Here is a 72,089-nt window from a genome sequence, read left to right as displayed (position 1 = left end):
TACAAAGAAAATACTTAAAAAACATTAATAAAAAAGTGAAAATCATTAAAAAGAGAATGAAAGCTTGAATCCCCCTTGCTTTAGGGAATCATTCGAGTGCTTGGATCTCCCTTGCTTTAGGGAACCATTCGGGCGTAAGTTCCCAAATTCTAAAAGACACAAACCAAAGAGTAACTCGAGTTTCCCTTGCCTTAGGGATTTCCTCGAAACACTCAAACTCTCTCTCTCTCTCTCTTCTCTCCTTTCTTAAGGGCATTGTTATCTCCACTCTATTGCATCCTAGGCTGTCCCCTTATGCAAGAGCGCGAGCGTTAACTCCGCCCAACTAAAAAACACAAAAACAAACAGAAAATCTTGAGCCGAGCTACGGTAACTCTGATTCCTGAAAAGGATACGTAGACAACGGGGTAGGGCCCGTGCGAGTACAATTCTTTCTTTTCCCTACATTTTGCATTCATTCGCATATAGACATAGACATAGTACACACCCTTTAGAAATAAACATAGGTGGATACCATCGAGTACGATGGGCGCGAGGGGTGCTAGTACCTTCCCCTTGCGTAACCGACTCCCGTACCCAGATTCTCTGGTCGCAAGACCCTGTTCCTTCCTTTGTTAGGTTTTCTGATATTCCTTTCTCTTATGGGATAAATATATTGGGGGCGACTCTGTTCATTTTTTGCGAGCGTGCGACAGATCCCATACACCATCTCTTTTAAATTGATTATACTCCCCTTTCATTCCATATATTTAAATGTATTCACTTGGAGCCCTCATCTTTAGATAGAGGTCCATAGAGATAACGATATGATAAGAGGGGAATCATTTCTAAGAGATGGTCTGACTTTTATTTACTCTTCCTTGTTGACCAAGATAAGTTCTTCTGGATGTAAAGAAGTATATTTCCATTAATGACTAAGGTTAAAGCCACTAGAATTATTTGTTCCTCCAAAGTCTTTTGGTTCAAACACTTTTGTGTCGCTAGAGCTTTGTGTGCTAGATGAATTATTAGTTGGTGCCCTTTCTCCATAGAATATCGATATTTTCTTTTCTACTATACAAGTATCTACAAAATTTTCAACTACCTTTGATGTATCATAGTTAAGATGCATGTCATTAAAATTTATATGGGAAATGTCATTTTCTTCATACAAAATTCAAAAGATTTATTTTTAAATTCCTCGTCATCTTCCTTCTTATCATTGAAATTTTCAATTATTTTTCAACGTACACTTGTTTGCAAAACACTAAATGAGATTTTTGATTTTTTTTTCTTATGAATTTTATCCATTGTTCACATGGTTTAAATATCTTGGGTCCATAATGATGGAGAAATATAAGGGGATGTAAACCATTAAATTCAAGATATATGGTTGAAAAGGAGAAAAGAATCAGGTGTTTTATGTGATGCAAATGTACCGCTCAAACTGAAGGGAAAGTTCTATCAGACTGCGGCAAGACCTGCGATTTTGTACGAGATAAAATATTAGGCAGTTAAGAATCAACATGAGGATAAAGTAAGTGTAACAGAGATGAGGATGTTGCGATGGATGTGTGGCAATACTCAATAAAATAAAATTAGAAATTAAATTATTAAAGAGAGTGCCGGGTAGCGCCTATAATAGAGAAGATGGTAGAAAATAGACGTAGGTGGTTTGGACATGTAGAGAGAAAACCTGTAGATTCTATAGTAAGGAGAGTGGACCAGATCGAGAGAAGGTAAACAATTCGAGGAAAATGAAGACCCATAAAAACTATAAGAGAAGTTATCAAAAAAGATCTAAAGATTAATGATATAGATAGAAGCATGGTCCTTGATAGAATATTATGGAGAAAGTTGATCTATGTAGCCGACTCCACATAGTAGGATAAGGCTTAGTTGTTGCTATTGTTGTTGTAATCGTTCTTGTTGTTCAACTATTATAATCAACAATTGTGATTAATCCATACTTTTGCTACTAACTAATATAGTTTTTATTGGACTAAACATATTAATGTCTAAGATATCTAATGGTATGGAAAAAGAAACAATGTTTTTCGGATGAAAAGAATTTTTTGCTAATTTTCTTTTTTGACATGCCTCACAAGTTCGTTTGATTTATACTTTATATTAGGCAATTATTTTACGAGATCAATCTTGTTAATCTTATATACTAATCTCAAACTAGCATGCCCTAATTGTGTGTACCACAACCATATCTATGTCTTCACTAACTTGAGGCATTTCACCTCTTAGTATTCAAAGGTTAGATAACTTGATTTTATAAACGTTGTTTCTCCTATTCCACTAAAGAGGACTCAACCATCTTTTTTTTACTAATAATCTTTAAAAACTTTTGATTGGAGACTCCTTCATAACTACTACCACTTGATTGACTTATGCTCAGTAGACTATACATTATTCCTTCAACTAAAATCACATTATTAATAAATATAAGAGATCCATCACCTAGTGCAATGGATCATATGATTAGGCCCTTCTAATTTCTTATAAATCCCACTATACCTCATTTTCTCATCTTGAGGCTTGGGAACATACACATTTCTCATGTCATGTGTCGCGAGCATCCATTGTTTATGTACTGTGATAGGTGTTTTAACTTGGTTTCTAAAGAGATCTACAATATCAACGATTTTCTTCTTAGGTACCCATTAATCCGTATACTTGTTCCTTCAACCAACCAATCCCAACCTGCACAGTCTCATGAGCCCTCTCATTCCGATGTGAGATCGATTATGTTGCCTAGAAGTTTCCAGGAGTGTCCCATTGTCATGCCTCGTGCACCGACAATCACTCCCTGCTCCCGTCGGCCAAACTACACCATACTAGGAGAGGTCTATCTAGTTCGTTAAATGCCCACCAACATCCGCTTGGTTTAGACCTGAACCACATCGTATTGGGAGAGGTCTAGCTCTGATACCATTTATAATGCCCAAGCTGCTTTAAAGATTACCGACCGACCCCACAAACCAACACGAGTCTTTTTAGCATATTTTGTCCTCACTCATACGTTTTTCAGGAAGCTTTCCTAGAAGGTCACTCATTCAAATACTAATCCAAGTCAAGCATGCTTAACTATGGAGTTCTTATCTGTTAGGTTACCAAAAAGAAGATGCATCTTGTTGGTATAGGTAGTACCAATTAATCCTTATAAATATTCATTCAACCATGTAATCATATACCTACACAACCTCAAAATAATTTTCGTTCATTCTGATGTTAGATTGTTTTTTTCTAGAAGCTTCTAAGAGTGTCTCATTGTCACGCCTCGTGCACCGAAAACCACTCCACGCCCTTGTCGGGATCGAGTGTTACAACATGAAAAAGAAGTTTGAAATTAGGTAAAACCAAAGTAAGAAATTTAATCATAGTATCCTTTAGTGCTTAGAATGCCCTTGCAGTCTACTAATTCTAAGTGAAACCCTTCGACTTTAAAAAGTCTATCAAGGGACTAGTAAGAGTTGTATAACCTTAAAAAAAAGCGACAATAATAACCCGTCAAGCTAAGAAAACCTCAAAGATTTGTAATTGAAGTAGGCACGGGCCATGTTGTTAGAGCCTGTAGTTTTTTTAGGTCAACTGCCACCCCTTCTACCAAAATAATATGCCTAATATTACCAATATGGTTAACTCCGAACTCGCGTTTGGAGGATTTAGCAAACAATTTGTGTTCAACCAAAATTTCTAACACTTGTTGGAGATGTTGCAATTGGGACTTCCAATCCTTGCTAAAAACCGTAATTTCATAAAACAACAAATACATTCTTGCATATAAGTGGTCGAAACACCTTGTTCATGGTGGCCTCAAAAGTTGACGGAGAATTGGTGTGTCCAAACATAATCCCTAAAAATTTAAGCCCAACCACGATCCGAAAAGCTATTTTAAAGTATCTTCTAGTGTAAGTAGTATTTGGTGATACCCGGAACGCAAGTCCAACTTAAAAAAAAACAAAGAGCCATGGAGTTCATCGAGAAGTTCATCAAAGATGGTGGCATATTGGTGAAGTAAATGGGTACTTTGGCTAGGAACTCTATTTTGGTTTTGGTGTTCGGGCCAGGTTTGTCCAAGGAAGCAAGGTGGAATGAATGGAGAAAGTTTATGGCTTGGGAGAACATAAACCTATAAAACTGAGCAAAATATGCCATGGTAGGGGTCATAGAAGTAGATTTTTTGAGTGTGATCAATTTATTGTTATAGGTAAATTGGATGGAAGAAATGAATAGTCAGACAGAAAAGAACCCAAAGTTTGTACTCATTAAACATCTAAGATTAGGCCTGTTCCATGAATAGGTAAGATAAAATGAGATGTGAAAAATTTTATTCAACAATTATCACTTGCACGTCGTGACAAAACCCACTATATTAAATGGAATCTCCATTGCCCATAATCACCGAGAAGAGAGAGTGAGCCATAACTTGAATTCCAAGAAGAGAGAGTGTGTCATAACTAGTAATTCAAGGTTGCATAATGTTGTATATCTACCTGAATGATTGAGAATAATAACCCTGACTCCTTAATGTTAGCATTTACACGTAGAGTTTTTAGAGATGATGGACTTAATAGCGTTGAATGGGAAAGCTGAAAGTGTTCAACACTCCGAGTCATTTCCTTTACCACGAGTGTAACAACATATTCAACCTACGAATTGGGAAAAGCAGAGGCCAACTTCAGCAGATTCGATGGTTCCAGGGATAACTCCTCCTCCTCCAATAGTAGGAGAAATTTCTTCTTCAGACAATGATGACCAGAGTTGAACTTATCATCACAATTAAAACAAAGCCCTTCGGTATGCTGCTCATGCAACTTTGTATGAGATAACCGGAGAATACAAATATGAGACAATAAAGGGTTTCCTGTTGGACCGAGCAATTAAAAAGCGTTTGATTTCGTGGAGGTCATGAATAAGAAGGTTTGGAATCCAAAATTTTGGCCTCAACAAACTTCTCCAATCCAATTGCTTGAGTAATGGAGAGAGGCTGCAGAATTGCAAGCTCACGTTGGATGAACCACACAACCTTGAAATGAAACAATTAAGCAACGATTTTGTTGAAAGACCCAAAATCCTATTGAGGATCATCTCAAATTTTTGTTGGTACATTATCACGGTTCTGGATTGATGAATCTTAAGCAATGATACTTGATGATTAACATAAGGTGAATGATCAAGATGTAAGTCCAACGCACGAGTGAACTTCGGCCACATCGATATTAATTGAGTGGAATGGAGCCATTTCAACCATCCAAGAGTTGGGCCTTGCATGAAGAATGGAACCAAGGTGAGTCTTTGATCATTCGGCATGTTTGTGAGTTCAAAATACTATTTCTCTTGAAATATCCAATCAAGAGGATTAGAACCATCAAAAGGGAATAATCATACCTTGGCAACTTTGGGAACATGAGTGAAAGAGACACAACCATTACAAGAAGGTTTGTGGTTAACATATTGCTCCAGAAGTTTTGCAATTTTTGTCGCCATTATTGTGCATTAACGTTTAAAATATAGTTGCATTTCTTTCAAGTTAGCTAAAATGTTATTAAGATTCATTTTAATTTGATTGAAGCGAGGAGGCATGGTTTTAGTATTGAAAGCACCAAAAATGAGTTAGAGAACTCCATAAAATAAGGAAAATTTTAAAATCCAATGTAAAATTGGGAGAAAATTTTCTGCCTTTCATTCATGTAAAAGATGGTTATAAGAAATATGGAAATTGTTCTAACGAATTTCCTTGATTAGCTGATCAAGTGTCAAGTGTTAACGTGATTCATTCTTGTGGAAGCTTCCATTACATAATTAAAAATGTAAAGAAAAAATTAAAATAGCAAGTGGTGGCAACCCTGTAGTGATTTCAATAGTCAAAGTCTTGCATCCAAATAAGGGGTTTTCTAGCTCTTTGACTCTTTCTCAATACTAAGCCTCCATCCTCGTTAGGCGCAATAACATAAATTTGGTTCGAATGAGGCTCACTTCGTATCGATAATTTGATAAAATAACTATTCTCTTTATTCTACATATCAAATTTCTTAATATGTTTAAAATTTTACACGATATTCATTTTAAAATATAGATAATATCAACTTTACATATCAACTACAAATTAACTGGGTTGTGCGAATGCACATATTATTTGATTTTCTTTTGAGATTACTTGTCCGATTTACGAAAAAATAATTTTTATTTATCTATTGTTTTTAAAGAAAAATACAATATTAATTATAAATATACTACAATACTTCTCTTCACGAGGGTGGCACCAATTGGATCAATAGGCAGTGCTCTCTACTCGATGTATGTTGCATTGGGCATTATTCAGGATAGTTGTACATTGCCTATTATTACCATGAATCTAACTTATGAGTTTGCTACGCATAGGCTTCTCAGATTTTTCTTTTATGAAGGAATGATTCACCCTAGACGATTTGATGCATATCAGCTTAGACAGGACGCATGCTCAAGGGTTTTTCTCTCTTGGGACGTGTAATATCTCTGATGTTTTAAATTTTTCTAATTTTTCTCCGTCCAAGATGACATACCATTATAAAAACGACTCTTTGTTCTTGGATTCTCCCTGATTTGTGAGATCAAAAGTTCGAAATCTATCCTCACATATGGACGGTCAATGTGAGGTCGATGATAAATACTTCAAACTTGGCCTGGTCATTGGTGGTAGAAAACTCAAAACGCAGAGATACTTTAATTATAAGGCCGAATTTATTTTCTAGAATGAGTTCAGCTTCACTTCCATATTTTTTGGATAACAAATTTGTATGTACCACCTAGGTATAAATAATTGCTTAAGTGTCACTACGCTATGAATTCTATGAACATTTGTGCCTTTAAGGCTTTTCTCGACTAGTAAGAAACATAAAATCCTGACATTTTGATGAATTTATTCAAATTTGTTAGTATTCTATTCAACTTCATGACTTCTTTCTTCATTTTTGGTACTTCCATCTGGATGACTGGCCCGTACTTGTCTGTATTCAGTCATGAAAGGGCATCACACTAAACTTATAGTTGGATTGCTCGATCATGAAAGCAATTTTCTCCTTGTCCGACTTGAACATTGGTGTTTCATTGTATCCAAAATATGTATCCATAAAATGTTAGAAGCTTGTATCTGACCGAATTGTCGACCAACTTACCTATGCTTGCGAACAACTATGAGTGTTTGGGACACATTTTATTAAGATCAATATAATAGAAGCACATTCTCCATTTTTCTTTAGGCTTTCTTGACTAGCACCATATTGGATAACCACTCGGTGTATTTTAATTCATAAATGAAATTAGTGTTCAATAAAATTTGTACCGTTTTTACTATCGCCCCGACCTTCTTGAGAGACCATTGTTTTCTCCTCTAGGACACATACGGGCGTTGGGATAAATTTTTCAGTTGGTGACTTATTTGTCACACAAGGAAATATGCATGGTATCTCGTGGAGAAAGTTGGTGACTTAACTGCATCTAACACTTCATTATCTTCCTTGCCTTTTCCTTTGGGAGTGACAACTTTTAATAAAGGGTTCTTCAATATTGCTTCCTGTATTCAGTGTGCTCTACAAAGGTTAGCTTTGACTACAATAAATTTTCCAGAATCATTATGTTATTTTATCTTCAGTCGGATAGGGGAAGCCACAACGTCTAGGGCCTCCAAGAATGGTCAAACAAGAATTCAGTTTTAGATACTTTCACATGGAATAAAAAAGAAACAAGCATTCAATGTCCTTTTATTATTTAACTCTAGCAAGGAGATTGGTAAGTAAACATGTCTGCACGAATGAGTGGAAGAATCATTGAACACCAAGAGACTATGGTCTCCGCTCCACCTCCAATCTTGTTTTCTTAAGCCAAGCTTCACAAAAAATTTGAAGCACATCAAATTATAGGAACTTCAATCATCTACAAGGATACTTGAGACAAAATTATTAGAGATGGTAGTGTTAATAATCAACGAATGTGTTGCATTCAGAGTCCCTTCCATCTTCTCGTGATCCCAAAATCCTATCATTGATCATTCCTCTTTCTAGCTCTTGTTTAGGGAGGTTGGTTTAACAGATCCTTGTCGTGGAGGTTCAACTTGTCTAAACAGATCTCCACTAATCGTGACTATGACGTATTGTTGAAGAAAAACTTAATCTAGAAAATTTTGAAGGTTTTGGAAGGAGATTCAATGTTATTTCCATCTTAGTGTATTGATCAAAACATTTGATATTTGAATTGGAGGAAACCTGATTGACTCAAGAAGGATCTTATTCAATCAAATATCTGATTGTGTAAATTCGTAGAAATTAAAAGTCGTTTCTCACAGACGGCGCCACTGTTCGGTTCGATAACCAGATTGTTGATGTAAATCCTTAATGCGGTGGTGCGAGCTGCTAAGATGTAATTGCACAACAATGGCGGAGCCAGAAATTTCAGGGGGTCTGGACAAAAAATTTACACCCTGTTTTTATTTATTATACACCTTGTTTCTATTAATTTTGCCTCTAATTTTGTCAAAAAAATTGCCCTTGATTTTGTCCAAAAATTTTATACCCTATTTTTATTAATTTTGCCCTTAATATTGTCTAAAAAAATACTAATCTTACCCCAGATGTTGTCTAAAAATCGACTATTAGTGTGGGTAGTATACAACGAAAGGAGGAGTTGAGCCCAGACGCGTGCCCAGGCTCGCTGGGCTATAGCTCCGCCCATGTTGCACGGGTTGAACCTTCAAGATTAGCACTCCAACGCCGAAGTCAGTTTGTAATAGATATATTGAATTATGGATCAAACCGAACTTTTTTGTTGTTCATACATGAAGTAATATTTTTTAAAATAATTTTTTAATTTTCAATATAATATTAATTAACTTTTTAAAATCATATCCTACAAACACTATTTTTAAAATATTATATTTAATTTATGGCCTGTTTGGATACACGATGGAAAAATGTCAGACCCATATTTAGTCCAGAAGTTACTCTTTGTAGCTTTTCATTTTTACGGTGAAAGTGCATGTAGACGTACGGTGGAGTAAAAAAAAAACTAATCGAAACATACACTTATGATAGCTAATAGTTAAATATTTGATAAAATAATTATTTTCTTTATTTTATTTATCACATTGCTTAATAAATTTAAAATTCTTAATTAAATTAATTTAAAAACAGAAATAATATTAATTTTATGTATCAAGTATAGCAGTGTTTTAAAACCGGGCCAGTCATTAAATCGGCGAGGGTACTGCGTCACTGGTTCATTGGTTGAACCACTTGATCACTGGTCGAACCGCATGACTAAATCGAATTAAACCGGAGAACTCAGTTGAATAAACTGGTCTCTATTGCAATACTATATAGTTATTAAATCGGTCGAACCAGATGACTTAATCTCTAAAAAAATATCACAACACCTACAAAATTTTATAATTTTAAAATATCATAATTTTACGTGTTTATTTTTTACATTCAAATTCTAAATATAATCATCACTCACAACAAAATAATACAAAATATAAATTTAAATAAATTTTAAACCAAATTTAATTGCAAATAGGGAAAAAGTCATTCCAAATAAGGTTTGAATAAAGTCTAATTATATTTTAATTATATTTTTTATAAAAAAAATCACGAAAACAACGTCGTTTTGTACGGAAAAAAAGAGTATGCATTTGAACCACCGATTTTCTAAAACCGCCGGTTCACCATTTTTTGCTATTTTGATCGATTTTGGCTGGTTCTCACCGGTTCAATAACATATCTGGTCCAACAATCAGACCAGACCGGTGACCCCTCCGATTCCACCGGCCGATTTGATCGGATTTTTAAAACATTGAAGTATAGGAACGATAATATACACATATAATTTGATTTTGTTATACTTTTCCTTTTGATATTTATTTAGAAAAATAAGTTTATATTTATTTTATTTTTAAAGATTAATACAATATTAATTACTCCCTCCGTCTCACAATAAGTGTCATCTTTTCTTATTTTATTTCTCTCAAATTATTTGTGCATTTAAAATATCAATGTGATATTATTTCTTTCCACTAACTTATCCTTATTTATTGTATTTTAATTCATTTAAGTACTATTATTAATAAGGTTATTTTAGGAAATGAGACTCATTTTATCATTAAAATCAACGTAATTAATCATTTTTTTAAAAAGTGTGAAAATCTCAAACAGAAGCTTTTGTGAGAGGGAGGGAGTATAAATTTATTTTAATACTTTACCTTATAGAAAAATTATCAAGAATAATAAAATTTTACTAATTAATTTATTGTCTAAAAAAATCAAAACAAATATGTAAAATAAACATATATGTAGTTTATTAAATCGGAGGAATTACTTTATTATCTGAATTGACCAACATTTATTATTTTTTTAATTAATTGAGTTTGACTAACAGAGTAGTAACACTTGTACGCTGTAACTCTTTTCTTTATAACCATAGTAACACTTGTAACTTCAACACAATGCATGAGTTTGTTTTGCGTAAATAAAACATTTCTTGTCGCATCACTGTGAAACCGCTACTTCAGCTACTTCTTTTATTTAACTCATCTCTCTCTCTCTCTCTCTCTCTCTCTCTCTCTCAATCCACAGAATCAAAAACCCTAGTTCCAATGGGGAGGAGCAAGATCTCCGAAAAGATATCCGAAATGAATCTACGGCCAGCAGCCGCTGATGAAACCGGCGAAGGTTTACCATACGCGCCGGAAAATTTTCCGGAGCCAGGTGATACCTGGGGATGGAAATCAGGGAAGAGACTTCAAACCAACGGATTATGCTTTCAGGATCGGTACCTTTATTTACCACTCCGATTGAGTCAGACGGAGGAGAATGGAGGATCTAAACGCAAACAACGCCACATCTTTGCCAGCAAGCTCTCCGTTGAACGTTACATTAAGACCACTTTTCCGGACGCTGATGTGAATAAGTTTTTCGCTTCTTTCACTTGGAGGATTCCGGCAGCTCAGCCTTCTACCAACGGTACGAACACCAGATCGTTTGTTAAATTCGATTCTTTTCATGTTCTTCATTTATTGCGAGAATTTAGCTTTGTATCTACCGATCTATTCATTTTGATTTCAATTTCATTAATTTTATGGATCTATAATGGTTTCAATGCGTGATTTTCGTTTTCAATTTTCGGATGTAGTAAAATTGGGGGATTTCATTGCATTTAGAAATTAGATTCTCGCTAAGTTCAATTACACCTCCGATTTTCTGAATTGATGGTATATTTAATACTAAGCTCAGTTCAATTACCCTAATGCGTAATTAATTTGTATTAATGTGTTGGAAATGTAGTTTTTTTTTTTTTTTTTTCCGTCTTGAGTTGATCAATTTGCTTAATTACTATTGTTGTTTAAATTGTATGGTAGGAGGCAATGTGGTTCCGATAGCTGCTGTGCCTCTTCAACAGATACCACAGTCAGGAGGAGATTATGACTCCGAAGACTGCAGGGCTAATACTCTGCGGTGTAAAGCGGGGAATCAAATGTGCGACAGCCTGAACTTTGGAATGACGATAAAATATTCTCCAGTCATGTCTTGTGATATATGTTGTTCTGAGTCTGGGTTTTGCCGTGATTGTTCCTGCATTCTTTGTTGCAAAACTGTTAGCACTGCTCATGGCGGATATAGTTATATTAAGTGCCCAATGAATACTGGTGCGGGAGTATGTGGCCATGTTGCTCATCTGGAATGTGCTCTGAGGTCTTCTTTGGCTGGTACGGTTGGGAAAAGTATTGGTTTAGATGCTGAGTACCATTGCCGAAGATGTGATGGGAGAACTGATCTTGTCTCTCATGTTGAAAGATTTGTTCAAATATGTAAAAGTATCACTGTTGATTTGGATGATGAGATTAAGAAGAAGGTTTTAGACCTTGGTGCTTGTCTCTTGCGCGGTTCAACTAAGCCTGCCGCAAAGAAGCTTCTGAATAGTGTTGAATTGGCCATCTCAAAGGTAACTTTCAAATGAGTTTAGATGATAGAAATAAAATTAAAAAACATCTTTTTTGTAATCTGTTGCATATTGTAAGACTTATTGTGACCATGTTGATAATTTTGTATCAGCTCAAATGTGTAACCAATGGTGAAAATATGAAGAAGAGGAAGAGAGATGACAGTCCTATGGCTCATTCTGAAGGTAAATGTCCTTTCCTAATCCCTAGCTGATTAGTTTTTACTTGCCACTCACATCAATGGTTGCATGCTTATAGAAATGTACAGCTGCATATATGATATATAAGTAAGTTTTTTTTGCTCTTGTAAGACTTTACACACAGACAGTGAATGTTTATGATCTTTGACTTTTGTGACTGTCAAACCTACTGATCTTGTAAATTCATAGTATTTCTTTGTACCCTTGTATTAGAATTGAATATTTTGTGCTTACGGTCAGGCTTACCACATCGCAGCATTGATCCAATGGAAGTAACAATGAATGAAATCCGTTCAGATGCTAGTTTAAGGGAGGAATTTAATGACTATCATACCCGCTCTTTGAAACTTCAAGCTGAGATTGATGAAGTTCTGGTGGGTCTTAGAAACTCGCAAGAGCTTGAATATATGGTGGCAAAAGAAAAACTCAAGGCACAAAAGTTGAATTTGCAGAACTTGTATGAGCAGCTAGACAAAGTAGTGTCTGAACTGGAATGCCCTAACTTAGCTCAGTCAGAGCCCTTGTACCGTGCTATCAGGGAAAAGAAGGAACAGATCAGACGAGAAATGGTGAAATTTGAAGATATGAAAAAGGTGGCAAGTGGTTTTGGTATGACTTCAAAAGTTATTTTAAAGGAACACTTTGGTTTACAAATGGCAGATTAATTAGGATTCACTTTGGAATAGCTTCTGCTTCATAGAAACTTTTCATAAGTTTAGTGAAGTTTAAAAAGAAAACTAGTAGATGATGTTCAGATAGAAACTTCTCATAAATTATTTCTGCAATAAGCAGGTGTCTAAAATGCTTACTCTCAAAGTTGTGTTTGACTCTTAAGTTAACTCTTACGAGTTTAAAATAACTGCATGTAAATTCTCATTTGGCACACTCTCGAGAGTTTAAGTAAATTCCGGTAAAATCCGGAAACTTTTGATTTTACTGGCTCAGTTTATGATTAAGTTTTATTTGTCTAGTGGCAACCACATAAGCTTGGTATTTTTCTGCAATTTTATTTATTTAATCTTTTTTATCAAAGACAATTATTCTATCAAAACCCTTAAAAAAACCTATCTATTCTCAATCAATGTTTGCACTCTAAAATATCATTTTTAAATTTTATTACATATAAAAGAATAAAAGAAGTTGCAATTTCATGTAAAACATTACTTTCAGGTAAAAAAGTTGCTTGTAACGTAGTTGAGGCACATTTTCTTCCCCTTCAACATAGTCTTGTACAATTTGAAATTATGTAATGTTGTCCTCTTTTTACTTTTTGAAAATGCAAAACTCACTGAAAATATCATATTCGTCGAAGAAACACTAACAATTTTTAAAAATGGAAGTTTATACTTGTTTGTTTTGTATGTTGAATCAATTATAAGCATAATCGAAATGAAAAAATGAAGTCTATACTTGTTTGTGTTGTATGTTGAATCAATTATAAGCATAATCGAAATGAGTTGAACAACTTGATGGAATCAGGATGAGTCCAATATATATCTCGAACTCTGACTCCATCCACACATACTCTGTACCTAGAAACATAATGATCATCATCCAGAAACTTCAACAGATATTGCATTTCAGTTTTTGGTCTTCTTATCGCCTTGTTTACGACATGAACATTGTATATTTGCTTGATATTTGAGACATTTTGAGATATTTTCCGTTTCAATTTTTCTTGTGGCACAAGTAATGATTATGTATATCAACAACCACATTAAGCTTCCACGTACTATTCATTTTACGGTATCCACAATCCTTGTAAGAATCATATTTTCTCAATCCAGTGTCATCCTGTTTTAACTTTCGAATATGTTATTGGTACATGCCACTTCTTTTGCATCGCATTATTATAAATGTTCTATCAGAACCATTATTAGACCTCCTAATTACAACACGAAACCAAAGTTTGGTGGTCCGCATGCGGATCAATTGGAGCATATGTTCACGCTCAACAAACACATGTTTAGTTGTAAATTGTTCATGAACATCTATCCGCGCAACAACTGGTTTATCATCCATCCGACATCAACCAATTTAACTTCATCTTCGAAACCACCTAGTTTAACATCATTCTCCAGTTCTTCCGATTTAACATTCACATACACAATAGTTTTAGGAAAAATATTAGGGTGCACCATATCTACTGCCAAACATAACACAGAAACATATTTAATATGCAAACTCAACTTTGACAATATCCAGATATGTATTTTTGAACATTTGCAACCTATTCCAGAGATACATCTCCAAACTTAACTTTCATTTCTACAACAAAAAACCATATTAATAAAAATAATGTTAGAAGGAAAAACACATTCTTTTCCTGAAATTACAGTTTCTTTTATTTTTTTTATGTAATAAAACACTAAATGGATATTTTGGAGTGTAAAAATTGATTGAGAATGGAGAGTTTTTTTTAAGGGTTTTGATAGAATAATTGTCTTTGATCAAAAGGAAGAAAAATATAAAAGGGAGTTGTTTTATTTATTTTTCCATTTGACATATTCGGAGACATCTTCAGAATTATCACTATATATATATATATATATATATATATATATATATATATATATATATATATATATATATATATATATATATATATATATATATATATATATATATATATCATTAGTCTTCAAATTTGTACCAATAAAATATGAAAATTTCTTTACCCACCTCCCTATGGGGGTCACCCCCAGCGAAAACCCCACTTTACCTCTGCTTCGGAAATGCATTTCCGAAGTATTTTTTTTAAATTTTTTTTTTCAGACTTTGGAAGTGCATCTCCAAAAACACCAAATGGGGGGTGTTTTCGGAGATGCACTTCCGAAAACACCTTTTTTCAGATTTTGGGGGATTTCGGAAATGAACTTCCGAATTATGCAGAAGCTGTTTTTTTTTTATGTTTTTGGAAACAGTCTCGTATTTTTAATTAAAGGAAGACGGAAAATAAAATAAGCGACATATAAACAGAAAATATTAATATGATAAAAATAGTAATATATACAAGCCGATCCAAATCCAAATAATAATAGTGTGCGAAAGATACAATCCGAAAACAAAAAAAAATAAACCCGACCACTATTGGGTATGCCTAACCTTCTCTCCCTGGGACCTCCTCTGCCGCCTGTATGCCGCCGCACGGCCCGCATTAGTGACGATCATCTCCATCACGGCGACTGCCTCTGGACCGCCCTGATGAACGATACCTCGATCCAACGTGTCCCGCCCAAGCATCTCTATCCGCTGGCAGATCGGCACGAGATCAATGGCGTGGTCATCCTCGGCCTGCTGGTTCTCCAGGATCTCCTCGTGTGCTGGCCTAGGAGCGCCGGGAGCGTCGGGTGTCAGCAGAGGATGTGACACCCGATAGAACCATGTGACGTATCCCTCCACACTGTGCCAGTCCTGGGTGACCCGAATGCGACGATACTCCTCCGGTACCACATGATGCTCCCAATCCTCAAATATGGCAGTGAGCTGCACTCGGGTCACTGTGTCGGGAGCAGCCTCAAAAGGTGACATGGGTATCATCTGCACAAATCCGAACTGCCGCATGCACCGCTCAGGGAGATACCGAACCATGGTGCTGGTCCCGCATGCCAACCAGCCAGAATATAAAGATATGCCGTCAAAGGGGATAATATGAGTGTAGTCGCTGAATGGACTCCAAGTGACGTCATCATGCATCGTGCGGTCCAGGTACCCACGGTATGGTCCCACTGCATTGTTCCCCCTCTGGAGAACGTATCTGGCGGTCCTGGGCATTGCATCATCGTACTTAGGATCAATGTGGAAGCCGTGGATGCGGGAGAAGTAAGAGATGATCCAGCTCTGAAACACAAACACGATAATGTATTCAAAATAAATCTGAAACATAAATAAATACGAAACAATTAAAATGAAACGTACCGTAAGTAGTGTGCAGGATCCGGTCAACTGCCTCGTCCTCCAATTGGAGGCCTCATTCAGCTTCTGGTATAGGTATGCCAGAGTAGCTGCCCCCCAGTTCCACTGGTGAACGGAAGTCCATGAAGTAGCGGAGGTAGGTCACGTCGACGTACCTCGCACTCTTGTCCACAAAGATCGCAGCGCCCACCACATGCATGTACCAGCACCGGAGAGCGCAGCCACGGTGATAATGTGTAAATAGGTCGTCACCCGCATCCTCGGCTTCGGCCGCCGCATCCAGGTGGTGCTCGAAATAAGTGCTCAGTGTGGTGAACCGGATATGAGGCCCACAGGTCATGATGCACTCAAAGTCAGCAACTTCGGGCTCCATACCCAAATAGAGCGCCATCCACTCACTGGCTTCGATCCTCTGGATCCGGGAGTGGTGCAACAGCGCCCCCTGATCGGCAGGTGGAGAAGACACTGCACATCATGCAAGGTGATCGTCATCTCCCCAACCGATAAGTGGAAAGAAGACGTCTCCTTGTGCCACCGCTCCACAAAGGCCCCCTGCATGTCGTGGCTGATGGTGGAATACCCCGTCATGCAGAGCCCACTAAGCCCTGAAGCTCTCACTGCGTCGTTAAACCACTCGACAGTCGGTTTAAACAAACTAAAAACCTTCCGGGCGTGGTTCACCATTTTCAACGGCTCTCTCTCCTGTTACAAAAAAAACAAATAAAAAAGTATGTTAAATAGACCGTTAAGAAAATATTGAATAAACGTCTAAATTATAAACGGTTAAATAATGTAGTCAGGTAAATTATAAAAAATACCTCTCCCTCCCAGATACGCCGAGCGACGTGCTCGCGGTAGGTAAGCAGCACGAAAGTGTCAATGGACCCTCCCGAGTAGCCCTCCTCCTGCTCATCCTCCTCCCCGAGTGGAGGGTCAACATCCGGTACCTCCTCCGCCTCGTGGTATGGCACTGCCACCTCCTCCTCCTCCTCTCGCTGGCGGGAAGAAGATAACCGAGCCAGACGACTCCTCGATCCAGATGTAGAGGTACCCTCGTCCATCTCCACGGGAACACACACACGTCGTCCCCGGCCCTGCCTCCGTCCCTGTGTCGACGCCAACTGCGCCGCCGCCTGCTCGCGTCTAGCCGACGCAGTCTGAGTCTCTCTACCCTGTCTGATGCGTGCTTGGTTGCCTGATATGTTCCTGAAAACAATTGAAATCGATTAATATGCGAGACAACATAAAGAACTAAAAAAATTGCACTTCTGATACAATTCGGAAGTTCATTTCCGAAACTGGGAATGGAGGTGTTTTCGGAAATGAACTTCCGAAACACCCCTGCGAGGAAGTTTTCTGCAACTTCCATGGCAGACCCTAAAAACAAACTTCAAAACTATGTTTAATCATTCTAAACAACCTAAATATCAGTACCAACCTAACCTAATACATTTTTTGCTATTTGTAAACACCCTAATATGAATTTTAATCATAGATCTAAAACTCGAAATGCTTACCGATTGAAGAGATTGAAGGGCTTTTGAATGTAGTATAGCAAGGTTATTGGAGCCTTTGATGTAGCCTTGGAAGTGTTTGCACAAAATTTCTCTAGGGTTGTGTTTGATGTTGAATTAGGGTAAATGAATGGGGGAGGGGGTTGTTTTGCTTAATCTGCAAAACGCGCAATATTTCGGAAATGAACTTCCGAAATGGTGTTTTCGGAAATGCATTTCCGAAATATGTCAAATTTTGAAAAAAAAGGCGCTTTCGGAGATGTATCTCCGAAAACACCTTTTTCTTGCATTTCGGAAATGCATTTCCGAAGTCAGGGGTATATGTGGTTTTTCACCAAAGGTGACCTAGAAGGTTGGGAGGTGGGCAAAGAATTTTCCTAAAATATACGTTTTGTATGTTAATAATTGATTATTAATCTAAATAAATGATAAGAAGTTTTAACTTATGTTCAAACTTCCAATGGTTTTTTCTCTCTAGAAAATTTGTGATCGTACCTGATCAGAAGGATCGTCACGACCTGCTCGGAACTGAGTCTTTGAGAAGTGAAAAGGGGGGTTGTACCTGCAAGGTACTCTGATGTCAAAGTAAGAAAACGAGCAAAGGAGTGCAAGTACGAGCTAAAGGTTAGAAGAGATTGAATACCTGACCCTCTAGTGAAAGAGGGTATTTATAGCCTCCAGCGCTGGGCCATGATCTCGCTACTGGGCTGGATTTCCAGGCCCAACTAGGAGACTGCCAGGTTTCCTAGGCGGAAATACCGGAGATGCGTGAGTGCTCACCGTCCTGGTCAACCACTCCGAAGTTTAAGGGAGACGCGGTCTTTTAGGGGCCACGTGGACTCCACATTATTCGGGGGTTGGATATGAAGGAGCCCTACGAAGAGTAGGGTCCTCGGCGGAGAGGGTGCTCGCGGGGACACCTATGCCGGGCACCAGATAGCTCGTGGGGAGCATTATGCCGAGCAAAGAGTAGACGAGCAGTCTTTGCTCTTTACGGGCCATGAGATGGTTTGGACTCCCAAGGTTAAGTGGGCCGAAAGTAGATTGTGCCGAATGTTAGCATAGTCCAGAACAGTTTGTATTATAGCTTTGTAATTTTAAGTATTGGATTATTCAATAGAGGAGAATTCTAATATTTTTAAAATAATATCAAATTTATTAAATAAAATTATAGAAAAATAATTATATTCAACTATAGACTTTTGTTTATTAAAAATCATTAGGACAAATCAAGGGTTTATAGTGTGTGAATCAGTCAAAGATATTTTTTTAAATACTCATATTTTCTTATCGAAAACCTATTATAGTCATGTGTAGGGGGTTGTCAATGGATTTTAGTTAAATAAATATATAATGATAACTTTTTATTCAATTTTTTTTAGAGTTTTAAAAAATTACTTATAAACATTTTAAAAAGAATTTATAATATTCATTGTAAAAGCAAGAATATACAATTAAACGAATACATAATAATCATATTTGTATCTTTAATTCTTTTTATAATAAAACTCCTTTTATATCTTCTACTGTATTAGTTTTTGAAGTGTCTATAGAGAAAAAGACATATTTTGTAAAATTGAGGGATTAACATCAAAACCCGTGTTGAAAATTTGTAGGATAATTAATAATATTTGAATTTTAATAATAATTTTTCATTTTCAGAGTTTTTTTAAAAGTGATTTTTTTATTTTATTTGGTTTTTAAATATGTGAATAATTTTTTATTGAAATTCCTTGAACATAAATCATTTGTACATAAAAAATTTATATGAAAATTTCATATCAATTAATATCAACCCAAACTCCCCATAGGCATATAACTCTTATTATATTATCCATTAGTCATATTTTTGTTTTTAAACATAATTGAGTTATATTAATCAACTATTTATTTATTTTTACTATAAAAACATTATAAATAAGTATATTGGATTTTGTAAAGTTTAGGGTATAAAAAACAAATATTATTAATAACTCTCGCCAAATAATTTTCTTCTCTTCTCAAGATTAACTGCGCTTAAGATAACATGAGTATTAATCTTTTTTGTCCTTCCTTCGAGAAGGGGCAACTCACCATGGTCGAACCCTTCTTCATAGCCTAATACTTGGAACCAGGATCGAATCTCCTCCCTCATTGTCACCTCTTCTTGAGATAGAAAGCCTGATTGGGTACAATATGAGCCAATATCTCGGTCAAACTAGATCTTAGACTTGTACTTAGGATACGAGATCCAAGAATATCGAGGGGAGTCAGCAGAGATGTGACAGAAAATGGAGTGAGTCGTAGGGGTAAAAGGTTTCACCAATACGAAACGTTTCAAAAAATTACCCTCATCTATATTAAACAGGTCAAACTAAGAGACGACGAAACGAAGCTGAAGAATCCTCTTGTTACCAAAAAATTATTATGGGAGGTGTGCCTCTGATGAAAAAGGTCAAAGAACAAGCTGATAATAGGTTGTCAAGATTTGTATTCAACACACAATTTGAATATCCTTATGTACGTCCATATGAAGGAGGGAATTGACAATCTTCAAATGTTTCCGGACGACTACCTCAAATTTAGAAAAGCCAGTCGAAGTCATTCTTTTGTAATTAAACAATTATAGAACAGGACCATACAATAATAATAAAAAATTGCATATCCTTTCCTCTTCCTACAACGGATGAACTAACCATTCTGAACGATCATCGACCTCATTGTTAGTATCTCTCAAGGCAGCCTCAGTAATAAGGACCGAAGAAGTCCCATTAGTTTTACGTCTACCCAATCATATGTTGGCACAACCAACCGACGTCGAAGGGTTAAATGCTCCAAAACCTCAGCATTTCTAGGCTCCCGACCTTCGATCCTCAAACGAACCTTAATAAAATCTTTGGAAAATTTCCTCATGTTCAAGTTAGCCTTTGCCTCATCCTCTGAAAAGACGTGAGCGGCGGTGGGACCTGAGCGTGATTTATTCTACCACCAACATTTGATATAACGACATCTAGTAACCCTGAAGAAGAAGTTTGTCCCTCCAAAGAAGGCTCAAATGTCCCTACTGACACAGAGTCGTTGGATGCAGTTATAAATTTTAGTTCTACATAACCGCTTCCAATGGAGGAGTGAAGGGAATTAGAGGATGGCCTAGATGAAGTTTTCACTTTAGAACCTCTCACTGAATTGACATTATTATTGCTTATTTTGGAAAGATAAAACAAAGGATGCTAAAAAGCTTGAGGGAAAAGGATACCTTGTTAAACAAGGTTGATGAAGCAGGAAAAAAATGGAAAAGGGCGAAAATACCATAAAGCAATACTTTGAATCACTTTTAGTAGTGTTCTCGTGATAAAGGAACAAAAACGCCTCTCTGGAAATGTAACTGGAAACTCGAAAATTGAAAAGTTGTAAAAACTTCAAAATGTTCGATCACCCTATTTATGAGCAATGATAGTTGAAGTATCAAGACCAATTATAGACATAGATAAAAAAAATTAACAGCTAGAATTCCACCCACAGAAACACGTCAAACTCAAGTGCACTCAAGCATTCTATGAAGTGTGTCATTCTCTAGTTGGTCACATCATTGCACGTGTCAATAATGGGTGATAAACTGTCTAAATGATGGAACCACATGAAGTACGCTTGTTCCCCATCACTTTTCAGACCACATGAGGCCGGTCAATGATATAAAATAGTTCACATGCTATGAGAAGGTACACAATCTTTGATCTCCTATTTCACTTTACTCATTTTAAACATTAAACTGACTTGGACTTGGAGTGTTAACCATGCAAGTCCACATTGCGTCGTTGTAAAGAAGATCTGAACCACCGTTTAAGAATGTTGGCCAAATTTGATACCCATTTGTTCACCATATTGGATATAGGAGTAAAAGATGTCGATCGCAATCAGGCAGTTTGATGCAATGTGGCCAATATCATTTTTAGCGGGGCCCACTATGGGGTCATTTGTACTTTTTAAAAGTACAATGAGTGACAATTCCTAGTGGTGTAGTGTTGTCTGAGGGTTTTTGACTTGTTGTTGGTGTATAGAAAATTCTTGCATGGATGATGAGAAGCTTTGTATTTATGTGGTTTTTGAGTAAACTGGATATCCCTTCTCAACCTCATGGTTAAGGTATTTATAAAGATCTATTGGACATAAATCCTTGGACCCACAGGCTGGTTGTCCTGACCCTCTTAGGAGAGTGGAAAAATTATGTTCCCATTTTCTTTAAGAGTACGTGGCTTTCCCTCTTTTATACATATAACAATATGAAAACTTAAATAATGTGAGACTTCACACTACAATAATTTTAATACTCACCCTCATGTCTAGCGTTAGCCTGAGTCCATATCTCACATGATTTTTTAACTCAACCTCAATATCATGTCTAATTCATTTGAAAAACTAACTTGTGTAAGATTACCCATCACACATTTATACATAAGTATAGGCACTGTAATATGGGAATTGGATTCAAGCACGCGTTAGGCGTGACCGTGTGTGATGAAATTGTATTTGTGTTAGTTTTTAAAATGTAGTTGAACAACTTTAATGTAGCATTAGATTCGAGTTAAATAATGGAATGTGAGAATTGAATTTAGAATCACAAGAGTGAGAGTAAGTACTAAAGTTCTATTTATATTATTAAAGTTTTGTTTGAATTTCAAATTACTTAAATTTTAAGCTCTCTTGAATGTATAAATGTGTTTAGGAAAATGAAAATACTTACACCCTTCTATCATTGTTATAAATAAATTTAACTTTCATTCAAGAATTAACAATTGATATATCTAATTCATATAATATTCATCAATTATTAAATCAATCAAAACGATAAAATTTAATTATAAATCAAAGATGTACTAGTACATATTAAAATCCAATAAAACAATATAAAAATATAAAGACAAAGACATAATGATAATGCTGTATAATTGATTGCGCGGCTAAAACTTGTACAAAACTATTTATTGGACAAAATGTATAATTTGCCTCGTTTTACACATGTATTAACTTCACAAATTGATCTTCTTATGAAAACATGCGTCACACATACATTGGATTAGTACCTTCTCCTTTCATTCTTAAATAGTAAGGGAATGCTAACGAGTGCCCCAGGGGCACTCTTTAAGGCCTTAAAATAGTAAGTTTTTCTTGATAATATGTGTATTAATTGCCTCGGAAATTGAAATTGTTAACTTTTCTATAGAATATATTCTTTAATTAGAATGCTTAAAGAGTGCCCCTGGGGCACTCGTTAGCATAACCCAAATAGTAATTACTTCTATTTTAAATTATGAGATATTTTAGACATTATACACGAATTAAAAAACAACTATTATTTTATAAAAATAAAATGAAATATAACTTGACGAAAATGTCCTTCAATAATTACATTAGAAAATAAAATTAAAAAGTATGAAAAAGAAATAAGATGTTATATTGAAAAAAATTCTATTAATATTACATTAGAATTGTAAAATGACTTATAATTAAGAATATTTTTTCAACGCGTCTTATAATTTGGGACGGATGGAGTAAAATTTAACCAATAAAAATGTTTTCCTGCACTTTTTTGCGAGGCGGAGCAAGATTTTAGATCTGCTATCTTTAATGTGCCTGTCTCGTCCCGTTTTTTTCCGGGTTTTTGCGGGCATAAGCTTGTTTTAATACAATTTTACTATTTTTAGCCTAGAAAGTTCAATGACCCGTGGGCCTTCCCGCCCCGCGCTCACTTTTTTTTAAAGTGAGACAAAGTTTTAGATCCGCACTTTTAAATATGTTTGTCCAGTTTTATTTTTTCGCGGACTTTTGTGGAACGAACCTAAACGGAACCAATATAGCCGTTTGCCACCCCTAATTACAATTATACTCCATCTATTCTATATTATTAAAAAATTATTTTTTTAAATTTATTAAATAATTAATGATTCAGTTAATCTAATTAATCTAAAAGGTTTTTAGGTGAATTTCTCTTTACGGTTAAAACATTTTTTTACCTTAAGTATTTATGAACTTACTTAAACACGTCCTAACCAATTTCATTTAATCATCTCCATGAATAGATTATCAAGATAGCATCACAATTTATTATGGACCCCATAACATGTATTGGACCCAGGACTCGCATTACAATACCAACATTCTGTCCAAAAAATACACGAACCACATACTTATTGTAGAAATCATTACGGAATCTGAAATTTCACGGTCCCTATTAGCTCAAGGTCACAAACACAAGCTAACTCATGTGTCCCTTGTAAACTCTAATCACCTTTGTTTCCGAAAGCAACTCATTACAATAAGCTCAAAATAATAAGCCAGTTAAATTAAATCGCTTTAAAAACACAAACATAATATTCCTTTCTCAGATTTTATTGAATAAACAGATGAAACTAAGCAACAACACAAACTTCGATTTATTATCAATCTCAACCCTAATTACTGAACAAACACAACCCTAGCACCACCACCACCACCAATAACTGCACTATCATTCTCATCATCACGTTCAGCCTTGGGAACAGTAACAACAAGCACATCGTCGACCACCACGGCGGTGGTGAGCTCCGGAACAACAGACTCAGGTAAACGAAACCTCCAGATATCAGGATGAAGATCATCCAACGAGAACTGAAGTGACTGACTCGCCCTTACAACAATTCTGGTAACACCTGGATGGATATGAAGCGCGTGCGTCTCCACGTGTCCGAGTGACGACTCCGTTTCCGCCATGAACCGGAAACAGTTGGGTGACTCTTCGACCGCCACGTCAGCGTCAGAGCGTAACGGAAGTTGAAGGATCCTGCTGAAGACGTGAGGGAGACGCCGTAGTTTGTGGTTGCTGTTGGAGAAAGCAGAGAGAAGCGTCTCTGCTTGAGAGAGAGGATTCATCATCATGTCGTATTGGATGCTTATGTTCCATTTTCTACTGCAATTCATTCTTCTTCAAACACAATTTTGTTCTCTATTTTATATTCTCTTATTCTCTGTGTGTTATGTTATGTAACTTGATTGAAAGAAAATGGATATTTGTATGGTCTAAAAACAAAGTAAAATGAGCAATAATTTTTTTAAATTTTTTATTTGGTAATATTATTATAGAAAGAAAAAAAATAACTTTTTTGGGTCAAAAAGTATACTTTTTTTTTAATATATTAAAGGTTTACATTTATGAACACATGCTACATATGTTTCTGTGTATGCACGGATTAGAGATAGAATTTTAATGAAAATAATTATATCCCGTTATATTATTGACCAAGGTTTAGATTTTTTTTTTTTTTTACGTATAATTATATAAAAGATAAAAATCAGGAAAGGACTTGTATGAGTTCCATTAAAATATCATTTTTCTTTCTCTTTTCATCTTTTCCTTTACTTAATTTATATAGGTGTAGGGAGTGTTCGCGGTACGGTTTGAGTTGTTTTGAGATAAAAAATCATCCGAATCGCAAGAGAAAAAAGTGTGCGGTTCGATTTGGTTTTTAGAAATCAAACCGAATCAAACCAAATCAAACCAAACCAATGCGGTTTGAATTGGTTCAGTTTTTTCTACAAAAATTTATTGAGCCATATACATATATTGATGACAACATAACTTTGTATTTAGTCATTTATGCGTTATTAAATAACAACAAAATTCATCATATTTGGATAACAACTTTTCATTTAATATACAAAAATAATATTAAATAAAAATGGTATAAAAAATATAAAATAGTAGCATAAAATAATATCAAAAACATTATAATGAAATAGAAAAAAAGAGGAGATGAAATATTAGAGGAGATGAAATATTAGAGAAGATGAAAAAGAAAAAGCAAAAGAGATGCGATTAGATAAGAAGAGGAATATCAAAAACGAAATTGGAAGAGAGAACAGTAGAAAAAAATAATAAGATAAAAAAAAGAACTTAAGAGATGAAAGATTAGAAAAGAATATGTGATCTGTATTTCGAAAAGAAAATGAGAAGAATGTGCAATACTGCTATGAGAGATTTGAGAAGACTTAAACTGAAATCTTAAATGTAAGGAAGAAAAAATCATCCGTAATCGTAAAGCTAAAGCATAATAGATTTGAGTTTGGGTAGGATATAAGTTAATTGAAGTTTGTGGGGTTGTAACATAATGCGGTTTGGTTCGGTTTGTAAAATACAAACTACAAACCGAATCGAACCGCACGGTTTGTTAAAAAATAATCCAAAGACATCCGAACCAAATACGATTTTTGACAGTTTCGGTTTGATTTAGTTTGGTTTTGCGATTTTTTATTGGCCCGGTTTAGTTTTGAACAGTTGTATATCATCACTTTTAGACCAAATCAAAGTGATAATGTAAATGGTTTCATTTGAAAGTTGTTTATTTGAATATTAAAATACTTATTTTCTCTTTTCTTACCATAAATAAATATTAATTTTAAAATTTATGAAATAATTGATGTATTTAAATTGTATATAAACTAAATACATGAATTATTAATTAAATTTAAAAAATAAAGTTTGTTTATAAAAAAAAATAGAGAGAAAGAATATTTTTTATGATATTGTGGGCTCTTTTGTTTGTTCAAGTTTTTCTTTTAATAATATTAAAGTATTATATAAATTTTTTAACAATTTTTAATAAATATTTTTTAAGAAAATAAATAAATATCATTTTTAATATTATAATTTTGCTATGACTTTTTTAAATATAAATAAATCACTTAAATTTATTAAATAATAGATGTACTTAGACTATATATATACACTAATACGTGAATTATTCGATAACTTAAAATATGATTTTGTTCTATTTGAATATTAAAATAGTCATTTTTCCTCTATTTTTCTTTATAATGGTTTTTTAAAATTTATTAAATGATAGATGTACTTAGACTGTATATTTACTAGATACAATATGATTTTGCTTATAAATGAATAGAGATGGGAAATATATTCTTTATATAAAATTTTGGGTTCGTTTTTTAAATTTTTTAGATATTTTATTTATTTACTATGACTTTTTTAAATATAAAAATCACTTAAATTTAAATTTATTTTGAATAATTTTATAAAAATTAATTTTGAGAATTTATATTTTTTGAAGAATAATGTGATTTTTTTTGCAAAAAGGTGGTCAAATATATTAAGCAGAAACATTTACAAGTGTCTAAGAGGTGTTTTTGAAGAATAATGTTTGTATGGTTGTCCTCCGGTTCTTCAAATATGGTTGGATTCTTCCTAATTTTAATGCCAACACCATCATCCTTTTGCCTAATTAAGTCTAAGAAAGTAGACCCAATGGATAAATTCATACCTATAGCCTTCACTAACTTCAAATTCAAAATCATTTCTAAGATTTTAGCATATATATTAGCTCAAATCATGTCAAACTTGGTCTTAAGGAGCAAAGAGGTTTCATTTGTGGTAGTGAAATAAGAGATTGCATCCTTTTAGACTATAAAATGTTTGGTAGTTATCTTGTCCTCAAGGTTGACATAACCAAAGCTTTTGACCTTTTAAATTGGAACTTCTTTCTCCTTGTTCTCAAGAACTTTGGTTTTTGTACAAATTTGTGTCTTTGCATTAGATTTATTCTTTCCTCAACTTCTCTCTCAATTGCCATTAATGGAGTTCACCATAGTTACTTTAACTGCTCTAAGGGAGTTATACTAGGTGATCTCTTGTCACCTCTTCTCTAATGCTTGATTGAAGAGATGTTCTTAGTAGGAGCATTACCAGACTTGCCAATGATGAACACTTTTCTTTCTTCTCATGTGCTCTTATAAATAACTTCCTCGTCTTTTGCACTCGTAAGTTATTAAATATTCATTCCCTAACCAATCTTTTCCCCATTTACTTTTAAGTCTCTGGTCAGGTTTTCAATTCAACCTAATTCTTTATTTTTTTCAGGCTTAATATCTAATAGGAGGGTTGAGCACATAATTGACCTGATAGATTTCACCAGGGGTTTGGGAATTACCATCTTCCAGGGCATGGTAAAAGCCTCTTATTTGCAGCTTTTAGCTCACATAATTACATCCAAGTTGTCTTCTTGGAAATGCTCACTCATTTTAATGGCAAACAGATAAACATTAATCAAATCCATCATTCAAAGTATGTTGATTCATACAATAACTATATATTCTTGGCATGTGGCTCTGTTGAGAAACACGGAGAAAGTAGCTAGGAATTTTATTGGTTTTTTCTTTACCCACCTCCCTATGGGGGTCACCCCCAGCGAAAACCCCAGTTTACCCCTGCTTCGGAAATGAACTTCCGAAGTTTTTTTTTTTTTAAATTTTCTCAGACTTCGGAAGTTCATCTCCGAAAACACCAAATGGGGGGTGTTTTCGGAGATGCACTTCCGAAAACACCTTTTTTCAGTTTTAGGGGGGTTTCGGAAATGAACTTCCGAATTATGCAGAAACTGTGTTTTTTTTTTTATGTTTTTGGAAACAGCCTCGTATTTTTAATTAAAGGAAGACGGCAAATAAAATAAGCGATATATAAACAGAAAATACTAATATACTAATATGATAAGAATAGTAATATATACAAACCGATCCGATCCAAATCCAAATAATAATAGTGTACGAAAGATACAATCCGAAAACAAAAAAAATAAACCCGACCACTACTGGGTATGCCTAACCCTCTCTCCTTGGGACCTCCTCTGCCGCCTGTATGCCGCCGCACGGCCCGCATCAGTGACAATCATCTCCATCACGGCGACTGCCTCTGGACCGCCCTGATGAACGACACCTCGATCCAACGCGTCCCACCCAAGCATCTCTATCCGCTGGCAGATCGGCAGGAGATCAATGGCGTGGTCATCCTCGGCCTGCTGGTTCTCCAGGATCTCCTCGTGTGCTGGCGTAGAAGCGCCGGGAGTGTCGGGTGTCAGCAGAGGATGTGACACCCGGTAGAACCATGTGACGTACCCCTCCACATTATGCCAGTCCTGGGTGACCCGAATGCGACGATACTCCTTCGGTACCACATGATGCTCCCAATCCTCAAATATGGCAGTGAGCTGCACTCTGGTCACTGTGTCGGGAGCAGCCTCAAAAGGTGACTTGGGTATCATCTGCACAAATCCAAACTGCCGCATGCACCGCTCAGGGAGATACCGGACCATGATGCTGGTCCCGCATGCCAACCAGCCAGAATATAAAGATATGTCGTCAAAGGGGACAACCTGAGTGTAGTCGCTGAATGGCCTCCAGGTGATGTCATCGTGCATCGTGCGGTCCAGGTACCCACGGTATGGTCCCACCGCATTGTTCCCCCTTTGGAGAACGTATCTGGCGGCCCTGGGCATGGCGTCAACGTACTGAGGATCAATGTGAAAGCCGTGGATCCGGGAGAAGTAGGAGATGATCCAGCTCTGAAACACAAAAACGATAATGTAACGTACCGTAAGTAAATACGAAACATAAATAAATACGAAACATAAGTAAATATGAAACACAAATACAAAACATAAATAAATACAAAACAATTAAAATGAAACGTACCGTGAGTAGTGTGTAGGATCCGGTCAACTGCCTCGTCCTCCAGTTGGAGGCCTCATTCAGCTTCTGGTATAGGTATGCCAAAGTAGCTGCCCCCCAGTTCCACTGGTGAACGGTGGTCAAGTCCATGAAGTAGCGGAGGTAGATCACGTCGACGTACCTCGCACTCTTGTCCACAAAGATCGCAGCGCCTACCACATGCATGTACCAACACCGGAGAACGCAGCCACGGTGATAATGTGTAAATAGCTTGTCACCCGCATCCTCGGCCTCGGCCGCCGCCACCAGGTGGTGCTCGAAATAGCGGCTCAGTATGGTGAACCGGATATGAGACCTAGATGTCGTGATGCACTCATAGTCAGCAACTTCGGGCTCCATACCCAAATATAGCGCCATCCACTCTGTGGCTTCGATCCTCTGGATTCGGGAGTGGGCCAACAGCGCCCCCCTGATCGGCAGGTGGAGAAGACAATACACATCATGCAAGGTGATCGTCATCTCCCCAACCGGTAAGTGGAAAGAAGACGTCTCCTTGTGCCACCGCTCCACAAAGGCCCCCTGCATGCCGTGGCTGATGGTGGAATACCCCGTCATGTAGAGCCCACTAAGCCCTGAAGCTCTCACCGCGTCGTTAAACCACTCGGCAGTTGGTTTAAACAGACTGAAAATCTTCCGGGCATGGTTCACCATTTTCAACGGCTCTCTCTCCTATTACAAAAAAAACAAATAAAAAAGTATGTTAAATAGACCGATTAAATAGACCAGTTAATAAAATATTGAATAAACGTCTAAATTATAAACGGTTAAATAATGTAGTCAGGCAAATTATAAAAAATACCTCTCCCTCCCAGATACGCCGAGCGACGTGATCGCGGTAGGTAAGCAGCACTGAAGTGTCACTGGGCCCTCCCGGGAATCCCTCCTCCTTCTCATCCTCCTCCCCGAGTGGAGGGTCAACATCCGGTACCTCCTCCGCCTCGTGGTATGGCACTGCCACCTCCTCCTCCTCCTCCTCTTGCTGGCGGGAAGAAGATACCCGAGCCAGACGACTCCTCGATCCAGATGTAGAGGTACCCTCGTCCATCTCCACGGGAACTCGCACACGTCGTCCCCGGCCATGCCCCCGTCCCTGTGTCGACGCCAGCTGCGCCGCCGCCCGCTCGCGTCTAGCCGACGCAGTCTGGGTCTCTCTACCCTGTCTGATGCGTGCTAGGTTGTCTGACATGTTCCTGAAAACAATTGAAATCGATTAATATGCGAGACAACATAAAGAACTAAAAAAAATTGCACTTCTGATACAATTCGGAAGTTCATTTCCGAAACTGGGAATGGAGGTGTTTTTGGAAATGAACTTCCGAAACACCCCTACGCAGAAGTTTTCTGCAACTTCCATGGCAGACCCAAAATCAAACTTCAAACCTATGTTTACACATTCTAAACATCCTAAATATCAGTACAAACCTAACCTAATACATTTTTTGCTATTTGTAAACACCCTAATATAAATTTTAATCATAGATCTTAGAATCAAAATGCTTACCGATTGAATAGATTGGAGGGCTTTTGAATGTAGTAGAGCAACTAGATGTGGAATATAATGTAGCCTTGGAAGTGGTTTGCAGAAAAATCTCTTTGGGGTTGAGTTTGAAGTTGATTTAGGGTAAATGAATTGGGGGAGGGGGCTGTTTTGCTTAATCTGCAAAACGCGCAGTATTTCGGAAATGAACTTCCGAAATGCTGTTTTCGGAAATGAACTTCCGAAATAAGACAATTTTTTCAAAAAAAAAAAGCGCTTTCGGAGATGCATCTCTGAAAACACCTTTTTCTTGCATTTCAGAAATGCATTTCCGAAGTCAGGGGTAGTTTGGGTTTTTCACCAGAGGTGACCTAGAAGGTTGGGAGGTCTATAAAGAAATTTTCATTTTATTTGGTGTGGAGAAGCTTGTCATGATGACTTGGAAGAAAAACTATAGGCCTCAATCTCATGGAGGCCTTGGTCTTGTTGGGCTTTCCCTCCTATTTGGAGAGGCCCAATTAGATGTGGGTTAGTGACCATGTGTGTAAGCCTTTGTTATCATCGTAAAACACAACTCTAATTTATATTGTTGAAAAACAATTCTCCCCCTCTATTAGAAAAATAAACTTTCACAAGAAAACCATCTTGAACCCTGACTTGAACTATCCAAGTTCTCCTTGTTAGAAGAACATGCAGCAGAAGCAACAGTCATAACTCAGAGCATAGCAGCCAAGGCTCTTCATAGACCTCAACATTCAGGATGTTAAAACATTTGGTAGAACATCATGTACTCAACAGCATAAGCAAAACAACAACACCATCACTAGTGCCAGCACCATCACTAGTTCCATCAATAGTAGCCGCAACACCATCAGTAGTGCTATAAGTAGCAGCAGCACCATCACTAGTGCTCCCCCTAAATGGTTGCACTTAGCAAGCAACCAAAACTAGACTTTTTTACTACCACTACTCCTATTACATAAAAAAACTACTACTACTACTATTATATAAAAAAAACTACTACTCCTATCATAAAACAAAGAAAACAAAACAAAAACAACCCAATTCTTCCACATGAGTCCTTGTAGTTGACCCAATCTTCATTAGCTTTTGAGTCAGAGTCTTGAATATGATCTTTCTTAAATGACTTCATCTTTGACACGGATTTCTTTCCTATTACTGATGCTCTAGTAGCAGTTCCAAAATTAAACACAATCTTATTTCGATCAGCAATCTCATCCTTCTTGGCTTTTAGCAGGATATCCTTTTTATTCTTAGCATTTTTGTTTGATGTGCTCATGTTTGAACGTAGCCTGAGAGAAGGAACAATCAGTAAGAATTTAAACGCAAGAAGAGTTACCTTGGTTGTAATGATTCCTTAAAATTTGTGACATCATCTTTGAAATGGTGCACCACTTATCATGGGAGTTGGATATTCTTTTGTTCTCATTTTTCCTTTCCTAAGCGTTGACTGCTGAAAACAAATGTTCCAACATTTGAGTTGACATTCTGTATGTCAATGGAAGATATTTCTCCGAATTTGTACGCTTAACTAGATGAGGAAGAAAGGAATGTTGTTGACAAGTCTTCCAAACAAGTATATCTCTATTTCTTTAGCAGTACGAAATTCTCGGATTACCTTTATAGTTGCAGTAAGGCCCTAGAGTAGGAGATGATCAGTAAAATGCTCTCAGCTAAGAATACTGACATTCTTGAATGTTTGGATTTAAAACATTTTACCACAGTACAATTTCAGAACAATTTGATGGACATTGTATTTCTTTAGAATCCAAAATAATTGAGAGTCAGACTTGAAACAAAAGGACACAATTGCTGATCAAAAGGACACATATAGTTTCTTAAAAAGAAACAAATTATCAGACTTGACCTATAATTCAACTCCTAAATTCACCATAAAATATTTCATCTTATAAACAGAGGTGATACAAATTCCAAATAATGAATTCTCTTAACTGAATTAGCTGAGGTATGGAGAAAACATTGATGACTTGGAAGCTACTTGATTCAGTGCCTGCAAGTTCTTTCAGAATCTCTTTTGGAGTGCCGATATGCTTAGATGATGTTCCAACATCTGTTTGGACATCATGCTTTTTCTCCTTCATTGAACCATTGACTTGGATTTTGGAGAAATCATAACTCCTGTTATCAGCAGATTACATCCTTCTGGTATCTTGAAGGAGATGATGAAGATCTTTGATTTTTCTTTGATATGAATTAATCAGGAGATTCTTTATAAAAAAATCATCAACAAATTTAAGGACAAACCTTCCACCTTGTATTAATCTTCATTAGATTCCTGGTAGGAAGTTCTAGAACTTTGTCAACATTCTGATGTTGCCACTTCAGTATGACAACTAGGCTTCATCTTGCTTTTGATCAGTAAGCATGTAGGCGAGCTACTGGATTCTAGTGAAACCACACAAGGACTAATTGTTCTTAGGCTCAGTTCCCCTATCAGTCTTCATTCATCTTATTAGTGACCAAACAATATACCTTGTCTTCATAACTTTGTCATACAACTGGCTTATGATTACCATACTAGTCATTAGTTCTTTCAGCAAGAGAACCTCAACAAGACTAGCTAATCTTATAAAGATCATCATGACTCTTTCACTTAGTCATGTGTTTGGAACAGTCAGTGTCAAAGAAGATATACTAGTCTTCTTTAAAAGAAAACAAAGGAAAACACCTTTAATGTCTTTTGTCCCTTGTTTGGTCAACCTTTGGAATAGACAAATATCTTGAGAATAAGGAGGCCTGATATGCTTATCCTTTCCCATATAAGTGGCATTTTTCAGTTCAAGCCCCTGTCAATAGCTCGAGAATACTTATGCCATAAATGATGTTGAGACATGTTATAAGACATCATTGACTCAGTTCTGCCTTGAAAAAAAACAAATTTATGGCACTTAAATATTTTCTCTACTTACCAAAGCCTTGAAAATAAAACCATATCCCTTTTAGGTTTCCAGTCATCTTTTAAGCTTCCAGTATTTCTCCATATATTGGAACCAATTGTTCACTATTCTCACAAACTTGATCATGATTTCAAGTTTGAAGTTCAAAGAGGTTACCCCATCCTGCAGGATAAAGATAGTATACAAATAATCTTTCTTCACTGTCTGTAGTTGAGAAATAGTTACCTTTTGTTTTTCTCATTGCATATATCTTAACTGGATGCAGCTAAATCATCATGGGTTAAATCTTCATTACAGGAATTTACAAAAGAACCTCACTTTCTTGTTTACACAGGTACAAAATCAAGATCATAGTCCTGAATAGATTTGGAGATAGAAATCCCATTTAGTTGATTCTTAAGGAAGGAAAAGCGTTCTGCCAAAGAAGTCCAAAGCCTTCACATATTTGTTGATCCAACTTTACTTGAACATCAATGATCTAACTGATGTTAAAGCAGATGTTCTTGACATCTGGCCTTCATTTTTATTTACCCAGAACCTAATAACAATGCAAAATAAAATTTGAAATAACCCTTGATAGAGATTTAGAAACAACCTCATATAGAGTTTGAGATAAAAGACATGTTATTTTCTCCCAAAAACTAGGACATGCCTTTATGAGTGGACTTGAGAATATCCCAGGTATTGTTGGTCACATCACTTGCGATGATCATTATGAACAGTGCACATCAGATCCATTGATCACGCCTTCAAAGATATAATCTTGACAAATTTCAAGATTCTACTGTCAATAAATTCCAGAATACTATCATTCTAGCTTTTCAAGAGACATACAGTACCAGAAAATCATCTCAATGGAGCTCACCCAATAAACAGATAGGGTGCCTGCTCTGATACCAATTGAAATTTCTCTGGTACAGTGGCAGATATAACATGTTAATACTGATGTTTCAACATCAGAACATGACATCAAGACAGATGATATGACATCTGATCCTGATACATGATAATAGCATTCATCTGAAACTTTTGCACGCAGATTAATTACAGAGTGACAACCAGCATAACTTACAAGTTGAGATTGATGTCTCAACACAAACAACAATGTCAGGACAGGTGTTTTAACATCATCTACTGACATATCACATATTTACCAACCAAAAACATATGCAGAAAACAAATGCAGAATGGTAAATAACATAGACGAATTGTTAACCCAGATCAGTGCAAAAAACACCTAATCTGGGGGCTACTTAGCCAGGAAGGAAGTCCACTATCAGCAGTATTAGATCAAAGTTAAACTACCTCAATTACAACTTCTTGCCTAATCACTACACAGCGCTACTTCTGCTTAGAAGTTGATGTCTAGACATGAGAAATCGTCATCCCACTTCCAATCACCGCAATGATAAAACAGTCACACACCTTGTGACTAAGAGAACTAAATTAGAAAGATCATATTTTCCAATAAACAAGTAACAAACTAGTGACAAGGGAAGACTACACTTCCAGTAAAATAAATTTAGTCTTGCTTCACAGCTTTAACTAAGAACATAACTTAATTTTGCTTAAAAGCTTTGATCAATAGCAAACACTCAACTCTATACTTAAAAGCTTAAAGAGTAAGAACGATACTCAACTCATTACCTAAAGGCTTTTGAGTGAGAACAAACAGCTTGACAAGCAGTCAAGTGACATACAGTCTGCCACACAGTATCAAAAGATACGGGGGAGACTTGAAGCACAAAAGACTCTCAAAACTGCAGACCTAACACTTCCCCTAATTTTACAATTGTGTAAGTTCTATTTTTCATTAGGTTAGACTTCTCTTTAAATAGTCCTTAGCAGTCTATGGGCTTTGAAACTTTTGTCCAAATATTACTTGTTGCCCACGCTGAGAATTGCAACGTCTGCAGAGAAATTTCTCTCCAATCTTGGAACAAAATTTCAAGTTTCCTAAATTGTTAAATCAGTCAATTTTAGAAACTTTAATGCTGACATGATTTGATTCTAAAGTTCCAGATTTAAATCTTCTTGACTCGTAATTATTATTGAGGTATATCTTTAATGAAATATCACAAAATCAAATCAAATATATCAAGATTTAAAACAGCTGGTACTGATGTTTTAGTTCAGAATGTCATGACATTTGTTAAAACATTTGTCTTCAATGTAAGCTCAGATTCTAGTGTATCAGTAAAATCAAGATGTTACGACATCTTGCTCAGCATCTGTCAAAAACTATGTTTTAGCAAAATTGTTGCCAACACTAAAATCATGGAACTAACCGTTAGAGTAATAATGCAAGTGTGAGTAATTGGGGAAATAGTTTCACATTGGATATGAATGTGGTGAGTTAAGCATTTATAAGTGGGAGAACTCACTCACCTCTCACCTTAAGGTTTTGGGTGAATAAGTGGTGTGTCTCTCACAAATGTGTTTAATTCTACACTATGTATCAATGCTCCCTAGTGAAAAATTCTCCCCAACAATATCAACAAAACACAAACAAAACAAAAAAAAGAAGCCAAAATCAGTTACAACAGACAAATACACAAACAACTATAACCAGTTAACACAACTCAAAAATTATTGCTTTTTTGCTTTCGAAAATACTTTTCTACAAACTGTAACCAGCTACACCCCGTATTAACTGGTTATATCAGTTATCCACAAGAATTACTCACTTTAAATAACTAATATTTATCCAAGTGTGGCATCTTCTAATGTATGTTTTGTTCACACCCTTTCATCACATAATAAAATAATTAAGTATATCTAGCATATAATTATTTTGTCACACATGTCAATATCTCGTATAAATATTTAAATCAAATTTGACATAATTTTTAAGAAATTTACATAGAATAATATATATTTTGAACATATACTTATAATTAAAGACAAACATTATCTTATAATTCAGTTTTTTAGAATTGAATTAAATTAATCTTCAATTCTATAATAGGATCAGAGCTCCTATTATATAATTACCTGCATTTTTTGTGGGAAACCATGTTGTGAGCCATACCGTTCTTTTGTCACTTAACAAAACTAAATAATTCAAAAACATCTCTGAAAGATTGGTCCAGTGTCATGAATTTGAGAGAGCTTTATTAAATAAAACACTATTAGTTTACTTTGGAGCACAAAATTATGCCAAAAAACTTGTAAACCTTTTTATTTTTTTCTTTTCAAAACTTGTCTTTCTTTGATCGAAGAAAAATTCAGCATCTAAGTACATTGCCTTATGAGTCTAATATAACAATGATAAAGACAGAGAAGGAAGGTGATATGATTCTTCCCAAAAACAAAACAAATTGCATCACAAACAATATTGTCTATGGAAAGGACGTTACAAAAGTTACATGTTTTTAAAGACAATTACAAAAGGTACATTCTAGTGTACTAATGGCATGTAATGCAAGTTGTTGGTTTCTCAGTAACACAGTGGGAAAAACGTAACAAAGGAGTACAGAATTAGTACATAGGCATACTGCAATTATGATTTGGTTCATTGCATTTTGCTTTCACAATGTTCATTTTAAAATATATGTCATTTCTATTACTTGTTCATTTTTCAATTACTTGTTCATTTATATGCAGTATGAAAAGCACTCAAACAAAATCATGTTCACAATAATCTGTATCATATCGTCAAATATCATATAGTTTAAAACAGACCAACTTCAAATATCATATTATTAAGGCACTAGGAACCCTCTTCGGTTTAGTAATACCGATAGCAGAAACGGATCAGATTGAATGTTGCTAAAAAAACAAAAGCATAAATTTTACATAAAGTCTTTGCATCAAGCAGCTGCTGCGTGCACTGATTTTGAAAGATCGTCAAGATCGCGCATTTTACGCCTACGGTGATATCTTCTATGGCTTCGATGATGAGCCGCTGATGGTTTGTTTGTGGTATTAGGATGAAGAATCTCCTCCACTGGAACACCACCAAAAAGACAATCAAGAGGGTCTACCTCTGACTTAATATCGGAACCAGGATTTACCTACAATGACATATGTGAAAAAAGTAACAAGCTGAAATCAAAAACCGTCATACAAAAGAAATCCCATTGTAATTCATCATTTTGATTATAATTGACCGTGCAACTGGGGTAAAGTGACTTTTATAGCCTAGTTTTAAGTACAACATTTTATTGTAGACACGAACAAGTTATAAAAACCACCAATTATTGAAAATCTTGTCAAAAATATGTCCATCCTTCGTATTAGTATTACCACTGCAAAAGAGGAGTCAGCTTGCCCAAAAACTAGAAGATCAAAAGAACTTGTCAGACGGAAAAAGAAATACTTTCAATGAACATTTTATGCAATTGCCTTTGTAAATAAAACATTAATAAATTTTCTTGTTAAAGAGAAATTTAGTTTTGTGCTTCATTTTTATTTACATTCGGTATCTTCCCAAGGTCTGAGAAGTGAAGATTTGAACTGAAGTAATTGTCAGCCAATTTATTTCTTACTGAACTTAATGGATATTGCGCTACATTAAATTTGAGAACTAGTAAAGCCAATAAAAAGTCTAACGAACAATATTGTCAAAGCTCAGACATTAAGCAGCCCATTGAACAAAATTCAGCTAAGATCAAGTATACTTCTCATTAGAACACACATTACACTAGAAGGGCGTGCAACTTTCTCAGCACCAGCATTTTAAGTTTAATAGTCACCTCTCCAAACACACATGAGATGGCCAAGGCGAAAAATGGCCCCAGGGGAAGTTTATATTAGTAAGTTAGTAACTACTTCCATCTAAAGCATCTATATAATTAATTCAAGAACAAATACCAATTCAAAGTATGTAAAGGGAAGACTGAGAATACTTACAAAAGTTTGCTTGGTCCCACGAGCTGTTTTTTGGCTGTCAGTAATATTTTCAGACTTGCCTTGGGAAATTTGCTTGGTCCCACGAGTTGTTCTTTTGCTGTCAGCGATATTTTCAGACTTGCCTTGGGATTCATCATAGGAATCATTGTGAGAGTTGTCTTGGGATGTATTATATGAGCTATGATCCTGTGTCCTCTTTCCATTGATTGCATTATCACTAAAAAAATTACGGTACCGCCATCGTAATTTAGGAGTATTAGAGGTAGAATCATCATAAATCCTCTCCGAATAAAAATGCTTAGATATAAGCTTCATTAGCGAAGGATCATTCTGGTACTTTGTCACCATTCTGTCATTTAACAACAACAAAAATATACAGGTGAGAATGTATGAAATAAAATCTTACGCAAAACATTAGCAGATAGTAGAAGAGACCACAGCAAATAAATTATTTTTCTCTCCCTTCATCACCCCCACTTTTTTTTCCCACACTAGGAATGTAGCTAGTGATAAAGCAAGCTACACAACTTAAGGGGTCCGTGGACCATTCTAACAAATTTAGAGTTATTTGTGGCTATATATATCAACAAGTTCAGATGTTAGTGGAGGTTGGAGTTTGCTTCAAAATTCGTTCTCGCTCTTGCTCTTTGTGTGGGCTTAATTAACATAAGTTGCATTCTATGCTGTGATTTTGCAAAAAGTGTTGCTTTTACGACTACATTATATATAATAGCCAAGTTGAAATTAGATTTCAAATCCCAAATTATATCTGCCTATGAAGCTGACAGTGAGACGACAACTAAAATGACATTCACCAAATTACAAAAGGCACAAAACTAAACAAAAGATAGGAATGAAATTGGTTTGTAACAATTAGAATAGAATGGAACAGAAAAGTGGAAAACTTCAGCAGAGGAGACAACAAAACTTTCAATTAATTAACTTGGAATAACTTCCACTATTATCAAATCCTTACAAGTCATACATATTAGTTAAATCCATTGTTGTCAAACTCGAGATATCCTACTTTGGATCGGGAGGGGTGAAAAGATCATAACTCGCGGATTTTGATTACTTTTTTTACAAACTGGGTCCAACCACCAAATCCAACCCAAAACCCATTCATTCATGTTCTTCTAGGATCTTCCACCTCGTCCAATCCCCCGACCCTACAACCTAAAACACAATCTTGAAGTTGTTTCTTCATCCCCGGTCCAACCAGGGACGCGACATGGAGTTGGGGTCACAGATCAGGATCTTGCGATCCTACAAGTAAAATCGCAAACTTGACAACATCCACTTAATCCCATGACGAATTTTTTAAACTAACTACAGATGTATCTTTAACAAACTGGAAATTGTAGATGGGGTAAAGTTTTGCAATTCAAATGGGTTTAACAACTATACTATCTTGAGTTCACTTGAAATAACCGTCTAGGCACTAGGGATCTACTATGAAAGAATAGCTATTTCCTCAGTCCTCACTCATAAAATCCATCATTATCACTTCTACTCTGCCAAGTGAATCATAAGGTTTCTTTATCTTGCAACAGGCTATCAATATCACTTCAATTAATAAGCTAGTTTCTACTTCTATTCAGACAAAAGAAACGACACTTGTCAACGATCTTGTCGCACACAGGACCTTTGTAGTTTTATTTCTGCAGTCTCTTATGGAACACAGCACCGTAAACCAAAGTCTAGCTGACTGGCTCTGCTCAACTTATGAAGGAGTCGGAACCTTTACATCAATTCCATACTCTCTACATCTCATAATAAACTCGTCATCTCTCACTTACTTTTTCACTCATCAAAATTTATTTTCTCTCTTTAACTTGATGGAAAGGAACCATTTCAAACACATGAATGAGCATTTGTACTAATGCATACTCAAGAGTGTGAGAGAATATGATAGTAATTGGAGCTTATTGCACAAACCAAAAGCGTTCATCAAGTGCAAGCAATTAGGATAAGAAGACCAACATATTTGCTAACTCCTTCTGTAATATACTGCCATCGAGTGTAAGAATATGGTCTGCACAAGAATACAAGGATCTACTAAATATCCACAGTCCACAGAAAGCACCAGCTCCTGCAAAAGGATAAAACAACAAACATGAAGAATAAGGTGAGGTTTTTAGTAGACGACATACAAATAGAGAAAATACATAATTTCTCTTACCTGCTGAAAGGTTTACTCGAAATGCTTTCCCGAGTTTCCCAGTTGCTGTCAAAAAGGAACATGGTGATTATCAGTATGGAAGAGAAGTACAACAAAGGAAAAGAAATCCACTATTGGCGAGTTACAACACCGCTTAAAACTACAATACATTAAAGATATCATGTTCCAAAAGCAATAAATTTCATGGATAGAAATATTATTCATTGTACATTTGCATTAAGAGAACCAAAATGACAAACCTGCCCATACAGCAGCACCTCCAAGAAGTGAACTTGCAGTGAAATTCCTCACAGCTTTACCTTTGCATGATAGAAGAATACCTTCCTCCTGAGGTGTCAATTTTTCCTAGAGAAAAAAAATGAAAGGTAGCAATCAAGTTCATCCATGATTATCATCAAGTAAGATAAGAAGTTGATTCAATGATTACAGCAGTAAAGTCTGAATTTTCAGTATAATGATCAATTGACATTAATTAGATATATGGATAAATGATGAATTTGGTATCGGAATAGATTTTCGAAAGGGGAGAAGAGTACCTTTTTGGAAATGAGAAGTTGTTCGAGATCGAACAATGCTTCACCCATTATGTTCCTTTTGATGTCTGCTTCTCGTTCTCGGTTCACGTAAAATTGGAATCGCGCATACGCACAAGAGGGAGCAAATCTACAATATAAGAAAGTTAGATGCTCTGGAAAAGACCTAACTGCCCCTTTGCTTCCATGTTGCTCCACGTGGATAGCTTACTTGTCTTTGTTATGCTCCCAAAATACTTCATGCTATCACGTTTTTTCTGAACAAAGCCAAATACAAGCATTTCCAAATATTTTAATTTCTTTTCTATTTCTCTCTCTAGCACATCCTTCTCCCTTCATACTTCCTCTTCTTCTCCCTTCATTCTTCCTCTTCTGTCTACTAATCTTCTTCGTTCTTCCTTTTTTTTCTTCTGTCTTCTACGACATGACTTTATGATTTCAATAACAAATCTACATTTGTTATCTACAATATAAGAAAGTTAGATGCTCTGGAAAAGACCTAACTGCCCCTTTGCTTCCATGTTGCTCCACGTGGATAGCTTACTTGTCTTTGTTATGCTCCCAAAATACTTCATGCTATCACGTTTTTTCTGAACAAAGCCAAATACAAGCATTTCCAAATATTTTAATTTCTTTTCTATTTCTCTCTCTAGCACATCCTTCTCCCTTCATACTTCCTCTTCTTCTCCCTTCATTCTCCCTCTTCTGTCTACTAATCTTCTTCGTTCTTCCTTTTTTTTCTTCTGTCTTCTACGACATGACTTTATGATTTCAATAACAAATCTACATTTGTTATTAACAATATTGCTAACGAAACTCTAGCCGAAGGCAAAAGAATGGCTCGAACTCTTCCTACAGATGTCAGTTTGCTTTCGTCGCATTTGTGACCGGCATCCACCGTTTGGGGTCTAAATAATCCACATCTGCTGATTCAATGGTATGTTTGATAGTTATTGAGATTTCAATTTTTGGGTTTTCTTTCTTTTTGTATTTTTGTTGGAAAAATTCAATATTTTTTGGATTTTGAATCATGGATTTTCTTTGTTTTGTTATATTCATTGGAAAAATGTAATCTTTATGGGTTTTGAATCTTGGGTTATTGTAGGTTATTACGGAGAGGTTGTCCAAGGAAGAAATTGGTTGTTTAAAAGAGTAGGTTTTACACTATGCCGGTGTTGGTTCGCAGCGGACGACGATTATTATTCTGAAACAGATTCGATTCCAACTTTATCTTTTTTTTCTTCTGATGTTGTTTATAGGTGTAGATTTCAAATTTGGAGTGGCATGCCCTTTTGATTGATAACTCAAATAATAGGTAATAGTTAGTTTGGAGTAACTTTGTAAGTTTTAATTTTAAGCTATATTTGATTGAATTCTTTAAGGGCTAATGTGTTAGTTTATTTTACACTTTCTTTATTGCACGCATGGTGTTTGATCAAATGTCTCAGCAAAGGAGAAAAGGAGTCGGTGAACGGGCATATGGCAACTTATTTCTTTGTTTCACAAGTTTTAACAAATGCAGTAATTTTGGTATGTTAGTATTACTCTTCTGTTCACTGATGTTATTATTTTTCCACTATCTTTTTGTTATACGTCGATTTTGCTGTTGTTCTTTGGTTAACCGGTAGTTAAAATGAGCATCAAGCACGCGTACGCATCGAGGAAACAAGGGGAGGTTGTTTATAAAGTAAGTTTTTTGGTTTCAGGTTTGTAATTGTTCGATGAAAGCTCCTAAAAAAACACGTTATTTGGTACGACAATCCCTGTTATAAGTGAAATAACTTATTTCACCTAAACTATTTAGTAAATAAAATTTACCACACCGCTGAAGCAATATCTCTTGACTAAAAACTAGCTGAAATATATTTTTTTAAACCTTTTTCCCTTTGATTTTTAGGTGTGAATGAATGCAGTTAGACAATGGTGATATCATATGCTTTCATAAAGCTTCTGCAATGGGTAACGGGTAACGGGAGAAATTAAATATACTGATAAAGCTTCATTGGTTACAAGATTGGTCAAAACTTTCTCGATGTTTGCATAGGTTCGCACGGGTTTTTGAGATTCCAAATTTAGGCATTAACTATGCAGATTATCTCAGTGATAATTCTTTCCATCTTACAATATTATAGATTAAAATGTTGGAGTATTGAGGGAAGAAGTTGCAAATGGAGCCATTGAAATTCAACGGTGCTTATCCGTCGAGTGAGGAGTTAGAATCTCTGGAATTTAGAGGAGTAAGTAATGATTGAGGTTTTATGATGTTTACTAATCATTTATAATTAACATAAATAGTATTATGGTTCCATGGTGCAGACTAAAGCTCTTCCAAATATTAGCATTGTGTGAAAAGAAAAAGTGTCCAGGAGAGGCTCTCTTGATGAAAGCAAAGAAGCTGAGAGAGAACAAGTTATTGAATCTGAAATTGATTTGACGACTGGAATTTACTCTGCTGAAGTCATCAATACGGTATCTACATAGTTCATTCAATCAAAGGTTGACTGGAATTTACTTTTGCAGGTTATAAATATTTTTTTATTGTTTACTTTTCATCTAATGGCATAGCTGCTTGGCTCAGTTTAATGTCGCTTGGCATCAAGGTTTCGGTTTCGGTGTTGCAACTGTGGTATTTGAGACACTACTTTCATTCATGACTACTAAAAGTATTGATAACGTGTTTCAATATGAGGCGGTACTAAGCTTGGATCACTCCTTTCGCTGTTTGTTTTTACTTCATCTACTTCTTCTCTGGTCCCTGCGTATTTCTGTTGTGCAGGTTGTCGTAACTGTCGGTATTGCTTTACAGGTTCTGCGTATTAGTTCTCAAAGTTTCCGAATTTCTAACATGTACAAATAATAATGAGTTTTTGGTCTCATTGTTGTTGCAGTAAGATACTGGACAGGGTGGTTTCTGTGGAGTATACTCTGAGGGATGATAGTGAGAGGGTTGATTAAAGCTGTAGCAGTCCCAGAAGAGGAGGAGGTGGTATCACAGGTATTGTATTTGAAGTCAATTTTATGCATTTCCTACAGTTATGTTCCGTTCTTGAACTAATTTATTCTGTTATTTATCTACAGTCGTTCACAATTATTTAAACTTGATGTTAGTATAGTAATTGGTACACAATTATGGACTAAGGAGTACTTTTCAATCTTATGTGGATTGGTATGGTTTGCTATGTAATAGTCATTGTACTTCCATAGTAACTGAATTTAAAACTATATGGAGTTAGAGTTATTGATTCATTTTACTGAAGGTACTAAATATTTTTCCAGCTATAGATTGTACTTTAATAGTTTCATTCAATATATATGTAAAAGCAGTAGTTAGCATTTGGTGTATTGCAATTTTTTTTCTATTCAGTAGAATAATGCATCAGCGTGAATAGTTCATTAACCTGCTTTGTTCATAAACGTAGTATTACTTTAAACTGACATGAGAACTTACTTTGGCTATTTATAAAAGTCATAATCAAAATTTGGTTTAGGTGGATTTCATTGGCTCTACTCTGTATTATATCTTTTAGTCTCACGTTTGCATTTGATCTAACTTTTCAAGTTTAAATAATTGGTTAATAGGTCATGTAAATTGCCACAATGATCTAATATAGGGAATGTTTGATTGTTTTTTGTCGGGACAGTGTGTGGTGCATTTGGTCGGATATGATTGTTGTACTGAGGTGTATACAAGCCTGATATGGGCAGTATGCGATAATGGAAGTGCTATCGCGTTCGTTTGCAATTCGGAGAGGTTAGTTTAATTTTATTTCCAAGCCTTGCGGTTATCCGGGAGGGGCAGGTTTTGTGTTGAGTCTCAGTGGTTCCACAATCTTACTGTTAGAATTTTGGCGGTCATTTTGAAAGTTAGCATCAGATTTGTTTAAATTCTATCATGGTGTTGGTTATAGCTGTAGTGATTTTTGTTTGTTTGGGTAATTCAGGCTATTGTTTATTCATTAATTTTCTATAGTGAGTTGGATAAAAAATTTCTGAATGGTGATATGAATGAATGTGAGAGATTTTCTAAATATTATACTTAGTAGGTTATGAGCTATTGCTAAATGCCTTTGAAATTGCGAAGCAGAAGCTGAATGTTATGAGGTTATTTGAAGATACAGTGAATGCTAGTGTTTAATTTGCAGGAACTAGGTGCACATATGCGAGGAGGAGGAGGAGGAGGATTTAGTAGGAACTAAGCTTCACATTTTTATGTCGGCTCATCTCCGCCGAATAGACAAATATCTACATCCGATTAGCGTCGAGCATATACGCTCTTGAATTGCACTTTAAGATATTTGGTTTTTTCTACTAATGTTTAGTATTGTCTTCTTGATTTCTAGCTATTGTACACGGTGTGGTTCGGTTGATGTGCTAGCATATTCTTTTTTTGTCTAATTTGGGTGCTGTGGTATTTGCCCAATTTTGTTTGGTAGGTGCGGTTGGAGGAAATCATGAAGCCGACAATAATTCGTCTGGGGTACCTGTCATGTGCTGCAGTTATGAGGAGCAGTAGCCTTTGGTTCTATGCAATTGGCATTACAAAACCAATTGAATTTGGAGATGCATCGTATCGGTTTATGCATTGTTGCATCTGATCTTTTCGGAGTTATGTTTTTATCAAGATTTTGATTGGTCTGGTGCAGGTGAATGATTTAGAAACAAGTATGATAATGAATGCGGCCCGTTTTGTCGGCAGACCAATGCAGTGATCATTTGAGATCAATCAAAGTCATGGTTCTGCATGTTGTCATTTAAATCTTAAATACAGACTTATTTTCTACTTCTGCCTGTATTTATAAAGGTATTATATAATATGGACTAATTTAAAAAGATATTTTATTTCATCTGGACTAATTACTAAATAAAATATGCTCACTAATTGAACTTATATATAATATATATTGATGAATTTCTGATGAATGTTATTATATATGATTTGTACTTGCTACTGTATAAGGTAGATTGAGAGCTATATACAAAAATATAAATAAATGCACCTTAATTTTATTTATATACTGCCTTAATTTAACGTGTCGTACAATATATTGCCTTAATTTGATAAGTGATATATAAGAATAACGAACACATTTTGAAATTAGTATAAATGCTAAAGGTATATTGTATCACTTCCAAAAATTCAAGAAAATTGAAGTCAAGACTAAAAGAAACTAGCTGCACAAGTACAATGGATTTACACTGAGTTTTTGATATGTTTATAGAACAATAGGATAACCTTTAATCTAGAACCTTTTAAGGAATTTGTACTCAACCAAAATTTAAGATTAAAAATATAAATTTTTATTTCAATGCAATATAATACTGCATATATGTTAACTACTATAAATATGTATGCAACTTAATAGTTTACTTATTCTCAAAATATGTATATGATTTTTTATTTGTCAACCACATTTGTACTTTTTTTTATGTCTTTTTATACAATGTTATAATTTCTTTATGAACATTAGTTAGGATAATACATGGAAAGTGAGCTATATATTAAGAAAAGATTATTAAAAAAAATTATTGATGGTCTATTTTAATATTATAATTATTTATATATTAAATATTTTTAAATATTCACATAACAATTAAAATATGAATATTTGTATAAACGGAAAAAGTGTTTTGTTGAAACAAATATTTTTATAAATTGAAAAAAAGTCTACTAATAATACAAATATTTTCATAATTATAAAAATATATATTGATGATTCAAATATTTTTATAAACGACAATTTATATATGTTAAAAAATTGCGCGTACCCGATCAGTACCCGTACGAACGTACGGGTAACACACCAGTACCGTGTGAACGCAAAGATAACCATATCAAAATCCCCGCGAACGCACGAGTATAATATATAAATGAATAATCCATATACTTTACAATTGATTTTTTTTTACAAATTATGTATTTAATAGTTTTTTTTTAACAATAATAGTTTTTAAAAACTTATACAATTATCTTCCAGTTCATTTTTTTTTCTTTCTTCAATAATATTTTGATATTTTTAATTTGTTTGAATTTTCATGATAAAAACTATTTTTTTAAACATTATTTTTTTATTAATATTATACCATTTTAAAAACTATTTTAAACTATTTTTGAATTTTTTTTATCAATTTAATATTTTTGTTCAAATATTAAAACTTCTATATTTTACTTTTAATATAATTTTTTTTTTTGATTTTTTTACTTAATACTATATGTATCTGATAAACCCGGTTCAATTATTATTTTTTCCACAGATATCAGACATTTTTCTATACATTCAATTATTATTTTTTCACGGGTACCAGACATTTTTCTATACGTTCAAATATTATTTTTTCACGGGTACCAGACATTTTTTTAAACATTCAATTTTTTTTTTTACGGGAACCAGACATTTTTCTAAACATTTATTTTTTTACAGGTACCGAATTTTTTTTCATACATTCAATTATTATTTTTTTCACAGGTACCAGACATTTTTCTATACATTCAATTATTATTTTTTCACGGGTACCAGACATTTTTCTATACATTCAATTATTATTTTTTCAAAATACCAATTATACATCTGAAATGAATGAATACGCGTCCCATATCAGAACCCGTGCAAACGCACGGGTTAGTTACTAGTTGATAATAGATAATTAGGTCAATTTGGTCTCTAAAAAATATTTAAGAGAATATTTTTAATTGAAATATATTTTTACAAAAAGAAAAAACTAACATCGTCCTTTTTTTTTTATAAAAACTTCATGTTAATTTTGGAACGGTCATTTTTAGTCCATATTTTGATGTTTATAAATTAATAATTAATATTTTAATTAAATATTTTTAAATATCAATTAATTAAAATTTACAAGAGATACTACATGAACCTAAGTTGTCAATGAGAAATGTATAAACGACTTTTATAAACACTCTTAATATTTGTTGAGAAATGGATGTGTGACTTTCAGAATTTATATTTTTGAACCATTAGGTAATTCAAAAAAAAATTTCGTCAAATAATTTAGTGGTTAGAGTCTATTCTTTAAAGATGAATAAATAAGATGTCGTAGATTTAAATCTGTAAGTTGTATCTGATGTCTTAGTACCGCTATCATTTATATCTGATGTCTTTGTACCGCTATCAGTTGAGCTGACTTAACAGACAACTACTATTCTGCAAACTTTAATCCAAGTTTTTTTTTAACCATCAACAAATTTGATGAGATATCCATCAATTTGATGAGATAGCATCAATTAATCCAAGTTTTTATTTAATCCAAGTATCAATAGCATCAACAAATTTGATGAGATAGCCATCAATTAATCCAAGTTTTCTTTTAACCATTTTGGAGATTTCAATATAACATTGCTGAGGAGTTGTGCATACCTTTGGTAAAGTAACAAATTGGAAGAAACAAAGGCATCAATTCTTCCTGCCATACATCAATTCATGAAGCTGCTCAACGACATTAATTCTTTTATGGGCATAAACCAATGAATGCTTCTAAATAACCCTCCTCACACAAGAGCCACAAGGACAAATGAACATAAAAATTAGCATAGCTAAACTGGAAATTAGCAGAGCCATAAGGACAAATGTGCTTCATCTAGCAATTTCAAAACATGAAATTGTCCTGACATGCTATTGCATTCCCTAATGATTTCATCCATGTTGATATAATTCTCAATGATCAATTTCCTCCTCTGTAGTGAAGCTGCTATTGCATAAGGAAAAATATAGTTGAGAATTATAGTTGAGAGACTAAAAAATTAGATTTTAAAATAGGAGAACTAAAAATCTTTAAAAAATAAATTTAAATGAAAGTATAGTTGAGAGACTAAAAAATTAGATTTTAAAATAGGGAAATTAAAAATCTTAAAATCATGTCATATGTGCAACAAAAAAAAAAGTGAAAAACTAGATTTTGAAAGGGGGAACTAAAAATTTTAAAACATTAAAATAGCGGTCAAAATGTATTTAAACTTGTAATTTTACATTGTTGTTTGGTAAATTGTCAAACCAAATCTTATATTTAGGGGTTGCTTAATTCACCTTTAGAGTTGCTCATACATGTTGATGAAAAATCAATAATACTCCTAAAATTCGGAATTCCACTTCAGGACGCACCCAAAATGTCCACACCTCATACAAAACTTAAACTCAAGTCAAAACGAAGCTTAACAAATTCTTTGTTTTCTCAAACCAAAAACAAGTGCAAAAATGTGAAGAACAACATAAATTAACATCAATTATTGTTATATATATATAAAATAATAACATTACATAGATAATTGTTAACATAAATCTAACAATATATTTCACCATTGAGCGATGGTTAAGGAAGTTTCAACGTCTTTAGGATATATTCGGTCGATCTTGCAACCTTCGTATCCACCTCGATGTAACTATGAGATGCAATCTAAGAGGAGGTGAATTAGAATTGCTGAATTTTTTTGGTTTTTACACAACGTTTATTAACTTCAAATTTTACCAGAAACAATGGTTAGAATGTTACTTAAGATGAATGTAAAATGTGGAATTTTGAAAGCATAAAGTAAAAAAAAAAATATACTAGTTACCATTATCAACAAAGGATACATCTAGTCCCCTACTCCTTAGAGGATTATCCAGTATGTTTAGATCCTTTTACAAGTTACAACATTCTAATACATAAACAAAAAGAAAGAACCCTACTTTCTTTTTACAACAACTTGTCACCCCAAACTTGATGACTAAGTTACAACACATTTTAAAATAAATTTGAAGAAGATTGTTCTTAGCTTGGTTCAAATGTGAATGACTTTATCTTCTTTTTCTCTATATCATAATTCAAACTTATATACTTTAAGTGCTCAGAATGTTTAATGAAACTTTTATGAGATATGTGAAATTATGCAAAAGTTTCAAAACATGAAAAAGTATGAACACTTTGAAAAATGTGTTTAAATTGTATGAAAATTATTTTATGAAAGAAGTTATTTCGTTTTCTGATATATATATATATATATATATATATATATATATATATATATATATATATATATATATATATATATATATATATATATATATATATGTAAGAGGTTATTTCGTTTCTTTGAAGTTGGGTAGTATTGGCTATCCATGGCCCAAGATGCTAAAGAATATGTAAAAAAGATGAGGTAAATGCTAACGACACAAAAATATTCACAACTCCCTCATATCATCTATCCGTCAGAATTACACATTCTAATGGTCAAAAAAGTAGACGCGTTCGTGTTTCTCCTGCAAGGGCAGGGGGCTTAGAGACCTTATTAGGTTTATAATATTGTATGGTGGTTAGGTCTTGCTCACGGTGGCGAAAAATCATGTATAATGATGTTTTACGGTGGTTTTAGGAGTCTTGCTCACGTGAGGTGAGAGGCTATGTGGATGATCGATATGCTTAGGTATAAGATTTTGAGAGGTGTGATCATATAAGTTATGATATTACTAAGTATTATGCTTTAGAATGTAATGATTGGTCCTATTACCTTAAGGGGAGGAATATTTATAGAGACCCTTTGGGCCTAGAGTTTTAGTAACCCTTGATGGCGACAACTGCTCTCCCCTAATTAGTAGAAGTTATTGACCACCCGTCCTTCAGGAGTTAGTGAAGAACTCCCTCTCGTTTTAATAACGTCCTTACACGTCATCATTATCCCCAAGAGAGTCTTCAAGTTATCGGACAAGAGCTAGGACCCCCGATACCATTCTCGGGCGAGGGCACTCTAGTTTAGGATCTTCACAAATATAACACTACATACTCCCTCAAGCACGAGGTCTTTGCCAAGGATAAATTATTTTTAAGCCCCTTTTTAATTCAAAGTGCGCCCCTCGCCTTACCAATGAGTCCCTTAGTTAAATGTGACAATACTTAAAAAGCGAGTCCCTCGACTATGGGTGAGTCCCTCAACTGAATGTGACTATATTTCAAGGATGAGTCCCCCAATTATGGACGATTCCCTCAGCTGAAGGTGACCATATTTAAAGGGCGTGTCCCTTAGCCATGGGCGATTTTTCTTTAACGACTGTGCATATAGAAGAATATATCATATTTCTTTTAGGTTAGGACCCGAGTTGTCAAAACACCAGTCACTGTTGAAAACTTGAGTGCTTTAGTGAGAAAAAAAGTATGGATTACATTTAATGCATCTCATGATGGCATTTCTTGGGAAAACCAATTTGTCCTACTTCTTACACGTGTCTTCCAGATGTAGATAATTTTCTAGTTCTGGTGGCAGTTATCCCATTGGGTACTTGTATGGCTTGTGCTATTGGGTCCCCTTTACATTATTTCAAAAACCATATTCCTTTCTTTTTTTATTTCTCTTTCTCCAGAAACTCTCCTAGGTAAAAACATCTCTTCATCTGCTTTTCCATTCCCATTGATCATGGGAAAGAAAACTAGACTTGTTCATTTTCAGAAGATTTTATCTCTATACTCTACAGTGGGTGTGATTGATAAGTTCCGTCATGGTATTAGGTTTTCTAGTACAGGTCGTAAGCAGAGTTATTAATCCCAAATAGAGGAGCGGAGTGGCCGACCACCAAAAATGGGAATAACAAAAATAGCGAGATAGAGGATAGCGGGCTAATTATATATATATATATATATATATATATATATATATATATATATATATATATATATATATATATATATATATATATATAAGTGATCTTTATATATAAAAATATGAGAAATTATACATATAAAAAAATTATTATTATTTCTATTATTTTATTTTTTAAAAATTCATATTATTATATGGTATACAACTGTTATTATAACATTTCCTTGGGTTTTGAAAAGTCATTTTTGATTTCATCAGCTATTAATACCCGTATACATCTGTGTTATAGCTAGCATTGGCTTTTAAAAGTCACATTTTATTTTCTATTATGCTTTTATTGATTAAATATAGTAATAATATATTTCTCCACCGTTTCGTCTTCTTCTCTCTCTATTCTTCATCTTTTTTCTCTTCCTATTCTTTTTCTTTCTTCTTTTCTCTCTCTATTCTTCATCTTTTCTGTTTCTATTCTTCATCTTTTCGCTCCACCGGGTTAGTTTAACACTCAAAATGCACCAAAAAAACTCAAAAACAAAAAAAAAACGAGTCAAGTTAAAAAGTTAAAAAAAAAAAAGGATCAGAGTTGCTCCGCCTGGGAACGACCCCTGATCTGCGATCCAGGAACTCAGTTGTAACAGGCGCTTTACCATCTCCGCCACCGCACCCTACATCTCGCGCGGGTGGGGGCCGCGTCGCTCCATGGCGCCGCTATAGCGGCCGTCGCGGCCGGGAATGACATCTTTGGTCGTGAGAGAGAGAGAGACGTGTTTATGGAACCCTACTCAAAGGAAGAGTGGGTGAATATGAATACTTTCGGTGAGCCGCCCGCTCCCTATTTTTACGTCCTACTTCCTATTATTCATGCGCTAAGGGTTTTGATTCCTTACAGTTCTTTCGGAACAGAGTTTCTTATTGTCGTTAATGTTGCTCCTTCTCAAATTACTCTAAATGTATAAGGTATTCTTAAGGATTTTCGAATAATTTGTTGTTATTTGGGTGTGCCTCCTATTGTAGGAGTGTTTCTTTATTTCTTTAGGATGTAAATCCTCCCCAGCAATGGTTGGATGGCGTTACGCCCTTTTCCCAGTGGATGTCTGCTAAACCACTTTGCAAACCCTTACGAGGATTAGCAAGAAAGTTTGTGTGGGTAAGAGGGCGAGATAATGCTTCTCCAATTAATGTGAGGGTGATGTGTGAACCTTTTTTCCCTTTATCATGATCGTTATATCCACATATTACCAAAAGGGTGTACCTGGGTGTCCTTTCTCCCCTTGATCACGAAGTGATTCGGATTTTGAGGTGTTTGCGTTTTATGAAATATAACACCCTTATTAACCGAGATCATGAAAACAGTGAAGGATTGAAGGCGTTTTTAGGTATGAAATAACGCTTATTGGCCCAATTTTGTTTACAGTTGTATTTTAGCGATCAATGCAGTTCCTAATAATAGGTATATGCATAAAAGTACGCGATATAGTGAAAGCAAATACAACTAATATTGATTGACTATTATGGCTTACTCCAACAATAGTATATGCATAAAAGTGCAATGATAGTTATTAAGCATTAAAAGAATAGCAGAAACAAGTATAATGATAAATTTCCCATTCTCATCATATAGTTTTTTTCTCTCCCGAGCATCTGTAGCATTCATTACAGCTCGGGTGTTGATTAGTCGCCTCTCCTGCATAGAGTTTCATACATCTGAAGGACCTTTACCTTTTTCGTAACCCAAATGCTCACAGAAGGTTATCAAATCCTCTTTCATCAATACTTCCTATAGGGTCAGAGAGTCAGAAAAAATAACATATGTATGTGATTCTCTATTAAAATGGCTCCAGATCCAGCATTTTTGGATTCTCTATTTACATTTAGCCGACTTAGGGGAAGAAGGACCGGTTGGGGAAAATTCTCCCTCGGAGACCCTAGAAAATACAAAACGGGTCTTTGGAGTTTAAGGAAACACCAAAATAAAGTGATCCTTGAAATTCTTCCAACTGTCAATATAGACGCCAAACATTTTAGAGGTTTGGCGCAGTGAAATCAATCCTTGTCTTCGACATGGATCCTTGGAAGTACGTGATATAGTGAAATGGTTAGAAAAGAGGCTTATAAATGGCTCTTTATCCTAGTATTCACACTAGCACTGGAAGATCTTAACAAAATTTCAGGCTACCAAATGTAGCTGGGAGAGGGCAATCCTTAAATGATTTAACTCCCCTTCCTGAAACTCGTTAAAGTGCAACTTGAATTTCATTCGGGAAAATATGCATTCATAAAAAGGTATGGAACATCTAGAAAAGTATTTACAAATCCTCTTGCCATAGTTGATAGGGAAACTGACCAATCAAAGGATGAACCTAATTATACACAGTCATCCTCTACTCTAGATGCACTATCTTATAAGGAAATCATCCCCACTAGTTCGGGATCCACCCATCAATACAGACCAACATCGGACGGATGAACTAAACCATCATGTTATTGTTAAACCATATCCTCATGGTTGTCATGAAAAATATAATGGAGGTTAGAAAGCGTAGTTTGGCTCCGAAAAAATATGATCCCTAATTTTTGTAGCGCTAGGGTCTTGGCCATGTGCCACCTTAAAATTTCTAGCGAAAGAATGAGTCCACCGCTCATTTTGAGCAACTATAGCAACATCCAAATCTGGTTGAGTCTTGATAAAGGAAGAAAGACAAATAATCATGTCCCTCATATCAATGTTATTGGAGTTTGGATCTTCATTTCCTTCAAAAGATCCAGATTCATTGGTACTTCCTTCAGTAGAGGTGCCAAAGGGTTCATCGCCACTCTCAACAGGCCCCTTTCCAAACCCATAATTATTGTTAAGCACGACAAAATTAGGGTCGGGTCGACTGATCTCTAGTCAGCATGTGGAATATTTGGATTTTCAAATATCCCAGATGAGGAAAAATTCCCACCATTAAGATCGTTTATCATGTTTGCAAACATGTTTTCTATATTGGCCATTACAAAGACAAGGAAATAAAACACCAAAATGTAAAGGAAAATTTAAAGGCAAGTGAAACTCATAAAGGATGGTGAATCAAAGAACACATAAACCAAATAAAAAGGGAAGATTGTGAAATTAGAGGTTACTAGAGCTTAGGGAAGGATGAAAGGGTTTATAAGAAGAAAGTAAATCTCAGTTGAAACAAGGAGTAAAAATTATTTAAAAGACAAAAATAATATGTATATAGTGGACCAAAATGGCAAAATCAACGATCAATAATTAAAGAAAATGGGAAGATGAAAAACAACAGTCAGATCCGGCCTCAAAAATAAATTGACATTGATTGCACTCGAGCATTCTAGGAGAAGGCGCCACACCCTACCTAAACTACAAACCTAGGGTCACATGTAAAAAAAAAAATCTTGTAAAACATCTCCAAGATGAGAATAACATTTAATGTGTTTATTCCCTAAATTTCTTCCACTTCTCCGCATAAAGTTCCAAACATATAGAGAGCCCAACCAAGTTTTTTGAAAGGCTTCCGGTCTACCTTACCACAATAAATCTTAGGGACAACTGTTATGGTTCGACCACATGCCCAATGTAAAACATGTCAAATTACCACTCATCATATCACCACATGTGGACTTTAATGTACGACTTTAATCATAAATCACTTCACATCTATTTTATTCATTTATCGATTTGAACGTTAGAGTGTTAATCTTACCTATCTACTCCTCACAACTGCATTGAAGATTCGTTCAACTGCATACAAAATCTACACCTACAATTATGATTCCTAACCATAAATATGTTTTTTTTAATAAGAATAATATATTTTGTTTTTATGTAAAATAGCATTTTAATTATGGATAAAAATAGAAGAAAAATATTATAGAATGCGAGTTTTATTCAATTATATTACATTTTATTTTGATACACTTATTAATCTTCCAAAGTTTAGTGAGTTGATCTCATATTCTTTAAAATTTCATATTGACCCTAGTTTTATAAAACAAATGTAAATTCGTCCTTAAATTTTTTTAGATGACCAAAAAAAACACAGCCATGGTCATCGACCACTTTTTGTTTGAATGTCGATTTCAAACCATATCTCCTCCTCACACCTTACCTTGACTGAGTAGTATAGCCATGGACATGGCAATGGCCACCATGTCCCACTCACACACCCATCATCAACTACAAACATTACTCTCATCATCAACAACACTTTCTCACCTCAAACAAATCCATGCACAAATCCTCCACTCCAACTCAAACTCCCTCCTCCCCAAACTCGTCCTTTCTTCTTGCACCCTCTCTTCTTCCTCTTCAACCCTCGACTATGCTCTCTCCGTTTTCTCCCAAATCCCAAACCCACAAACCCATTTCACCAACCAACTCCTCCGTCACCTCTCCCGCTGTCCCTTACCCGACAAGACCCTTTTCTTATATCACAATCTTAGAACAGTTAATGCTTTCACTCTTGACAGCTTTAGCTTCCCTCCGTTGTTGAAAGCTGTTTCTAAACTTTCTGCCTTCAGTTATGGTTTGGAGATTCATGGCCTTGTTTCAAAGCTCGGTTTCCTTTCTGACCCTTTTGTTCAAACTGGCTTGATTGCAATGTATGCGTCGTGTGGCCGCATTATGGATGCACGGTTGCTGTTTGATAAAATGTCTCACCCGGATGCTGTTGCTTGGAATACTATCATTGATGGGTATGTTATATATAATACTATCTGTCTTTAAGAGCTTGGTTGGATAAGTTTATATACTAACACAAAGTACTTGTGAGTGGGAGTTTATAGAAACAACTTATGACATGTTCTTAAGATCTTTTTGAGCTTATTTTATGAAGTTCTCAACTGTAGTTCAGTAGTTCATGAAAACAACACGCAGTTTACAAGAATCCGTTTCAAATTTACTTTTTCTTTTGTTATAGTGATGAGGATGTTGCATTGGATTTATGGTAAAACTAGACATCATAAGATTAAAAATGACTATATTAGAGAGACTGTCGGGATAACAACTATAGTAAAAAAGATGGTGGAAAATAGAATTAGGTGGTTTGTGCATGTAGAGAAAAGACCGGTAAATTTTGTGGCAAGAAGGGTAGATCAGATGAATGAGTCAAATAACTAGAGGTAGAGGAAAACCTAGAAAAACTATAAGAGAAGTTATTAAGAAAGATCTCGAGATTAACGATTTGGATGGATAAAACATTATGGCGGAAGTTGATCAATGTAGCCGACTCATTTAGTGAAATAAGACTTGGTTGTTGTTATTGTTATAGAAATAGTATATGCGTAATACGCAGAACCAATTTGTCATTCCGCCTAAATCGGAGGGGGGGAGGAGAATGGTGGTAAGTGATAGAATGGAAAAGATATACCATTCAATTTGTTCCGTTGGATCCAATTTTAAATAATCCAAACAATGAAATTTTAGTGCATAAACCTAAACATTTACAAGCATTCTAGTTACTCTTTTCTGAATGAGATATTTTTGAATCAGGTACTGCCATAATGGTCATTTCGATGATGCTTTAAGCCTCTTTGAAGATATGAAGAACTCTGATGTGAAGCCTGATTCTGTTATCCTTTGTACTGTGCTCTCTGCGTGTGGTCATGCTAGAAATTTAAGCTATGGTAGATTAATCCATGAGTTTGTTAAGGACAATGGTTTTGCTATTGACTCTTATTTACAGTCTGCTCTCATTAACATGTATGCAAATTGTGGTGCAATGGAGTTGGCTAGAGAAATATATGACGGACTCTCGTCGAAACATTTGATTGTTTCAACTGCAATGCTTTCTGGTTATGCAAAACTTGGAATGACTAAGGATGCTCGTTTCATATTTGACCAAATGATTGAAAAGGATTTTGTATGTTGGAGTGCAATGATATCTGGTTATTCTGAAAGTGATCAGCCTCAAGAGGCTCTTAGATTGTTCAATGAAATGCTACGGCAGAGAATAGTGCCTGATCAGATCACAATGCTGAGTGTCATTTCTGCTTGTTCTCATGTTGGCGCACTTGGTCAAGCAAAATGGATTCATACCTATGTAGATAGAAATGGGTTTGGAAGAACTCTATCTGTTAACAATGCACTAATTGATATGTATGCCAAATGTGGGAACTTGGCCAAGGCAAGAGAGGTATTTGAGAATATGCCGAGAAAAAATGTGATATCTTGGTCCAGTATGATCAATGCATTTGCAATGCATGGGAATGCAGATAATGCTATAAACCTTTTCCATAGGATGAAAGAAGAAAATATTGAGCCCAATGGTGTTACATTTATAGGTGTGCTTTATGCTTGTGGACATGCAGGTTTAGTTGAGGAAGGCCAGAAATTGTTTTCATCCATGATTAATGAGCATCACATCTCTCCTACCCGTGAGCACTATGGTTGCATGATTGACCTGTATTGTAGAGCCAATCTCTTGAAAAAAGCTATTGAGCTTATCGAGACAATGCCTCATGCGCCGAATGTTATCATTTGGGGATCTCTTATGTCTGCTTGTCAAATTCATGGTGAAGCTGAGCTAGGGGAATTTGCTGCCAAACGTCTTCTTGAGTTAGAGCCTGGTCATGATGGAGCTCTTGTGGTTTTGTCAAACATATATGCCAAAGAAAGAAGATGGAACGATGTTGGACTGATCCGAAAATCAATGAGTTATAAAGGTATCTCAAAAGAGAAGGCGTGTAGTAGGGTTGAAATAAACAATGAGGTTCATACGTTTATGATGGCTGATAGATATCATAAACAGTCAGATGAAATATATCAGAAGTTAGATGAGGTAGTCAGTCAATTGAAGTTGGTTGGCTACAAGCCGAGTACCTCGAACATTTTGATTGATTTAGAAGAGGAAGATAAAAAAGATTTGGTTCTATGGCATAGTGAAAAGTTAGCAGTTTGCTATGGACTAATTAGCAGGAGGAAAGAATCATGCATTCACATAGTTAAAAATCTTAGAATATGTGAGGATTGTCACTCTTTTATGAAGTTAGTCTCAAAGGTGTATCAAGTAGAGATTGTTGTGAGAGATAGGACTAGGTTTCACCATTGTAGTAGTGGTATTTGTTCTTGTAAAGGCTATTGGTGATCCATTTGTATTAGTAAATTGAATTCAGAAAACAACACCCATATAGTGCAAAAATTAAGATAAAAAAACTTTGTTATACAGTGTGGGTTTCTGATGTTTGTATTTTGTACAATGTTTGTTATACAGTGTAGGTTTCTGATGTTTGTTAAAAATTGTAAAATGTACTAGTTTTTGCTTATGGATAAAGAAACTTTGGCAAGATACTTTTTTGTGATATGATTTTGGTTTTTGATTTAAATTGACTCTTAATGAAATATAGATCCAACTTGTTTAGTGGGAGTAACCTAAGATCTCACTAAGGATCTAAAAAATTATATTTTAAGAATGTGGCTATCATTTGTTATTTGTGGAATATCTGACCTATCAATTAAAATCCATCAAACACCACTTATTCATGTGAATCATTTGGAAGGTACTGTTGTAAGATGATGATGATGATGATGATGATGATGATGATATTGATACTCTTTCTTTGAATGAATATATTGTACGTAAAGCAAAGTATAAGATAACCAACAAAACACCTTTTCAACATAGGCAATAGACACTAACTCATGAGAAGCATTTGGTGTTGAATGACAGAAGTTTTAGCAGAGATTGACTATTGCTATGTTTCAGACAGAATAAAATTGAGATTCACCTTTTTTGTTTTATTTTGAAAATTACCTCTGTTACCAACTGAAAAGAAACACAAAGGAAAGCAAAATAACAGTTGATGTGAAGTAACAGTCACTATACAAGCAGACAAAATGAAAAACATAGCCACAAAAAGGCAACTAAACATATATTCCAACCATACCAAAAAAACAGAGTGATGGTGTGTCCTGCTTCAACCTTTCCAATCTCTCATGTTTTTCTTTCATCAATTTAAGAAGTCGTGGTTGACTTCGCACTGCGTTTGTTTGATGAAGACAACTCAGTTGACCTTCTCCTAAGCATCTGTCTCATACCATCAGCAACACAAACGGCAGGATTCGATTTAATCCGACGACAGAACAACATGTGAGATTTCATTGCTTCTTCCATTGCAAATGTCCTTTTCCCTCTAATAGCTTCATCTCTAACAGCTTCTGAACACAACCCACATAACCATTTTCCACCAAATTTCGACTTCACCTCACTGATGTAGTCTTGAGTGCAATCCTCTTTCAAGCCACAACACTCACACTTTGCTGACTCTATCTCGATATCCATGTGAAACCGCTTTTATCTTATTATCTATGTTGGTAGTTATTATAAGGATGAGAATATTTGTATGATGGAGAAGAGGGACAGAATATTGCAACCCACGTGTTAGTTCTTTTGGTTGGATTCGAAGACAATGATGAGTGGTGACAAAGAAGGGTTTAATTTATATTTGGGAAGTTGCTGAATATTCTAAATTAGGATTGATTATGTTGTTGCTTCAAGCACAAGTAAGTGTCTTTGTTCAACAAGAGGTTTTATGGTGTTTGAAATGAGAGAGAAAGAGTGCAATTATACAAAGATTTAAGTAGGGAAGAGTGCAATAATTTAGTCCATGTTCTTAAGGTACGTGGGGCTATGAATAATAAGCTGAAGCTGGTTGGAGAAGGGGCCTTCTTTTTTGGCCCCCTCATTACCATTGAATGTTCAAATTGTTGTCAAGTCCTCCTTTGTCGTTTTTATATGAAACAAGTGAGATTGTTTTTATAGTTTTTTTTTTTGACAAAACAGGGCCTAATGGCCCAAAGAAGTAAAAAAAAGTTAATATTAGACTCTAAAAAATTTAAGAAATAAGACTTCAGTATTACCATCAACTAAAATAATCTCCCGCTCATTCATCCGGATAATTGAAAGAATGAAAATTTTATTGTTGTTTAAAGTAAAGTTATAATTAGCTAGCCAATAAACAAAACTATTTCGTTCACATCAAGGATAGTTGAACTTGATTTGTTAATTCTTTTTATGTTTAAATGCACTTTTTGTCCCTGTAAGTTAATCAATTTTTTATCTTCGTTTCTGTAAGTTTTTTTTTGTCTGAGTTCATATATCTTACTTTTTGCTTGCGGTTTAGTCCCTAAAGTCAAAATCTGGGGGTTTCCTACGAATTTTACTGCGGATTTTGATTTTAGGGACTAAAACGAACGCGAAATTGAAATATATGGACTCTAACAAAAAAAACTTACAGAGACGAAAATCAAAAACTCGCTAACTTACAAGAACCAAATGTGCATTTAAATCTTCTTTTTATTCGTTTTTCTAATACTCCATGCTAAGGTTGAAAAACTATGATCTTCTCTATTTTCTTGACAGGTCATATCTATCAAGACTTTAAAGTTACTCTCGATAACTGTAATTTTATGTGATGTGGAGGTAAATGCACTCCATTAGTTTTGATGATGACATTTGAACAATAAAGTTTATATCATAAGTTTAATCAGTCAAGATGCAAGCACAACTTAAAGTGCTTCAAGTTCTATTTCAAATTGTTAATCAAAGTTAAATTAAACAATCAAGAAGGAACTAAAGTTCTAAAGTTGTGAAAATTAGCGTTTTATCTTGTTTTAATCTATTAAATATAATTGAAGTAAGAGTAAATCTTGAAGTACTATGCCAACAGACATACATACAAAAAATATTTTAAATTTCTCATCCTTTTATTAAAACTTTTTAGAAGAAATATGGACATTTGCTTAAATGATTAAGAAGCCTGTGTGATCAATTAGGAAGGCAAAATACATTGTCCAATCAGTTAAACATATTTTAATTGATTTAAATAAGTGTAACTCTTCTTAATTGATTAAGAAGACTTGTAATCGATTAAGTGACGTAAAAGATTAAAGTTTTCTTTTTTGCCTTGATTTAATCGATTAAAAAGCTTTAAAAGTCCGTGAATTAGGCCAATTTTTTTTCTATATAAAAGTTTTTTTCTCATTTCAAAGTACACCAATATTATGAATAAACTCTTCTTAAATCTTACTATTCTCTATCCTTTTATAAAGTATTTTTTACAAGAGTCATCTTAGTGACGACAGAGTGAAAAGCTTCATATGAGAGTTATGTTGGTGTTATGCTATAATTTTTTAATCAAAGTTTAGTTCTCTTGTGATCTTTTGTAATATAGTTGAAGGTTGCAAGCTAAATATGTAAAAAGTTTGGTGTAAGGTTGTTGAGTCAAACTTGTGTAAAAGCTCTAGGTCTTTTGTTTCATGTTGTTGAGTTGAACCTGTGTAAAAACTCTAGGTATTTTGTTCAAGTTTGTTGGGTTGAATCTGTGTAAAAGCTCATGGTTGTTTGTGTAAGATTGTTAGGATGATCATGTGAAAAAGCTCTAGGTGTTGGTGAAAAGTTGTCGGGTTGAACATGCGCAAAAGGTCAAGTTGTTTATGAAAGGTTTTTGGGTTGGATCTTTGTAAAAGTTGAAGCTGTTGTTAGAGGAAATCTCAAAAGGAAACTCTTGGAAACTCGAGTAGTGTCACGACGTGAAAAACACCAAAGCGTATTGCATGCACGAAATACAACAGAGTTGCCACCGAACTTTATTTATTCCAAATATAAAGGGAAAATATTGATAAAACCCTCAAAGAACGAAGATAAGGTCGCCGCAACCAAAAGCGGATTCGAGAGTCGCTTATGCAAGGCGAATGTATTAGAACTTCTCACATTTGATATACACAATGAGACTCATTTAGTTAGTTTTGCGAAAGAGTGTTAGTGTGATGTATACTTGCAACCTTCTATTTATTATGCGAAAAAGAAAGAAAGAAATTTTATAAGGGTTTTTTATTATTATGTTCGTCAAGATTTCAAAATCATGTGCCTACGTATTTCCAAGTGCAATGGGAAAATCAGAGCTTTGTAGTTTGTGATAAAAGACTATGTATTTGTTGGCTTCTTTTATGGACGATGTTAGGGTCACATTTTAATGGTAAACATTGATTGATAGCGCTCACAGGGGGCGTAAACATTTGTTTATGTCGCGTTAGAATGGATAAACATGTCCTTTGTGAAAAGGTTTTTGAAATCGCACAAAGAGAAAAAAGATAGTTTGATTGGTTAGGTTACTTTTAAGGAATACAAGTGTCAAATGATCAAGTTATACAATTTATATTCAAACGCTTGAGAAAAAGGTAGAACATACGTCACACTCGTCTGTATATTCGTTTTATTTAATAAAAAAAAAGAGACGAGTTTAGTCATAACTCCTTAACAAAAGGTGAGTATTAAATGGTCAAGTTATACAACTTGTATTCAGATACTCAAGCGAAAAGGTAGGACATATGTCTAGCTCGCTCATTTACCGTTTATGGCATTGAACAAAACTCACTTAATTATTGTGTTTTAAGTTGGATCAGGAATATTCGAATGGCCAATCTATACAACTTGTATCCAAAAATTCAAGGAAAAAGTAGGACATACGTCCACCTTATATGTACAATCCATTTATTGAGAAAATGATTTTACGCGCTTTGATTTAAAAATCATGTGATAAATACTTGGTGTTGACCAATCATTCGCATCGAATTTAATTGAATTTTATTTTGAAAAGTCGACTCGACGTTGGATCAAGCATTTTTTTAATTCTTTTTTGAAATTGGTTCATTTTAATCTCTAATCTTTATTTATTTTAAAAAATTTCTAACGTTGGTGTTAATTACCATAATAAAACTAAAATTAAAAATAAATACTATTATAAAAATAAAATAAATGGAAAGGAAAAAAAACCTAAAAGAGTGAGAAAAAAACTAACTAAAATAGAACAAGAATGAGCTAGAAAATAAAAGAGACTACAAGCCCATACAAAAGGGGTGCTAAAAGCCACTGAAGGGTGTAAAGAGGAAATGGGCGCATGCCTAATAGCAAACCTAGGTCTAAATTGAATTCAAAACAATTTGACTAAATGACAAGCGCTAGATCTTATTAGCAAGGGGTTAAAGGAGAATCCAAATGTTGCAAGGTGTTCTCGGGAGGCTTATAGTGGGGGTCTCCCTACGGGATCCCTGGTTGACTCTGAAGTCAACAATAATCAGGGGCCAATAAGTGGCCACTTGGCACAATTAGAGCGATGCAACAGGTGAATATATAAATTCGTCTCATTCATATTGTCTCACTTTTCCAATCTCCTCTCTCTCTCTCTCTCTCTCTCTCTCTCTCTCTATATATATATATATATATATATATATATATATATATATATATATATATATATATATATATATATATATATCTTATTTCTCACCCTCTTGTACCCTATTTCATCTCTCTCTTCTCACTTGACCACAAACATGACAAAACAACCACCACCTTAATCAAACTCGACGGCCACGCGAAGGCGCCCTAGAACACTCACGGTAGCATAGATCCGCCCTTAACCACCGTACGCCACCCTCCTAATCCTCGTAACTCCCAAATTTCGGCAAAAAAATCATCTTAATCAGTATGAACAAGATGAATATTCATCTCCCGACTTCATCCCAAACCCTATATTTTCTTGAAAATCACCAAAATTACTTAAAACCAATATCTTCCAACACAAACACGATGTAAAAACTTCATTTAAGCATGAATCAACAAACAAAAACAACAAAAACTTCACCACAAGCCCTAATTAAAGCCAACTGAAATCTAAACCCTAATTCCCAAAACTCAAAAACAATACCGAAATTAGCCTAAACACTTAATCAGACACGAATCTAACACTAAATCAAAGCCACAAACATCATGATAACCACCAAAACCTATATTGAAACCAAAATAAGCTTCAGACCCTTGTTCCTCAAAGCTAAAAATGGTAACACAAACCTAGGTTCAAATACTATTTCAAACATAAATTAAACATCAAATACAACCAAAAACAACATTAACACCAACAATCAAAGTCCAAAAAAAAATGAAACCTTATGTCTAACAATCATTCAATTTGGTTCCTTAAAGGTGAAATCAAACACAAACATCATACAACAAACACTTATTAGGCAAGGATCACACGTAGGGATCCATCATTTTGATCGCCTTTAAAATCAACAAGGATCCCACTTATAGATTCAACATTTTGATCGTCCCAATGGGTGGCCAGGATCTAACTTATAGATCCAATATTTTGATTGCCTGTATGAACAGAAAGAATCCCACTCTAGGATCCAACTTTTTGATTGCCTTTATGGGCGAAGGATCCCACTTATGGATCTAGCATTTTGATCGCCTCTATGGGCGACAAGGATCGCATTTATGAATCCAACATTTTGATTGCCTCTATGGCGCTAACAATCCCAATTTAGGATTCAACATTTTAATCGCCTTTATGGGTAGCAAGGATCCCACTTAGGGATCCATCATTTTGATCTCCTCCATAGGTGATAAGGATCCCACTTATGGATCCAACATTTTGATCGTCTATATGGGTGGCAAGGATCCCACTTATAGACCCAACATTTTGATTGCCTCTATGAGCAGAAAGGATCTCACTCTGAGATCTAATTTTTTTATCGCCTTTATGGGTGGCAAAGATCCCACTTAGGGATCCAACAATTTTACCACCTTATGGGCAACAACGATCCCACTTAGGGATCCAACATTTTCATCGCCTCTAACGGGCGACAAGGATCTCACTTAAGGATCCAATGCTTCGATCGCCTCTAGGGGAGACAAGGAACCCACTTAGGGATCCAACATATGGGTTTCCTCAATGGAAGACAAGGATCTAACTTAGAGATCCAACTTTTTGACCTTCACTTTGGACGACAAGGATCCCACTTAGGGATATGGCGTTTTGATCGCCTTTATAAGGCAATCTTTTTTCTAAGCTTTTAGGCTTTTTACAAATAATAGTGTAACAAACAAACACAAATTCTCTATGATAATAAAATGAGGTGTCTTATTAAAAACTCTCGCCCTATGAAAAATGCAAAGGGAATAGAGCGCAACCAACAAAATAACTTGTTCTTACAATTGATAGAGATGCAAAGCTCGCTTATAAAAATCAACAACAAAATAACTAAGTCGTGGTAAAGAAACCAAATAAAAGACATCAATGTAGGGTTTAGTCTTTCAAATTCCTCTCAATACATAATGTCTACAGAACTTTCTTGGTCTACAAGGACTTTTTTGATCTCCTAAACATCACATCACAAGGTAATGACCATGGGGTCCTCATAGTGAGGGTGAATACCAAATACATTTTTCTCAGAGAATGCGACTGTGGCTTCTGGTTCCCGGGTTTCACCTTCTCCTTCAACGTTTGAGAGGTCTTATATATGCAGGATATGGCGAGCGTACCCTTTGTTAGCGAAGCTAGTATCTCTACCTTCAGTGAGTCCTCTTGATATGGTGTTGAGCGTGTGGCACACAACTTTAGTACCCTCGCCCTGAGATGCATATTTTGTTTTGTTGGTCTTGGGGCTTCCCACGTCATTTCCCCCTCGCGAGTTGGACTTGTCTGACCCATGGAAAAAGTCTCCCTTTACATAGTTATTGAGGCGTCCCTCCTGGATTAGTCTCTCGATTTCTTTCTTGAATTGGTAACAATCCTCAGTGTGGTGTCCCTTAACTCTATGTAACTAGCACCATATTTATGGTTTAGGACCCATTACATCCGCCTTCGGAGCTGGAAGTGTAGGGATATTGTGCAGGTGAAGAAACCTCGCGCCAGATATGTTCACAGCGGGTGTTTAGGGGCTAGAAGTTATTTGTTGTCTTGCTTACTCTCTTAAACATAGTCTTGTATTTTAATGGATATGTATAATTAATCTTCATTTGGTGGTGCGAATCCTCGAAATTTGGAAAATGACCATTAACGTTACACGCCTTCTTTTTTGTGTTGTTCTACCCGCCATTTATATAATATTGTGCTTTTGTGACTGCTTCCGCTAACGAAATTGTTGGCTTATGGGCGATACACTCGTTAAAATGTCATGCAATGAGTCCATTTTGGAATTCCTCCACATAATTTTTTTGGTTTGGTGGGACGACCCCTAATGGTGGCTTCGTTAAATCGGGCGAGGTAGTCCCTCAACGGCTCTGATGGACCAAGTTGTATGTTGAACAGGCTGGTGGTGGACATTTTCTTGTGATGGATAGCGGCAAACCGATGTACAAGTTTCCTTACCAGATCCTCATAGCTGGCAATAGAGGAGGTAGGTAGACCCATATACCATCGCAAGTTGACGTCCCTAAAAATGTCATACATTAGCTAGCACTTTAGGGAGTCAGACGCTCCTATGACGGTCATATGTTTGTAGATGGACGCGACATGTTCTTAGGGGTCATTGCACCCATCAAACTTGGTCAAATAGGGGGTTTGAATACCTTAGGGACAAGTACTCCCCATATTTTTTCTAAGAGTGACTAGGATTATAATAATTATGTATCCTCAGGAGGATTAGACTACTGCTTTTTAATGTTTTGAACATCGTCCTCTCGTGTTTGGTTATAACAATGTAATTCGTCCATGGTGGCATGCATCTCTGCCAGAGCGTCTGCGTTTCTACTATCTTAGATTCCTTCTGGCGTAGGGGGGTGAAGATCTTATGTTAACCATGGCCAAAGGTGGCTAGGTGTAGGAATGGAGGGTAATAGTGAGTAGGGTGATGATGATGCGACCCAAATCAATTTTATTGGGCCCCACGGTAGGTGCCACAATATTGGTAAAAAAATACAAATGTGTATGTTATCCCTAAAAGCGCATGGACACTTAGAGGCCTTAGTAGGTGTATGAAAAATACTAATGGCTAGGGCTTGCTCACGGTAATGAGAAGCCATGTACAATGGTTTGGGGACCAGGAAGAAGAAGAAGTATCTTTCTCCCAAGAAACTCCAAACATCCTTTCTGACCCGAAATCATCAGATATAGGTATAAATTCCGACCCTATGTAATCACTATCAATAAAGGGACGCATAGAACAAGAATATAATCCATATGAAATTTCCACTTTTGAATCACTCACTAAGTCATAATGTTATCAGTCATCCCATCTAAACAATATAAATTGTTAAAGTTAAAGTTGCAGCTAAAAGGGTACATGGTAAGAGGAGATTAATAAAGTAGGAAGAATGAAAAAGGCGAAAACTTTAAATGAAGACTCTGAATCACTTCTAATGACATTCTCAGGAAAAAGAAACAATGACATTTATCTTGGAAAGTAACTGAAAATTTGAAAGCTATAAGGTTGCAAAAACTTTACAACTTTTCAAATCGCCTTATTTATAAGCAAAGACAGATGAAGAATCAAAACCAACTATAAACAGAGATCACGGGATCAACGACTGAAATTCCACTTAGGGAAGCACGTCAAACTCAAGTGCACTTAAGCATTATATGAACTACGCCACACCCTAGCTAGTCGCATCATTGCACATATTAAGAATGAGTGATGAAACGTCTCAATAATTAAACTGCATTAAATGCATATGTTCCCCGTTACTTTTATAAATCTAATCCCAGGCGATTCAGTTCCATCTCACACCAGACTGCAACATGTAGGCCGATCAATGATATTTCAAGGCTTCTCCCGGCTCATTCAGTGCTCGCCAAAGTCTTGGGAGGCAACTGTTTTGGACCAACCAAAAAACCCAATTAATCAAGACCCAATCCAACAAATGCCAACTTTACTCGATCTAACATATAAAAACAATCCACACACTATGAGAAGGTACACAATCTCTGATATGCAATTTCAATATACTTATCTTGAATCTCGAATAGATTTGGGCATTTGAGTGCTAACAATGCATATTCACCTCGCGTCACCGTTACGGAGATCGGAACCACCGTTCAAGATCAATAATTATCCAACTCTCATTATTTATGATTCTTTCGTAGAACTTAAGCATCTATTTCTGATTCCCGAACGGAACACACCCCATTTAATATTTTTAATTTTTGAATAATTTTTTATTTTTCAAAACTATTTTATTATTGTTATTATTATTATTATAAATTATTGCAAAGTATCTCATTAAAAGTTTTTTATTTATATTAAAAAATAAATAAATTATATTAATAAAAAATAATTTTCAAATAAATAAATAAATAAATATAATTGAATTAAAGGACGTGAACAAATCATAATTTTTTGAACATATTTATTTAAATGTGTTGGATATCATACTTTTAGATAATATATATATATATATATATATATATATATATATATATATATATATATATATATATATATATATATATATATATATATATATATATATATATATATATTGTTGTGAATTCAATGCCAAGAACAAAGTATAAAACAAGGAAGAATAAAGGACAAGGAAGAAGAGGAACACAAGAATTGGTTATAACTGCTATTCTTTCACTTTCTCTTAAAACAAGATTACAAGTTTACAAGAATAACAAATAACCTCTCTCACCCTAAATTAGGATTTGCAGCTTAGCAATGATGAGAGACTAGCATGCTATTTATAATAAAACCTAACATACTAACTAATGGGCTTTTTCAGCAAGGCCCATTACACAAGCCAACTTAATAAACAAGCTAACTTAACAAATTAGGGTTTAAACACTAAAACCTAATTTAACATGCTAACAACCCTAGCATCTTCAACATCTGCATGCTAGACCCATCTTCGACTACAGCATGCACACTTCGACACCAGCATGTGAACAATCCTTCGACTTCATGCTTAACTCTGTCGAACTGTCGAACCAAGAAGCTACCCTTCGACAATACTAGAGTTCGATCCAATATCTCACAAATCTCCACCTTGAACCTAACTCTACAACATCAAGGAACAAACTAGCTTTCTTCATGCAGCTTTATCAACTGCATACAGTGGAAAAACTTGCAACTCGGCAATGTCTTGGTGATCATATCAGCAGCATTGTCTTCAGTCGAAACCTTCAGCACTTGGACTTCTCCACGCTCGATTACTCCTCTGACGAAATGCAGCCTCACATCAATGTGCTTAGTTCGCTCATGATAGGCTGAATTCTTCGACAGGTGTATTGCACTTTGACTATCACATTTAACAGTGATACCTCGACCTTGAAGTTTTAGCTCCTTCGCAAAACCTTCAAGCCACAATGCTTCTTTCACAGCTTCAGTTAGGGCAATATACTCCGCTTCAGTGGTTGATAGAGCAACAACCTTCTGAAGTGTTGCTTTCCAACTAATTGCAGTGCCAAACATAGTGAAAACATATCCAGAAATAGATTTTCTGGAATCCATACAACCTGCATAATCAGAGTCGACATATCCTTCTATTACTGCTTTACTATCTTCACCCAAGGCTCCACCATAAATTACGACTCTATTCAGAGACCCATTTATGTACCTTAAAATCCACTTCAATGCTTGCCAGTGAGCCTTTCCAGGATTCACCATGTACCTGCTTACAAGACTTACTGCGTATGCTATGTCGGGTCTAGTACAGACCATAGCATACATCAAAGAGCCGACTATATTAGCACATGGGATGCTATTCATATAGGCTCTTTCGACATCAGTACTGGGACACTGATCAATACTCAGCTTGAATTGAGGGTTTGTTGGAGTCACAACTGGCTTCGAATTTGACATACCAAACTTTTCAAGAATCTTCCGTAGGTATGCCTTTTGAGATAAGCATAACTTCGACTTCTTTCTATCTCTTCGAATGTCAATTCCAAGAATCCTGGAAGCAGCTCCCAGATCCTTCATATCGAACTCCTTATTGAGTTCAGCCTTCACCCTCGTCACATCTTCAACACTGTTGCTTGCTATGAGAATATCATCCACATAAAGCAACAAAATAACAAATGAATTACCAGGTCGAAATCTGAAGTAAACGCAGTGGTCGAACTGACTTCTAATAAAACTTATGCGTGCCATGAACTTGTCGAATCTCCTATTCCACTGTCGAGGAGATTGTTTCAGCCCATACAAAGATCTCTTTAACTTGCACACATAATCTTCCTTCCCCTTTTCGACATACCCTTCAGGTTGCCTCATCAGGATCGTTTCATCTAGATCACCATACAAGAACGCAGTCTTCACATCCATCTGTTCCAGTTCAAGATCGAACTATGCCACCATGGCAAGCAACATTCGAATGGACCTATGCTTCACAACAGGAGAAAACACATCATTGAAGTTGACACCTTCTTTCTGAGTGAAACCCCTTGCAACTAACCTTGCCTTGTATCTTTTCGACGTCACTCCTTCAATTCCTTCCTTAACTTTGAAAATCCATTTACAGCTGACTAACCTTGCCCCAGCAGGTTTCTTGATCAGTTCCCAGGTATGATTATCATGAAGAGATTTTATCTCATCATCCATGGCCTTCAGCCATTCAGTCTTATTTCGACTCCTCATAACTTCCTTATAGTCTCTAGGTTCTTCGTCTAGAACCTCACTTGCAGAGATTAAGGCATAAGCTATAAGATCTGCATATCCAAGTCTTTGAGGTGGCTTGATGACTCTTCTCGACCTATCTCTCGACAATAGGTAGTCATCGTCAGTTTCCTCAACTTCAGCATCTTCTGCTTCTTCTTCGACTTCATCTGGGATATGCAATTCAGCATCAACATGCTCCACCTCAACAGGAATCTCTACCTGTTCCAGCTCTTCGTCAGATGTTTCTGTACTTCGACCAACATCATCAGTTTTCTTAAAAGCCATTTCAGCTTCATTGAAAACTACATCTCGACTGGTGATACACCTCTTGTGACCTGGCTCTAGGCACCATAGCCTATAAGCTTTGACTCCTTCAGGGTATCCCATGAACATGCATTTCAGAGCTCTAGGTTCGACCTTGTCTTGCCTAATGTGAGCATAGGCTACGCAGCCAAATACTCTCAGTTTGTCGAGATCTGGTGGATGTCCCGACCAAACTTCTTCAGGTGTCTTCATATCTAACGCTGTCGAAAGACATCTGTTTATCAGATATGTTGCTGTCGAAACAGCCTCAGCCCAGAACCCCTTTGTTAACCCCGCACTAGTCAACATGCATCTGACTCTCTCCAAAATAGTTCGATTAAACCTTTAAGCCAAACCATTTTGCTGTGGAGTACCTGCAGTAGTTCTATGCCTTGCAATACCAGAGGCAGCACAAAAACTGTCGAATGCCTCATTGCAAAATTCAAGGCCATTGTCGGTTCTCAACCTCTTGACCTTTCTGCCAGTCTGATTTTCAACCAGAGTCTTCCAACTTTTGAAATTCTCAAAAGTTTCATCCTTAGTCTTCTGGATGAATACCCATAATTTTCTGGAATAATCATCTACTATGGATAGAAAATACCTTGCTCCTGAATGTGATGGACACATTGCAGGCCCCCAAAGATCAGCATGGATGTAATCAAGGGATCCATGTGTTCTTTGTTTGCCTTTGTTGAACTTCACTTTGCAAGATTTTCCAAGTACA

General features: G+C 35.3%; 5 protein-coding genes and 1 long non-coding RNA gene across 7 annotated transcripts; 3 read left to right on the top strand and 3 right to left on the bottom strand.

Moving 5' to 3' along the window:
• Positions 1 to 10,499: 10,499 nt before the first annotated feature.
• On the top strand, positions 10,500 to 13,095 carry LOC131652601 (protein OBERON 1-like). Its single transcript, XM_058922508.1, has 4 exons — positions 10,500 to 10,982; positions 11,378 to 11,961; positions 12,072 to 12,144; positions 12,400 to 13,095. Exons 1-4 carry the CDS (start codon positions 10,616 to 10,618, stop codon positions 12,822 to 12,824), a joined length of 1,449 nt encoding a protein of 482 aa, XP_058778491.1. The 5' UTR covers positions 10,500 to 10,615; the 3' UTR covers positions 12,825 to 13,095.
• A 10,786-nt stretch (positions 13,096 to 23,881) lies between these two features.
• On the bottom strand, positions 23,882 to 24,607 carry LOC131647146 (uncharacterized). The gene has a single exon (XM_058917058.1). The coding sequence runs from the start codon at positions 24,519 to 24,521 to the stop codon at positions 24,021 to 24,023; it is 501 nt and encodes a 166-aa protein (XP_058773041.1). The 5' UTR covers positions 24,522 to 24,607; the 3' UTR covers positions 23,882 to 24,020.
• Positions 24,608 to 37,161: 12,554 nt separating this feature from the next.
• Positions 37,162 to 41,256, bottom strand: LOC131652600 (uncharacterized). Its single transcript, XM_058922507.1, has 6 exons — positions 41,103 to 41,256; positions 40,806 to 40,911; positions 40,567 to 40,611; positions 40,368 to 40,476; positions 38,385 to 38,733; positions 37,162 to 37,546 (listed from the first exon to the last, which is right to left on the bottom strand). Exons 1-6 carry the CDS (start codon positions 41,148 to 41,150, stop codon positions 37,343 to 37,345), a joined length of 861 nt encoding a protein of 286 aa, XP_058778490.1. The 5' UTR covers positions 41,151 to 41,256; the 3' UTR covers positions 37,162 to 37,342.
• Positions 41,257 to 41,825: 569 nt separating this feature from the next.
• On the top strand, positions 41,826 to 44,945 carry LOC131647145 (uncharacterized). 2 transcript variants are annotated; one of them, XR_009297748.1, is made up of 9 exons: positions 41,826 to 42,036; positions 42,205 to 42,251; positions 42,359 to 42,414; positions 42,548 to 42,629; positions 42,728 to 42,786; positions 42,997 to 43,143; positions 43,232 to 43,336; positions 43,416 to 44,094; positions 44,741 to 44,945. It is a non-coding gene; the product is annotated as an uncharacterized LOC131647145 (long non-coding RNA). The 2 variants fall into 2 exon arrangements; XR_009297747.1 differs by having other exon boundaries at positions 43,232 to 44,094.
• Positions 44,946 to 55,691: 10,746 nt separating this feature from the next.
• On the top strand, positions 55,692 to 58,963 carry LOC131652598 (pentatricopeptide repeat-containing protein At4g14820). Its single transcript, XM_058922505.1, has 2 exons — positions 55,692 to 56,379; positions 57,176 to 58,963. Exons 1-2 carry the CDS (start codon positions 55,814 to 55,816, stop codon positions 58,767 to 58,769), a joined length of 2,160 nt encoding a protein of 719 aa, XP_058778488.1. The 5' UTR covers positions 55,692 to 55,813; the 3' UTR covers positions 58,770 to 58,963.
• Positions 58,964 to 59,485: 522 nt separating this feature from the next.
• Positions 59,486 to 60,390, bottom strand: LOC131652599 (uncharacterized). The gene has a single exon (XM_058922506.1). It carries the CDS (start codon positions 59,961 to 59,963, stop codon positions 59,637 to 59,639), a length of 327 nt encoding a protein of 108 aa, XP_058778489.1. The 5' UTR covers positions 59,964 to 60,390; the 3' UTR covers positions 59,486 to 59,636.
• Between the last annotated feature and the right edge of the window lie 11,699 nt (positions 60,391 to 72,089).

Source organism: Vicia villosa, linkage group LG2 (assembly GCF_029867415.1).
Source record: "Vicia villosa cultivar HV-30 ecotype Madison, WI linkage group LG2, Vvil1.0, whole genome shotgun sequence".
Lineage (NCBI taxonomy): Eukaryota > Viridiplantae > Streptophyta > Magnoliopsida > Fabales > Fabaceae > Vicia > Vicia villosa.
Note: the sequence above shows the minus strand (reverse complement) of the source record. Positions and strands in the feature narration are given on the sequence as shown.

Coding starts and splice junctions, on each gene's coding strand:
- LOC131652601 (XM_058922508.1), top strand. CDS start 10,616: ATGGGGAGGAGCAAGATCTCCGAAAAGATATCCGAAATGAATCTACGG. Junction 10,983..11,377: donor AGCTCAGCCTTCTACCAACG/GTACGAACACCA, acceptor ATTGTATGGTAG/GAGGCAATGTGGTTCCGATA. Junction 11,962..12,071: donor TTGAATTGGCCATCTCAAAG/GTAACTTTCAAA, acceptor ATTTTGTATCAG/CTCAAATGTGTAACCAATGG.
- LOC131652599 (XM_058922506.1), bottom strand. CDS start 59,963: ATGGATATCGAGATAGAGTCAGCAAAGTGTGAGTGTTGTGGCTTGAAA.
- LOC131652600 (XM_058922507.1), bottom strand. CDS start 41,150: ATGGGTGAAGCATTGTTCGATCTCGAACAACTTCTCATTTCCAAAAAG. Junction 40,612..40,805: donor AGGTGCTGCTGTATGGGCAG/GTTTGTCATTTT, acceptor CCTTTTTGACAG/CAACTGGGAAACTCGGGAAA. Junction 40,477..40,566: donor TCGAGTAAACCTTTCAGCAG/GTAAGAGAAATT, acceptor ATCCTTTTGCAG/GAGCTGGTGCTTTCTGTGGA.
- LOC131652598 (XM_058922505.1), top strand. CDS start 55,814: ATGGACATGGCAATGGCCACCATGTCCCACTCACACACCCATCATCAA. Junction 56,380..57,175: donor TGGAATACTATCATTGATGG/GTATGTTATATA, acceptor TTTTTGAATCAG/GTACTGCCATAATGGTCATT.
- LOC131647146 (XM_058917058.1), bottom strand. CDS start 24,521: ATGAATTGCAGTAGAAAATGGAACATAAGCATCCAATACGACATGATG.